Below are 69,250 nucleotides of genomic sequence, written 5' to 3'. Positions count from 1 at the left end.
GTGGGATAGGGAGGGTGGGAGGGAGACACAAGAGGGAGGGGATATGGGGATATATGTATACATATAGCTGATTCACTTTGTTATACAACAGAAACTAACACAACATTGTAAAGCAATTATACTCCAATAAAGACGTTAAAAATATAAAAATAAAAAATAAAAAGCCCCCCCTCAAAAAAAAAAAAACACAATGATCCAAAATCTATGGGATGCAGCAAAAACAGTTATAAGTGGGAAGTTTATAGCAATATAAGCCTACCTCAGGAAACAAAAAAAATCTCAAATAAACAACCTAACTTTACACGTAAAGGAACTAGAAAGACAGAAAAAACCCAGAGTTAGTAGAAAGAAAGAAATCATAAATATCAGAGCAGAAATAAATGAAACAGAGACTAAAAAGCAATAGAAAAGATCAACAAAACTAAGAACTACTTCTTTGAAAAGATAAACAAAATTGATAAGCCTTTAGCAAGACTTAGCAAGGAAAAAGAGAGAGGACCCAAATTGATAAAATCAGATATGAAAAAGGAGAAGTTACCAACTGACACAACACAAATACAAAAGGCTCATAAGAGATTATTATAAACAAAAATACACCAATAAAATGGACAACCTAGAAGAAAGGGACAAATCTTTGAAATGTATACTCTGCCAAGATTGCACTAGGAAGCAATACAAAATATGAACAGACCAATCTCCAGTAATGAAATTGAATCAATAATTAAAAAAAAAATAACTCCCAAAAAACAAAAGTCTAGGAACAGATGGTGTCACAGGTGAATTCTATCAAACATTTAGAGAAGAGTTAACACCTATCCTTCTGAAACTATTAGAAAAAATTGAAGAGGAAGGAGTGCTTCCAAACTCCTTCTATGAGGCCAGTATCACTCTGATTCCAAAATCAGACAAAGATATCACACACACACAAAATTACAGGTCAATATCACTGATGAACACAGATTCAAAAATCCTCAACAAAATAATAGCAAACCAAATTCAACAATACATTAAAAGGATCATACACCATGATCAAGTGGGATTTACCCCAGGGATGCAAGGAAGTTTCAATATCTGCAAATCAATCAATGTCATACACCACATTAAAAAATTGAAGAATAAAAATCATACGATCATCTCAGTACATGCTGAAAAAGCTTCTGACAAAATTCGACATCCATTTATGATAAACACCCCACAAAATAGGTATAGAGGGAACATACCTCATCATAATAAAGGCCGTACATGATAAGCCAACAGGTAACATCATACTCAATGGTGAAAAGATAAAAGCATCTCCTGTAAGATCAGGAACAATACAAGGATGCCCTCTCTCACTGCTTTTATTCAACATAGTATTGGAAGTCCTAGCCAAGGCTAGAAAAAAGAAAGACAAGAAAAAAGAAATAAAGGGAATCCAAATTGGAAAGGAAGAAGTAAAACTGTCCCTGTTTGCAAATGACATGATGTTATACATAGAATATCCTAAAGATGCCACCAAAAAAATACTAGAACTCATCAATGAATTTGGTAAAGTTGCAGGTTACAAAATTAATATATAGAAATCAGTTGGGGACTTCCCTGGTGGTCCAGTGGTTAGGATTCTGTGCTTCCACTGCAGGGGACATAGGTTTGATCCCTGGTCGGGGAACTAAGAACCCACATGCCACATGGCATGTCCGAAAAATAGAAAAAAAACGAAAGAAATTGGGTTGCATTTCTATACATAACAATGAACTATATGAAAGAGAAATTAAGGAAGCAATCCCATTTTCCATTGAATCAAAAGAATAAAATATCTAGGAATCAACCTACCTAAGGAGGTAAAAGACCCACACTGAGACAACTATAAGACACTGACGAAAGAAACTGAAGATGACACAAACCCATGTTCTTGGATTGGAAGAATTAATATTGTTAAAATGACCATACTACCCAAGATAGATTCAATGCAATCCCTATCAAAATTCCAATGGCGGGCTTCCTTGGTGGTGCAGTGGTTGAGCATCTGTCTGCTAATGCAGGTGACACGGGTTCGAGCCCAGGTCTGGGAGGATCCCACATGCCGCGGAGCAACTAGGCCCATGAGCCACAATTACTGAGCCTGCGCGTCTGGAGCCTGTGCTCCGCAATAAGAGAGGCCGCGATAGTGAGAGGCCCGTGCACCGTGATGAAGAGTGGCCCCCAGTAAATAACTAAGGATGATCAGTTATTATCAAAAGACAATCTATAAAATAAACCTCCAGATTTGCTGGTTTCTTTAGAAAAAAAAAATTCCAATGGCATTTTTCACAGAACTAGAACAACTAATTTAAAAATTTGTATGGAAACACAAAAGACCTTGAATAGCCAAAACAAGAAAGAAGAACAGAGCTAGAGGTGTCACACTCCCTGACTTCAGACTAGTCATAAAGTTATAATAATCAAAGCAGCATGGTACTTGCACAAAAACAGTCACTCAGATGAATTAGTTGCCATGGAGCAACTAAGTCCATGAGCCACAACTGCTGAGCCTGTGCTCTAGAGCCCGCAAGCCACAACTACTGAGCCTGGGTGCCACAACTACTGAAGCCTGTGAGCCTAGAGCTCTGCAACAAGAGAAGCCACTGCAACGAGAAGCCCACACACCACAACAAAGAGTAGCCCCACTTACAACAACTAGAGAAAGCCCACGCACAGCAACGAAGACCCAAGACTGCCAAAAATAAATTAATTAATTAAAAAAGAATAGATACATGAATATGTAACTGAATCACTTTGCTGTGCAACTGAAACTAACACAACATTGTTAATCAACTATACTCCAATATATAATATTGGGTTGGCCAAAAAGTTCATTTGGGTTTTTTCCATAATATCTTTCAAAAAAACCCAAATGAGCTTTTTGGCCAACCCAATAAAAAGTTAAAAAAATGTTAGGTAATAAAGTAATAAAGAAGGTTTGATGAAAATAAAATAAAGACTCAATATTAAGATTTAAAAAAACAAAATGGACTAAAAACCTAAATGTAAGACCAGAAACCATAAATTCCTAGAAGAAAGCATAGGCAGAACACTCTTTGACACAAATCATAGAAATTTTTTTTGTGATTTCTCTCTGAAGGCAAAGGAAACGAAAGCAAAAATAAACAAATGGGACCTAATTAAACTTGAAAGCTTTTTCACAGCAAAGGAAACCACTGACTAAACAAAAAGACAACCTACTGAATGGGAGAAAATATTTGCAAATGATATGACCCGTATGGGCTTAATACCCAAAACGTATAAAGAGCTCATACAACTCAATATCAAAAGAAAAACAAACACCCAATTGTAAAATGGGCAGAAGACCTGAATACACATTTTTCCAAAGAAGGCAATACAGATGGCCAACAGGTATATGAAGAGATACTCAACATCACTAATCATCAGAGAAATGCTAATCAAAACCACAATGAGATATCACCTCACACCTGTCAGAATGGCTATCATCAAAAAGATCACAAATAACGGATGTTGGTGAGGATGTGGAGAAAAGGGAACCCTTGTACACTGTTGGTGGGAATGTAAATTAGTGGAATCACTGTGGAAAACAGTATGGAGGTTCCTCAAAAAACTAAAAAGAGAACTACCATATGATCCAGCAATTCCACTCCTGGGTATATCCAAAGAAAATCAAAACCCTAATCTGAAAAGATACATGCACCCAATGTTCATAGCAGCATTATTTACAATAGCCAAGATAAGACAGCAACCTAAATGTCCATCAACGGATGAATGGATAAAGAAGATTTCATACATATATACAATGGAATATTACTCAGCCATAAAAAGAATAAATTTTTGCCATTTGCAACAATATGGATAGACCTGGAGGGTATTATACTTAGTGAAATAAGTCAGAGAGAGAAAGACAAATACTGTATACTATCACTTATATGTGAAATCAAAAAAATAAAGCAAATGAATATAACAAAAGAGAAACAGGTGCACAGATATGGAGAACAAACTAGTGGTTACCAGTGGGCAGAAGAAAGAGGGAGGGCAGAATACTAGTAGGGGGACTTCCCTGGTGGCATGTGGTTAAGAATCTGCCTGCCAATGCAGGGGACACGGGTTTGAGCCCTGGTCCGGGAAGATCCCACATACCATGGAGCAACTAAGCCCGTGCACCATAACTACCGAGCCTGCACTCTACAGCCTGTGAGCCACAACTACTGAGCCTGCACACCACAACTACTGAAGCCTGTGCACCCTAGAGCCCGTGCACTGGTAGAGCCTGGTACTGGTCCGTGGCCTGTTAGAAATCAGGACACACAGCAGGAGGTGAGTGGCAAGCAAGCAAGCAAAGCTTCATCTGTATTTACAGCCACTCCCCATCGCTCGCATTACCGCCTGAGCTCTGCCTCCTGGCAGATCAGCAGGATCCTAGATTCCTAGATCCTAAGTTCCTAGATTCTCATAGGAATGCAAGCCCTACTGTGAACTGCACATGCGAGGGATCTAGGTTGCACACTCCTTATGAGAATCTAATGCCTGATGATCTGAAGTGGAGCTGAGGCAGTGATGCTAGCGCTGGATAGCAGCTGCAAATACAGATCATCATTAGCAGAGAGGTGTGACTGCACAGAGACCATAATAAATCAATTGCTTGCAGACTCATATCAAAACCCTATCAGTGGGACTTCCCTGGTGGCACAGTAGTTAAGAATCCACCTGCCAATGCAGGGGACACAGGTTAGATCCCTGGTCCGGGAAGATCCCACATGCCATGGAGCAACTAGGTCCGTGCACCACAACTACTGAACCTGCACGCCACAACTACTGAAGCCCGCGCGCCATAGAGCCCGCGTGTTGAAACTACCAAGCCCACGCGCCGCAACTACTGAAGCCTGCACGCTCTAGGGCCTGCGTGCCGCAACTACTGAGCCCGCGTGCTGCAACTACTGAAGCCCACGTGCTGCAACTACTGAAGCCCGCGCGCCTAGAGCCCATGCTCTGCAACAAGAGAAGCCACTGCAATGAGAAGCCTGCGCACTGCAATGGAAGAGTAGCCCCAATTCACCGCAACTAGAGAAAGCCTGCACCCAGCAACGAAGACCCAACACAGCCTAAAATAAATTAAATTTTTTTTCAAAATTTCATCAAAAAAAAAACCCTATCAGTGAGTGGCAAGTGAAAACAAGCTCAGGGCTCCCACTGATTCTGCATTATGGTGAGTTGTTTAATTATTTCATTATATATTACAATGTAATAATAATAGAAATAAAGTGCACAATTAATATAATGCACTTGAATCTTCCCAAAACCATCCCCCCATCCAGGTCCGCGGAAAAATTGTCTTCCACGAAACCAGTCCCTGGTGCCAAAAATGTTGGGGACCACTGTTGTACAGCACAGGGAACATAGCCAATATTTTATAATAACTTTAAATGGAGTATAATCTATAGAAGTTTTGAATCACTATGTTGTACACCTGAAACTAATATTGTAAATCAACTATACCTCAGTGAAAAAAAATTTTAATAAAGTATACAGGAGGATGTGCATAGGTTATACACAAATACTACACCATTTCATATAAGGAACTTGAGCATCCTTGGATTTTGGTATTCAAGGAGGTCCTGGAATCAAGCCCCCCAGGACCAAGGGACAACTGTATTTCGAACCACATTCAATCCTCATTATCCTTGGTGTCTCTATTTTCAAATTCGCCTACTCCCTAAGTTTATTTGTGACCCCAAAATCAATACTCGAGGTGCTTTCGCAGTCCTCGCAGACATGCCCAGAGCAGTGAAAACTCAACTCTCCCAATGCTCACGTTCCCAGCTGAGGTGGAACAAGGCGTACTCTGTCTTTGTGTCCCAGTTTTTAGACTGTAAACAAATGTCGTTTTCATAGTTGATTTATTACCACATTTTTTGAATTTTTGTACTTTTTGTGGATTTCACTGTTTAAAATCGCCCCCAAGCATAGAGCTGAAGTGTTGTCTAGTGTTCCTGAGCACACGAAGGCTGTGACATGCCTTATGGAGGAAATACATTAGATGGGTTTCATTCAGGTATAAGTTATAGTGCTGTTGGCCGTGAGTTTAATGTTAATGAACCAGCAATATATAGGTGTCTTTAAACAGAAACACATAGCAAATAAAGATATCTGTTGATCAGTTGATAAAAATGTAACCAGAGGCTGGCGGGAACCTAACTCCATTCTTTCCACAGGAGCAGTGGTTCAATATTCACTAATTCAGTGTTTGCAGGGAAGTTATGGAATACAACTCCAGCAAATAATGAGAATCCACCACATCCGACAAAGGACTGGTATCGAAATATATACTCAACAGTAAAAATCAAACAACCCAATTAGAAAAGGGGTAAAATTCATGAAAAGACATGTCACCAAAGAGGATACATAGATGGCAAATAAGCACATGAAAGGAGGTTCAACACCATTAGCCATAAAGGAGACTCAAAGTAAAACTATCGTGAGATACCTCTGCATGCCTATCGGAAAATTGTGAACAGTGAAAACCCCAAATGCCAACAAGGATGCAGAGAAACTGCATCTCCGGTACATTGCTGGTAGGAGTGTAAAGTGATACAGCCACTCTGGAAAAGTTGGCAGTTCCTTATAAAACTAAACATGAAACTAACATATGACCCAGCCATGGCTCTCTCCTGGGCATTTATCCCAGAGAAATAAAACTTGAGAAATAAAACATGAAACCGGGGCTTCCCTGGTGGCGCAGTGGTTGAGAGTCTGCCTGCTAATGCAGGGGACGCGGGTTCGAGCCCTGGTCTGGGAGGATCCCACATGCCGCGGAGCGGCTGGGCCCGTGAGCCACAGCTACTGAGCCTGCGCGTCTGGAGCCTGTGCCCCGCAGCGGGAGGGGCCGCGATAGTGAGGGGCCCGCGCACCGCGATGAAGAGCGGTCCCCGCACCGCGATGAGGAGTGGCCCCCGCTTGCCGCAACTAGAGAAAGCCCTCGCACGAACCGAAGACCCAGCACAACCAAAAATAAATAAATAAAAAAAAAATAAATAAAAGTAGCTAAAAGGAGGAGGAAATTATTTAAATATAGGCTTTGAGAAAAAAAAAAAAAAAGAATACAGAGGTTCTTCCCTATTACATACCCTCTACCTAAAAAAAAAAAAAAACAAAAAAAAAAACATGAAACCGGTATATGAATGTTTATAGCAGCTTTATTTGTAATCACTCCAAACTGGAGACAACGCAAATGTCCTTGAACAGGTGGATGGTTGAACAGACTGTGGTAATTCATACCATGGAGTTGGACTGAGCCACAAAAAGGAATCAACTATTGACACAGCAGCAACCTGGACAGATCTCCAGGGAGTTATGCTGAGTGGAAAAAGTCAACACATAGAGGTTACTATAGGATGTCATTTACATAACATTTTTGAAACGACAGAATTTTAGAAATGAAGGATAGATTGGTGGTGACCAGGGGTTAGGGACAGGTCAATATGGGATAGAGGTGTTCTGTACCTTGACTCTAGTTGAGACAGAAGTCAACACATGTACACAAATGAGCACAAGGAAAACGGTGAGATCTGAATAAGGCCAGTGGATGGTATCAGAGTCAATATCCTGGTGTGATATTGTAGCACATTTTTGTTAAAAGTTACCATGGGGAGGAACTGGGTAAAGGGTACTGGCACCTCTCTATATTATGTCTTACAATGGCAATGATCTCCGTAAAAATACCCATTAAACAAAAACAGACCAACACAAGGTGATGGGGTATCTGGAGTAGGTCAGGAGAGGCCGCACAAACTCAATCAAGGCCCTGGGCCAGGTGTGTCTGCGAGCAGCCCTGTCCCCTGATGCTCCTGTGTCAGTCTGCACCCTCTCGGTGGTACCCCCTCTGTGCCCACAACCTCCAGGCCACCCCACACCCACCCCTACTGAACCCCTACCCCCATGAGGACAGCCACTGCAGCACCCCACAATTCCTACAAGCCCCGTGTGCTTTAAGATAAACCCAGTTCTGCCCACTCTGCTGGCACCCCCTCACCCATCACCCAGGGGCAGGGGCTCTCCTTCAATCCCCACTCTGCCCCAGGATAGTGCCAGGCCCTGTGCAAACCCCTCGCGGGCTCTGCCTGATGTGGCCTCCTGTAATCCCGCCCCAAGATGCACTGGCCTCAACTATTTGAAGGATATTCCAGACATGCAGTAGTCTCAAGGCCTTTCCTTGCTGTGTCCTCTGTCTGGACACACTCAGCACATATGCCCCCCCAACCTCTATCCTTCATGTGCCCAGTCCCCCAATGTGCTCCATCCCCCCATGCACCCCAACCCTGTCCCATGCCCCCAGTGCACCCAGTCTCCGCATGCACCCTGACTTCACACATGCCCCATTCCTCCAATGCACCCTGACCTTGCCCTATCCCCCAAATGCGCCTAGTCTCCGCATGCATGCCAACCCCACCCTCTCCTTGTCCCCCCAATGCTCCCTGACCCCACACACACTCCATCCCCCAATGTGCACCATCCCCACACTTGCTCTGTCCCCCCAACATGTCCCGACTCTGCACCCACCCTGTCCCTTAATTGCCCCAACCCTGCTCCATCTCCACCTGCACCCTAACCCCAAACAAGCCCAGTCCCCCCAATGCACTCCATACCTGCTCATGCCCCATCCCGCCAATGGCCTGGTCCCCACCACATAACCCATCCCCACCAACAGACAGCCCATCCCCCCAATTCACCCCATCTCCGCACACACCCCATCCCATTCTCTGCTTTATTCTTGACCACAGAGCTACGGCAATCCAGTATATTCTGTATTTTACTTTTATGGTTTGTAGGCACTCAATAATTTGTTGAATGAATAGAGGAATGAATGAGTGAAATGTAGATCAGAACTCAGCAATCTCCAGATTTTTCATCAGCAGGGTCCCTGCTGTCATTCATTACCCTGACGAACTTCTTATTTTGAGAGATTTCTGAATAAAATTTATTCAGAAGTAATTCATTTTTCCCACAAACACTAATGTGACCAAACTGAATCAATATCATTTGAAAAGAAACTGAAGACAAGGACACTGAGTTGGCTAAGTGCCCAGATCACAGAGAGTGCAAGGGGGCTCCCCCCAGGGTTGAAGAGTGGAATGTTCCCCCGGCTTCCCCTCAGCACAGCCAGGCATCTGCCCAAGATGTTTGAAATGTAAACACCAAATCTCCAGATGGAATTAGAAAGACTGACAGCACCAAATGTTGGCATGCACTAGCTGTTGGTGGGAGTGTAAAACGGACTGGTCACTGTGGGAGAATGCAGGCAGCTTCCTCCTATGTGTGGCCCACAGACCCCGCCCGAGGCGATGACTTGGCGAGTTGAAAGCCTGTGTCCACAAAGGGCTTGTTCGAGTGTGGGAATGAATGGAGATGGCCGGAGCAGAGAACGGACAGAGGCTATCTGCTCAGAGCTCGCTGCAGCAAGGGAGTGAGGGGCAGTCAGGGGTGGCAGAGCTTCCCTGTGGGAAAAGGGAAGGCCCTGGTGTGCCAACGGAGGCTGTGGGCCTGCGGAGCTGGAACGGCTGACGAGAAGTGGGGTGTCCCGTGGGACGGGTTAGGGAGCATATTTGGCTTTCTCTGGTTGGTTCCAAGTTGGAAACAGGACAGAAGATAGGGAAGCATCAGTTACTGATCAAGTCCTGTGGTTTGGGGCTGATGGCTAATTGCAGGGGTTGTTGTTTGGCTGCCTGGACTGTTGCTAGAGATAGCAGGCTGACGTCCTGCAAGTCTGACTATAACAGGCTGGCTACTGGAGATGGTGAGTTGGTTTCTTGGGCAGGTGGCCAATGGTTGTAGGTCAGATTTCTATTTTTACAGATGGTCTGGTCATGGTCCGTATGCTCACTGCTGCTTTCCCCATAACAGCCCAAACTGCAAATATCCTGGGGGTCCCTCGATAGGAGATGGAGAAGCTAACTGTGGTCTGTCCACTCAACCAGCACTACTCAGCAAAAAAAGGACTGCACCAGGGACACATGCATCATGGGGGAGGCTCAAAAATGTGCAGAGAACAAAACCTCCCTTGGAAGTGCAGCATCATGTGATTCCACCGACATGAAGCTTTAGAGAAGGTTCAGCACATCTGTGATGGTTGGGGCATAAAGCCTGACTGAGAGCAGGAGAGAGCTATCACAATTGTATGTATTTTTCAGAATTCATCAAACAGCAGGATTTGTGCACTTCACCATATGCTAATTTTACCTCCAAGAGGAAAAAAAAAAAGAACCATAAATGATGTTGATGAAGGCGCTAGGGATGGGTGTGGTTGAGGTCGGCCACTTGCTTGGAAATGCATCAAAAATTAAGAAAGGCCAAGGGGTGGGGGGTGGCTAGAGGATTAGGGTGGGGGATTGATACCCAAAGGAAAAAGGACAGCAGAAGCTCATTGCAAATTGGGCATGTCCAAGGAGTGTTTACTGCAAAACTCTCACTTTCTAGGTGCTGGGAAAACTGCACAGCTACGGGTAAAAGAATGAAATTAGAACACTCCCTAACACCATACACAAAAATAAACTCAAAATGGATTAAAGACCTAAATGGAAGGCCAGACACTATCAAACTCTTAGAGGAAAACATAGGCAGAACATTCTATGACATAAATCACAGCAAGATCCTTTTTGACCCACCTCCTAGAGAAAGGGAAATAAAAACAAAAATAAACAAATGGGACCTAAGAAACGTAAAAGCTTTTGCACAGCAAAGGAAAACATAAACAAGACCAAAAGACAACCCTCAGAATGGGAGAAAATATTTGCAAATGAAGCAACTGACAAAGGATTAATCTCCAAAATTTACAAGCAGCTCATGCAGCTCAATAACAAAAAAACAAACAACCCAATCCAAAAATGGGCTGAAGACCTAAAGAGACATTTCTCCAAAGAAGATATACAGATTGCCAACAAACACATGAAAGAATGCTCAACATCATTAATCATTAGAGAAATGCAAATCAAAACTACAATGAGATATCATCTCACACCGATCAGAATGGCCATCATCAAAAAATCTAGAAACAATAAATGCTGGAGAGGGTGTGGAGAAAAGGGAACACTCTTGCACTGTTGGTGGGAATGTCAATTGATACAGCCACTATGGAGAACAGTATGGAGGTTCCTTAAAAAACTAAAAATAGAATTACCATACAACCCAGCAATCCCACTACTGGGCATATACACTGAGAAAACCACAATTCAAAAAGAGTCATGTACCAAAATGTTCATTGCAGCTCTATTTACAATAGCCAGGACATGGAAGCAACCTAAGTGTCCATCAACAGATGAATGGATAAAGAACATGTGGCATATATATACAATGGAATATTACTCAGCCATAAAAAGAAACGAAACTGAGTTATTTGTAGTGAGGTGGATGGACCTAGAGTCTGTCATACAGAGTGAAGTAAGTCAGAAAGAGAAAAACAAATACCGTATGCTAACACATATATATGGAATCTAAGAAAAAAAAAAAAAGGTCATGAAGAACCTAGGGGTAAGATGGGAATAAAGACACAGACCTACTAGAGAATGGACTTGAGGATATGGGGAGGGGGAAAGGGTAAGCTGGGACAAAGTGAGAGAGTGGCATGGACATATATACACTACCAAACGTAAAATAGATAGCTAGTGGGAAGCAGCCGCATAGCACAGGGAGATCAGCTCGGTGGTTTGTGACCACCTAGAGGGGTGGGATAGGGAGGGTGGGAGGGAGATCCAAGAGGGAGGGGATATGGTGTTACGTGTATACATATAGCTGATTCACTTTGTGATACAGCAGAAACTAACACACCATTGTAAAGCAATTATACTCCAATAAATATGTTTAAAAAAAAAACCTCTCACTTTCTGTGTTAGATTTTTTCATAATAAAATGTTGGAGAAAGCATGTCTAGACATAAAGAGGGGAGGAGGGATCAGCATCCGCCAGCCTCCACTCAGATATGCTGGGGGCATCAGGTACAAGTTCTTGGTACAGGCCTCTTACAATGGGGTCTCCATCCCACTCAGTCTCAGCTTTCCCACTCGATAATTTTTCTCAAATCTATTTATAAATACTCCTGGAACCAGTGCCAAGAAAAGAACACAGCACAACTGGCTGAGTGCCACCCACTAGGTGTTTAGCATTCTGCCCATGGCCATGGTGAACCATTAAATCTGAAATACAAAGAGTCAAGAGGAAATCATCCCACAAGACGTATCTGGAAGATGTGTATCAAAACATTATCATCTAAAAAAGAGAGAGAAAGCACAAAGAAAACATATCGAATGTCCGTCTGTGGCCTAGTTGAGTGAACCAAGCGATATCCAAATACTGGAAGCCACAAAAAACATCCATGTTGATGACAGAGGGATAAGTGCTCATGAAATGTGGGGAAAAAAATACAGACGCAAAGCTGACATATTAAACATAGAACGACCTCAACTACACAGAAGCAACACAGAGATAAACCCGGAAGAAAATGGGACAAAGTAAATACATATTTTTAAATGAGAGCTTCTGGAAGATCAAGTTACCTGCAACACCAGGTGGAAAGGGGAGCATGGCAAGGAAACACAGCAGTACAGTGGAAAGAGAGGGGTTTTTTCCAGAAAAGGCTGGGCAAAAGGAGAGTGCAGACCTGGCCCCCCTGCCTCCCATGCAGCCCCCAGGATTCTCTTCCCACTCCTATTGCCCTGTTAATTAAAAATACTTGGTTTTGTTGCTCCTCTGCTTTTCAGTTTTTTACTTCTTTAATTTCTGTTTATTATTTACTTTGATCTATTATGTTGTTACTTTGCTAACTTCTTAAGTCAGAGGCACAACTGTTTAAACTTTTCGTCTTTTTAAATAATATGACTAAAGCTATAAAGTTACCCCTAATATAAACCTACAACCAAATTTTGTTGTATTTTCATTGTCATTTCATTTCTAAGTAACTGATAATTTGTGATGACTCTTTTCTTTGACCCATGAGGTATTTAGATGTGATTTTCTTAACTTTCAAGTGATGAAGGATTTTTAGTTATCTTTTTATTGGTATCTTTTTAGGAAAAATTTGGTCAAAGGATATGGTCTCTATGAAGCCAATTCTTTGAAAGTTGTGCAAACTTTAGGGTTGAGAACAAGGACATGTTCCATGTGTTTTTAATAGGAATGTGTACTCTTCAATCACTGAGTGCAATGGTTGATAGATGCTTTAGGTCAAGCTTATTGATTCTGTTATTATCATCTTGTTTTAATGACTTGTTGATTTGCCAATTAACGAGAGGTTTCTGTGGTTTTTTTCTCTGACATCAAATATGTAGTGCCTTTTCCAACAACCAACTCTCCAATTCTCTGACTCCAACCAGGTGTCCAACAGTTCAACCCAATTCTGAGACTAAGTTCCTGAGTTAGCGGTCAGACCCCACAGGTTCAAGGACTCAGCCCACAAGACGGCCCCCACTTCAAATGCCAATTGCCATGAGGTGCCCAGGCCACCAACACTTCTGTCCAGCTTGGCTACAAATTCAGAGGTTCCCATGACCCCCTCCTCAGATTCGATTAATTTGCTAGAGTGACTCAGAACTCAGGAAACACTTTACTTAGGTTTACTGGTTTATGACCTGAGTTCCGGATATAACTCAGAAACAGCCGAATGGAAGAGATACATAGGGCAAGGTATGGGGGTTCAATTCATGGAGCGCACATGATCTCTCCAGGCACCACCCTTCCAGCACCTCCGAGGGCTCACTGGCCTGGAAGTTCATCAAATCTTGTTCCAGAGTTTTTATGGAGCTCAAACTCCAGACCCCCTCCCTCCCTGGAGGTTGGGGTGTGAATGAAAGTTCCCACCCTCTCATCACTTGGTCTTCATGGTGACTGGCCCCATTCTAAGGCCATCTATGGGCCCACCCTGTGCCACCGCATTGGCATAAACTCACTCCCAAATTAGGCATTATAAATATCAACTTTCAGGTTCAGCATTTTAGATTTATCCACATATTTACCTTCCCCCCCACCCACATTCATTCTAATCTTGCATTTCATATTCTCCCTTATGGGATTTCTTCTATGGGACTTTCCGTCTGCCTTAAAGTCATCCTTGAGAATATTTAAATTCTAAACTTTTTGTTTGTTTGTACAATTCTGCACCCAATTCCGATGTGTAGGTTCTCTCCCCACACCAGGCAAGTCTCCAATACCACCTGGGTATCCCACAATTCAACCCAATTCTGACACTGTCTACCTGGAGATAGCATCAGAGCCCACAGGTTAAGGGCTCAGTCCCCCAAGACTGCCCCCTCACCACTTCAGACAGCAATCACAAGTCTACGTTATCACCTGTGCTTCTGACCAACTGGCTATAGATAGGTTTTTACAACCCTCCTTGGGTTCGATTAATTTGCTAGAGCGGCTCACAGAATAGAGAGAAACATTTTACTTAGTAGATTACTGGTTTACTATTAAAGGATATAACTCAGGAACAGCCAAATGGAAGAGATGCAAAGGGCAAGGTATGTGGGAAGGGGCATGGAGCTTCCATGCCCTCTCTGGGCATGCCACTCTCCCCAAATCTCCGTGTATTCACTGACCTGGACACTCTTCAAACCCCATCTTTTTGGGGTTTTATGGAGGCTTCATTATAGAAGTATGATTGATTAAATCATTGGCTTTTGGTGACTGATTCAAGCTCCAGCCCCTCTCCCCTTCCCAGAGGTCAGCGAGTGGGATTGAAAGTTCTAACCCTCTAATCACATGGTTGATTCCTCTAGCAACCAGCCCCCATCCTTCAAGGCTTTCTAAAAGTCACCTCATTAACATAAAGTCTGGTGTGGTTGATAGGAGCTTGTTATAAATATTAACACACCTCTATCACTCTCATTACTTAGGAAATTCCAAGAATTTTAGGAGCTCTGTGCCAGGATTAAGGACAAGACCAAATACATATTTCTTACTGAAAATCACAATTATCTCAGATGAAAATGTCTTATTTCACCTCATTCATGAAAGACAGCTTTGGGTATACAATTCTAGGCTGATAGTTATTTTTCTCTCAGTACATTGAAGGCATTACTCACTTTCCTTCTGGCTTCACCTGTGGCTTTTGATAAACCAATTTTTTAAGATTTTTCTCTCTATCTACTTTCAAGATCTTCCCTCTGTCTTTGGGATTATGGACTTTCATTAAGATGTGACAAGGTAGAGCTACAGACCCACTGGGTTTCCTGAGCCTAAGAAGTGACAACTTCCATCAATTCTGGAAAATTCTCAGCCATTATCTCTTTCCTCTGCCCCATGTTCTTTTCTCTCCTTCTGTAATTCCACTTAGATAACTATGTTATTATACTAAATCTTCTCTCCCTTCTCCCATCTCTTACTCTTTTTCATATTTCCCAATTCTTCAGAAAATACACCCATGGATTTTTTTTAAAGATAATATTTTTATTTCTACAAGTTATCTTTGATCTGTTTATGACCTGTTTAATCGTCTTTATAGTCTCTTGCTTCTTACTAACATTTAAATGCCTTACTTTATTCCTTTAAAAATACTAAATATACTATTTTATATGCCTGGTTACTCCAATATCTGAAAATTTGTAGGTTTGATTCTATGATTTTTCTGCTGACTCATGTTTCTTTTTGGGTTAAATTAGTGTTTCTGGGTTTTTTTGGTTTTTAACAACAAAGGTATATTCCTTAGAACTTATTCTCTGTAAAACTTGAGTTGGACAAGGGTTTGTAAAGAAAGGTTTACACTTGCATTTGCCAGGCTTCTAGAAATACTACCACCCAGTGCTACCTTTTTTTTTTTTTTTTAACTATGACATACTTTCTACAAAACAAACTAAAGCAGATAGGAAAATCAGCAAAAACCTTCCCTAGTATCTGCACCAGTTCTCACAGTGATCAGTGTTTATGAAATAGGAAGCAAATGTAAAGATTAAACACTGACTGATCCCCCTCTGGGTCATGTGCACAAGAAGGCTGGCTTTAGAGCTCCTGAAAGTCAGAGCTTCCTGCAAACTCCAGTGTTTCTGTGAAAACTGACTTGGTTGTCCAAGAAAAGAAGTACTTCTGTCATATGGCAGTCTCCTTTTAAAAGCACTGAGGTAAAACACGGAATGTGCATTTCTTTGGATCTGAACCAAATATTTTAAGGTCACAGTAACCTGGAGAACCCTGAAGACATTTACAGGACACATGATCTCCAAGCAGCATTTCACTCGGTAGCTGCCCACACTTAAAACACCATTGACCACCTCCTTTCTCATGTACTTTATGGCTCCCACATAAGGTCACATGTCGGCACAGCGGCTCATGCTCAGGCCAAGGGACTGATGTTCCATAAATACCACTGCCCAGAGAAGACACTTGGCTCCTGACTCTGGGCGTCCACAGACGGTGAGAAGCCCTGAGTGGTTTTTTAATATACTATATTCTTTTAAAGATTTTTTTGTTTTTTTTTTTGGCTTCCCCGGGTCTCAGTTGCGGCACGTGGGATCTTCACTGCAGCATGCAAACTCTTAGCTGTGGCATGCACACGGGATCTAGTTCCCCGAACAGGGATTGAACCCAGGCCTCCTGCATTGGGAGTGCGGAGTCCTACCCACTGGACCACCCGGGAAGTCCCACCCTGAGCGCTTTTTAATTCACAGCACAGATAGTGGCAGCACCATCAGTACATGGGCCCCTGTGTCCTTTATTTATATGTCATGAAGACCTACTCCATTCTGGTCCAGTGGATGTCCTGCCTTCTTAATTTTGTTCACTCCAGGAGACTGAACCTCAGAATGGTGCTGCCCACCCAGCCTGACCACCTGCTCTCAGTTTGGGGGAATGGGAAGGGGTCAGAGCTGCCTGGCTGTGTCCTTCCCTGAGGGGAGCCTCGCCTCACTGGGCTGGCCAAGCCCTCAGAGCCCCCCATGTCTCAGTCACCTTCAATTTCCCAGTCCCTCTCTGTGCCCCATCTTCCCCTCAGGCTCCCAGTAGCTCCCCACCCCCCAGCTCCACTCTCCCCACCTCCTCCTGGAGTGACTCCTGGCTGCATCTGGCTGCAGGTTCTTGGAGGGGATACTGCTGCCACCCCAACACCAGGATGGCTCCTTTGTCACTCAGTCATTCCATCCCAGTTCTGTGGGCACTGCTCACACGCCTCACAGGGACAGGCCTGTCTGCTTTTTGCCCTGGGTCTGCAGACCACAGCTCAGAGTCACCAGGGCCCAATCTCCTCTGGACTTGGAGCTCCATCACTGTTCCAGGCCTCTGAGGCCTCTTCCCTTCTTGTCAGTCCAGCAAACTGAGAAACTCTGCTAAAATCTTTTATCTGGTGTGCACAGGGAAAGCATCTCAATGTATCTAGTTTACCCAAAACCAAGTCCCAGCACCTTCCACTCAAAATAAAAACACAGTGATCCAAAACCTATGGGATGCAGCAAAAGCAGTTCTAAGGGGTAAGTTTATAGGAATACAATCTTACCTCAGGAAACAAGAAAATAAAAAACCTAACCTTACACCTAAAGCAACTAGAGAAAGAAGAACAAACAAAACCCAGAGTTAGTAGAAGGAAGAAAATCATAAAGATAAGAGCAGAAATAAATGAAACAGAGACAAAGAAAACAATAGCAAAGATCAATGAAACTAAAAGCTGGTTCTTTGAGAAGATAAACAAAATAGATAAACCTTTAGCCAGACTCAACAAGAAAAAAAGGGAGAGGACTCAAATCGATAGCATTAGAAATGAAAATGGAGAAGTTACAATGGACACCGCAGAAATACAAAGGATCCAAAGAGACTTGCAACTATACACCAATAAAATAGAAAACCTGGAAGAAATGGACAAATTCTTAGAAAGGTACAATCTCCCAAAAGTGAACCAGGAAGAAATATGAACAGACCAATCACAAGTACTAAATTGAAAATGTGATGATATAAAAACTCCCAACAAACAAAAGTCCAGGAGCTGATGGCTTCACAGGTGAATTCTATCAAACATTTAGAGGAGAGTTAACACCTATCCTTCTGAAACTCTTCCAAAAAATTGCAGAGAAAGGAACACTCCCAAGCTCATTCTACAAGGCCACCATCACCCTGATACCAAAACCACACAAAGATACCACAATAAAAGAAAATTACAGGCTGATATCACTGATGAACAAAGACGCAAAAATCCTCAACAAAATACTAGCAAACCAAATCCAACAACACATTAAAAGGATCATACACCACGATCAAGTGTGATTTATCACAGGGTTGCAAGGATTCTTCAATCATATGCAAATCAATCAATGTGATACACCACATCAACAAACTGAAGAATAAAAACCATATGATCATCTCAATAGATGCAGAAAAAAAGCTTTTGACAAAATTCAACACCCATTTATGATAAAAACTCTCCAGATGGGACTTCCCTGGTGGTCCAGTGGGTAAGACTCTGCGCTCCCAATGCAGGGGGCCCAGGTTTGATCCCTGGTCAGGGAACTAGGTCCCGCATGCATGACACAACTAAGAGTCTGAATGTCACAACTAAAAAGCCTGTGTGCTGCAACTAAGACCCAGCACAACCAAAATAAATAAATAAATAAATAAATATTAAAAAAAAAAAAACTCTCGAGAAAGTGAGCATGGAGGGAACCTACTTCAACATAATAAAGGCCATATATGACAGACCCACAGCAAACATCATTCTCAATGGTGAAAAGCTGAAAGCATTTCCTCTAAGTTCAGGAACAAGACAAGGATGTCCACTCTTGCCACTTTTACTCAACATAATTTTGGAAGTCCTAGCCATGGCAATCAGAGAAGAAAAAGAAATAAAAGGAATCCTAATTGGAAAAGAAGAAGTAAAACTGTCACTCTTTGCAGATCACATGGTACTATACATAGAAAATCCTAAAGACGCTACCAGAAAACTACTAGAACTCATCAATGAATTTGGTAAAGTTGCAGGATACAAAATTAATACACAGAAATCACTTGCATTCCTAAACACTAAGAATGAAAGATCAGAAAAAGAAATTAAGGAAACAATCCCATTTACCATCACATCAAAAAGAATAAAATACCTAGGAATAAACCTATCTAAGGAGGCAAAAGATCTGTACTCAGAAAACTGTAAGATACTGAAGATACTGATGAAAGAAGTCAAAGATGACATAAACAGATGGAGAGATATACCACGTTCTTGGATTGGAAGAATCAATATTGTCAAAATGAAAACACTACCCAAAGCAATCTACAGATTCAATGCAATCCATATCAAACTACCAATGGCATTTTTCACAGAATTATAACCAAAACGTTTACAATTTGTATGGAAACACAAAAGACCCCAAATAGCCAAAGCAATCTTTTTTTTTTTAATTAATTAATTTATTTATTTATTTATTTTTGACTATGTTGGGTCTTCGTTTCTGTGCGAGGGCTTCCTCTAGTTGCGGCGAGCGGGGGTCACTCTTCATCGCGGTGCGCGGGCCTCTCACTATCGTGGCCTCTCTTGTTACGGAGCACAGGCTCCAGACACGCAGGCTCAGTAGTTGTGGCTCACGGGCCTAGGTGCTCCGCGGCATGTGGGATCTTCCCAGACCAGAGCTCGAACCTGTGTCCCCTGCATTAGCAGGCAGATTCTCAACCACTGCGCCACCAGGGAAGCCCCAAAGCAATCTTGAGAAAGAAAAACAGAGCTGGAGGAATCAGGCTCCCTGACATCAGACTATACACAAAGCTACAGTAATCAAAACAGTATGGTACTGGGAATTCCCTGGCAGTCCAGTGGTTAGGACTCTACGCTTCCACTGCAGGGGGCACCAGTTCAGTCCCTGGTTGGGAAACTAAGATCCCACATGCCACGTGGCACAGCCAAAAACAAACACAAAACAAAAAACAAACAAACACAAAGTACAGTACTGGCACAAAAACAGAAGTATAGATCAATGGAACAGGATACAAAGTCCAGAGATAAACCCACGCACCTATGGTCACTTAATCTATGGCAAAGGAGGCACGAATATACAATGGAGAAAAGGAAGTCTCTTTTGTTCGTGGTGCTGGGAAAACTGGACAGCTACATGTAAAAGAATGAAATTAGAACACTCCCTAACACCACACACAAAAATAAACTCAAAATGGATTAAAGACCTAAATGTAAGGCCAGATACTATAAAACTCTTAGAGGAAAACATAGGCAGAACACTCTCTGACATAAATAGCAGCAAGATCTTCTTTGATCCACCTCTTAAGAGTAATGAAAATGAAAACAAAAATAAACAATTAAACTTAAATACTAATTAAACTTAAAAGCTTTTGCATAGCAAAGGAAACCATAAACAAAACGAAAAGACAACCCTTAGAATGGGAGAAAATATTTGCAAAGAAAGTGACTGACCAGGGATTAATCTCCAAAATATACAAACAGCCCAGGTAGCACAATATGAAAAAAACAAACAACATAATCAAAAAATGGGTGGAAGATCTAAATAGACATTTCTCCAAGAATGACATACAGATGGCCAAAAAGCACATGAAAATATGCTCAACATTGCTAGTTATTAAAGAAATGCAAATCAAAACTACAATGAGATATCACCTCACACCAGTCAGAATGGCCATCATCAAAAAATCTACAAACAATAAGTGCTGGAGAGGGTGTGGAGAGAAGGGAACCCTCCTACACTGTTGGTGGGAATGTAATGTAAATTGGTATAGGCACTATGGAGAACACTATGGAGGTTCCTTAAAAAACTAAAAATAGAACTACCATATGACCCAGTAATCCCACTCCTGGGCATATATCCAGAGAAAAACATAATTTGAAACGATACATTCACCCCAATGTTCACTGCAGCACTATTTACCATAGCCAGGACATGGAAGCAACCTAAATGTCCATCAACAGATGAATGGATAAAGATGTTGTATGACAAACTCCTGGGGCTGCCGTGAGGATGTCGCGACCGCCCCTCAGCCCCGATGCCACCAGGGCACAGCCCACAGCTCCCCTGCCTGAGGTGTACATGGGCAGGATCCGGCCTCTCCCTTCCCCTCCCCTCCCAGATTTTATCATGTGGGCAACCTGATGCAACTGGTTCTGCCTGGATGGACAGCCTGAGACGGCCCCACCACCCCATGAAGCCAGGATACAGGCTTATTCTAACCCTGGGTACAGCTCCTTCCCTTCCCCCACGGTCTCGGAACCAAGCTGCAAGGCCTGTGGGGCCCACTGCACAAGCATGGCCAGGAAGGCCAATGGCCATGTGTCTCAGGACCAAGAGGAACCCGTCTACCTGGAGAGCACAGCCAGAGCACCTACTGAGGGTGGACGCAGTCCGTCGACTCAGAGGACAACTGAGGCTGGAGGGCCTCTCTGTCTGACCTGACCAACCGGAGGACATTGAAGGTCTAACTGTGCGGCATCTCAAAGAGATCCTGGCTCACAACTTCATCAACTACAAGGGCTGCTGTGAGAAGTGGGAGCTGATGGTGACGTGGCTGTACAAGAGTCAGAAGGGACTCCAGCGGCTGATGTGTGGTGCTGAAGACCAAAACAGGGGAACAGGGGAGCAGTGCCATCCAGCCTGGAGGAGAAACTGTGTCGGATCTGCACGGACTCGCCCATCAACTGTGTTCTGCTGGAGTGCAGCCACATGGTCACCTGTACCAAGTGTGGCAAGTGCATGAACCAGTGTCCCATCTGCCGGCAGTACGTGATCTGAGCTGTGCATGTCTTCTGATCCTGAGGGCTTCTACTAGCTTCTTCAGTGCTTTACAGGGACATAGCTCGAGATGTCTGGGTCCACAGTTAGCCAGTTTATAGAGGGGCAGGCTAACAAGAAAATCTGCAGTGTTCCCAAGACCAGGGCAAGCAAAGATGCTGTGTCACCTCTGGGCATGCCTGTCTTGCTTCAGAGGTGCACCTTGTGTCTGGCAGAGGCCGAGGCCAGTGGGAACTGGTACAGATCACACAGGCAAGTCCCTGTTTCAATGATCTTGGGGTGATGATAGTAAGTGATGAAGAGAGGACTTTCTGGAATTTGGACCATATCTTCCTCCCTTCCTCTGAGAACCTAAACAGTTTCACCCTTCTTCCTGTAGCCCGCCCATCCCCCTGAGCTGCGTGCCTCTGTTTCACCCACCAGAAGTCCTGGTAGAAATGGCTCTCTTCTTCCCCAGCACATCTGGATTCATTTCTGGTCCCTCCAGCTTTCTGTGCTTTAACCAACCTTTGCTAAAGTCTGTTGCTGCATTACCTAAAATCCATGTGTTTCTTCAGACCAAAAAGGCGTTAGCTTACGAGACCAGTAGTGATCCTCCCTAGGACAGAATTTGGACCAGTAAACTCATTTCTGGTGAGAAATGAAACACAAATGCTACTGAAAAAAACTTGAAGTCATTAAGAGTTGTTTCCTTAAGTGCTGGGATTGGAAGCTATCAGTCTCCTGACCTGCCCTTGGCAGTCAACAAAGCATCTGGCTTTCAAACTGCTGGGAAATTCCAGCCTCTGTGCAAGACATGGTGCGTGGATCATCTCTGCGTCTTCTCTTGAGGCCTGACTTTGTGCCATCCTTAATTTTAGCTTATGAGAAAAGGGAAAGCGTTGGGTGGAAGTAATGGCTTTCTGCTTGGCTTGACTTCTCCGACAGCCTTAAACCACTTTCCCCTGAGCATGAGGTCCCTCCTTCCCATGGAGGTTTTAAACATGGTCTCACTGAAGGCACAGAGACATAGGCAAAGAGCCTCACTCTTCTCTAGCCAGACTTCTTATGAAGTTCCTGGAGACTGAGTACGTAAGACACAGCACCTAAGAGGTATCAGAAGGTACTGAGGGCTTCCCTGGTGGGGCAGTGGTTGAGAATCTGCCTGCCAATGCAGGGGACACGGGTTTGAGCCCTGGTCTGGGAAGATCCCACATGCCGTGGAGCAACAAGGCCCGTGAGCCACAACTACTGAGCCTGCGCGTCTGGAGCCTGTGCTCCGCAACAAGAGAGGCCGCGATAGTGAGAGGCCCGCGCACCGCGATGAAGAGTGGTCCCGCTTGCCGCAACTAGAGAAAGCCCTCGCACAGAAACGGAGACCCAACACAGCCATAAATAAATAAATAAATAAATAAAGACACGTTCTAAAAAAAAAAAAAAGGTACTGAATGAGGCTGGATTCAGCCCTTGAGCAGACAGCTAGAAGTCTTAGTTCCCCAGGTTGGTGGGGACTCCCTACTCCCATTTCCTTTCTCAGCCTACTGATTTAGGGTCAGGAAGAAGCATTCTCTAAGCCCTTTAGGAAGGGCCATACAATGAACAGGTGATGTTTTTGAGCCCTCCTAGGGTCTTTTCACCACTAGAAGAGCTTAAGTTTGCTGGAGAAGCTTAGCCAAGCACAAACATACATACTATGTACTATCAGAAAAGCTGTATGTGCCCCCATTACCACTGGATGAGCTATGCAAACCCTTAAACACCTGAGAGCCTTGGCAGTCACCCCCACCCCTTGCAGCCAAGATCTCTCAGACTAGAAGAACCAATCATGACTTTGGAAAGCAGTGAGAAACCTCTAAGGGGACCTGTTTATTGGTACAGACATGCTTAATGCTTTCTCTCCATCAACCACTAATCCCTTTTTGGGGGAGTGAAATAATTTTATAAAGTGGCTGTCAGCTCAACACTGGATCCCTTACCTTGACATTATACCAAGTCCTGGATGATTCTTGGCTACAGCCTTTGTAGAAACCGGGGGAATCAAGAGATTTCCCTGTAAAGACATCATCTTTCACCTTTCTGCTGGACAGTAAATACTACAGTTTACAGTGCCTACCAGTTTAACGAAGGATTCAGCTACTCAATCCCTCTGCGAAACAGGTCTACATATATGCAGCTCAGTTACAACCCAGCAATAACTTCAGGGTAGAAGCTGGCTGTCTCCCTACTTAAAACTTGCTTTCTCTGCTGAGGCCTTACCTCTCCCTACCTCCCAATTTCCCTCTTACACATGAGTTAATAATATCCTGATGGTTGGTTTGTAACCTCAGCAAGAATTAGAACTGATGTCATTTACTCATTTTGGAGAAAGAACTTGCCTTGAAGTCTTCTAACCTCTTTTGGTGAAGGTTTCCATTTAGGAAAAAAAGGTGCCCCTGCCTTTTTTGTATCTTATTACTACACCAAATAAAAGTTGGGGATTCTAAGATCCCAATTCAGCTACTATCTAACCTAGGTAAAAAACTTGATTTTTACCCTTGAATGCTCTCTCCTGCCCCTCATGGATCGTTGGTCTTAATTATGATGGAAACATCTAATTCTTCCATTATTCCACGGCTTTTGCTGTGATTGTTCTGAGATTTCAGTTGAGACTTGTTTTAAAAGACATGGACAGCTAACTGGTTCATAATACATTGGAATAGCTGGATTCAAACTAGTAAGAATAAGCTGTACAGGAATTAGTGCTCAATATACATTGTATAAATTTGTTGAAATCTTAAAAAAAAAAAAAGTACATATATACAATGGACTATTACTCAGCCATAAAAAAGAATGAAATAATGTCATTTGCAGCAACATGGATGGACCTAGAGATTGTCATACTGAGTGAAGTAAGTCAGACAGAGAAAGACAAATATCATATGATATCACTTATACGCAGAATCTTAAAAAAAAATGGTACAAATGAACTTATTTACAAAACAGAAATAGAGTCACAGATGTAGAAAACAGACTTATGGTTACCAGGGTGGGGAAGTGGCAGGGGGTTGGGGAGAGATAAATTGGGAGACTGGGATTGACATATACACACTACTATATATAAAATAGATAACAAGGACCTACTGTATAGTACAGGGAGCTCTCCTCAATACTATGTAATGACCTATATGGAAAAAGAATCTCAAAAAGGGTGGATGTATGTATAACTGATTGCTGCACAGCAGAAACTAACACAACATTGCAAATCAACTATACTACAATAAAAATTTTAAATAAATAAATAAATAGACAAATAAATAAAGTTAAGGGGAAAAAAAAAAAAAGAAACCAGAGTTCCACATGGGCCAATTGTGGGTCACACTTTAATAGCCACTCTGAGGCATCAGGTAGGACACCCAGTAAGCGTGAGATTCACGTTGCAGTGGGAAAATGGAGGTCAGTGGTTTAAAGTGGGGAAGTAAGTCATCCCCTTACTGTGAAGACACGACTACATCAGAAAACAGCAGCAAGTAAGCCAAGCAGAAACTCCTCTCTGCACCCTGGGCACTGCCGTCCCAGGGCAGCCACTCCTCCCCTGAGCTCGTGAGGGCTATGGTGGGGAGAGGGGGCTGCCAATGCCATCGTGGGGCCGAAGCTGTGGAGATGTGCTACCCCGGCATAAAATGGTACTGGGGGTCCTCCAGCTGGCACCCCTGAGCACAGAGGTACACTTGGGAGGGCTCAAGTGGGTGTGAGCAGTGCACGTGCCTCCACTCACAGACACCGCCACTCCACCTGGCCCCAGGAGATTCCCACCCTGAGACATGCCCCCAAGCCAACATGGTAAGACCATTCCCAGAGCCCACTTGCCCCTTCAGCCACCCCAGACACTGAGAAGCCTCCTTTCCAGGCCTGACCAAGCAGGCTCAGAGGGGTGCGGACAGCCCAGAGGCAGCCTGGAGCATCCTGCCCTTGGGTGATGGATGAACTACCTCTAGATCTATACGGTTTGGAATCTCATCCAGGGCCTGGTGGAAGCTGGGCCTCTGCTCAGCACAGAGGCAGGCGCAGGACTCACTTCTACCCACCCTCAGTCCTCAGGAGGGCTCCTGATGCTCCAGCCACAAAGCCACCAGGAGAGGACAGCCAGCCTGAGCATAGGACCCTCCACAGGAAGCATGATGGGCTGGGAACACCTGGGCTGCAGCAGCGTGCCCCACCATGCCTGCAGCTCTGGGAGGCCCACATATACTTGGGGACCCTCCAAGGGGGTATTCTTTCAACTGGGCCACCCTAGGAAGTGGGGGCTGGCCTACAGGGTGCAGCAGATAAACAGAGGCCCTGTACAGGACTGCAGGGACATCCAGGGCTACTTAGTGGATGTGGGCCACCATTCTGGCACAGATGCAGTTAGGGCCACAAGGCCACTCTCAGAGGTTCTGATGTGGAGAGGACCCTTGATTTTCTCGGACCGCAACAGAGCCAGACCCACGTCCCCCAGGCCTGCCCTGTACTTGCCGGCTGCCTGCCCCGACTTGGTGAGCACAGAGGTGCCAGGGGCAATGCTGCCCACAGGGAGGGGCCCTGAGAGCTGTACTGGGAAGAGGCGCTTTCGGATGACACCCATGTGATGGGTGCGAGCCGTCAGCTCCTGGCCGATGTAGCAGCCCTTGGTGAAGCTGATGCCATTCATGAAGGCCAGGTTAGACTCCAGCGGTAGGGCTACTCCTGGGGGCAGGTCGTGGACCCCCTCGGGAACGCCTGTAGAGGTAGAGGGAGGCTTGGTGAGATCTAAGGTGTCCTCCAGAGCTGGGGGCTCAACCAAGAGTGGCCGGGGGTACTGGCCTGTAGGAGTCCCACCATCTGACCCGCCACAATCCTCTGGGTCCCTCCTCGACCCCGTTCTTGTCCCTCCCCATCCTCCAGGTCCCTACTCCAGCCCTCCACTCTGGTCCCTGGGTGAGCACCTTGGTCTGGCCCTCAATACTACCCACTAAAGACGAAGACTCTACACCTGACCCCAGATCTCTGCTCTCTCCCCAGGCTCCTCCCAGTGCCTGGGCTCACCACACAGTTTCCCCAGGGCTCTGTGTCACACCCCTCTGGTCCCTTCCCATCCCACCCTGTCCTTCCCCCGACATCCAGCACCACCCCTCTACCCCCGACCCTTCCCCAGGTCCAACCCCATGTCCATACCTTGCTGGTACCGGTGTCGGTGATAATCCTGGAGGTCCCCAAGACGGCCCCCGGGCACCAGGGCTGAGCCCTCATCCTGGGAGAGGAGCCGCCAGCCCATGCGAGCAGTCCGGGGATCACGGGTGAGGATGGTGGTGCACTCGGCCTTCTCCTGAAGCAGCACAGCCCTGCCGGCCTCCTCAGGGGCACAGGGCAGCACGGCCCACACGCGCAGCTCGGGGCATGGCTCCACGGTGACCCTCCGCCGGATCTTGTGCAGCACCAGGTGCCTCTGCAGCGCATCCAGCACTGAGCTGTCACACTCCAGGAGGAAAGTGGGCTGCTCGTGGGAGTCCTCAGGGAGCCTGCGGGGAGAGGAAGGGGTGCATGGGGGCGGGCAGGGCACACCGTGGGAAGTGCACGGAGTCAGGCCGCGGCCACACGTGGCTGTGCCTCCCAAGTGCACCTCGGTCCACCTAGTAAAGCTGCACAGCACAGCACGTGCTGGAGACCTCATGGCCACCACCCCTCCCTGCCCAGGGTGGAAACCCCAGGAAAGTCTGGCAGGTGGAGGAGAGGGCTTGGCCCAACAGGTGGGAAGCAGGGCCCTGGGACCACAGTGGTGTCCGGTGCGCAAGGTGAGGCGGAAAGGCACAGACGGCCACACTGAAGTCCAGGATTTGCCTCCTCCAGCCCTGAGAAGCCACTGAGAAGCCAAGGGTCCTAAGGCAGGGCGCACAATGGATTTCAGGAGGGATGTGGGCAGGCAGGAAGAGCTGGGAGGACAGCAGACAGCTGACGCAGGTGAGATGCATGGTGAGGCCACACCCTGCCCATGCCCACCTCCCACCTCCCCTAGGGAAGCTCTGCAACCTGATCAGGGCGCCAGAACCATCCTAACCCTCACTTCAGGCAGCCCACATCCACTGGAATGACCCCAGATCCTGGTGTCATTGACGGATGGATGATGGGGCCCTTACAGACAGATGAGCACAGAGGAGAGGCCAGGGCACCCTCAGACATGGTGGAGGGACCCTAAGTGGAGACATGCAGGACCCAGAGGAGTACATGGCTGGAGTCCTGGTTATAGATGTGGCTTGAGCAAGGACCCACAGCTGGATGGGAGCTGAGACACAGAAGCGGGTAAGACCTTCCAGGAGCACGTATAAGAGAGAAAGGTCATCAGCTGGTACCCCAGACCCCTCTTCCAGAACCCATCAGCTGTGCCCCCAACCCCCTCCCCAGGCAGGAGAGGGTTAAGTGCTGCCCTGGAGCAGCCAGTCACCCCCCGAGGAAAGAGCTACAGAAGCTTGCTTGGTGGGTTCACCTTACAGCACAAACGCTGTCATGTCCATGCACATAACTATCAGCCATGGGTCCAGTAAGGACAGGCACAAGCATGTGGAGAAAGCGGAACACCGCAGGCGGCAGCAGCAAGTCAGGTTAGCGCCTCACCTTCCAAACAGTCCTCAAAGAAGGTCAGAAATGAGATCAGCTGAGGGGTGGGAAAAGGATCATTTACGGACGGAATTAAAATGCCAGAAAAAAACAGAAGAGTTCAAAGGCGCTGCCTCAGATAACCACATGGAAAGAAGTTCAAAGTCACTTATCATGAAGCAAAGGCAAATTAAAACCATGATGAGATACCAGGGCACAAGTATCAGAAATAAGAACATCCAAGGCAGTGAGGATGCAGAGAAGCTGGGTCATTCAGCCTTGCTGGTGGGCATGTAAATGGAACAGACATTCTGGAAAATGGTTTGCAGTCCTTTATGAAACTAAACATGCAGCTACCACACAACCCAGCCATTGTACTCCTGGGTATTTATCCTAGAAAACACCCCAGGTGTTCACATAAAACCTGTGCATGAACGTTAGAGGCAGTTTTATTCTTAACAGCCAAGAAATGAAACCAAAATATCCTTCAGTTGGTGAATGGTTAAACAAACTGTGGTCCATTCCCTCAATGGAATACTACTCAGCAGGGAAAAGGAACAGACTACTGATGAAGCCAAAGGGCATCAAGGTGAGTGAAACCCAATCTCAGAAGACTGTTTGTACGATATTCCTGAAATGACACGATCATAAAGATGGAGAGTGAGCAGGGCTGCGGGGATGAGAAGGGCAGTATGCCCACAGAGGGCAGAAGGGAGCCTGATGGTAATGGAACAGCTCTGTCTTGATCGAGGTTACACAGCTGTGATCAAATCACAGCTGCATGCATGAGAGCACATGGAAATCTGGGAGAACCTGAGTGTGCCCTGTGGCTGGCCCATGTCCATCCCCTGATTGTGACCCTGGACTATAGGAGGCAAGATGATGCTACTGCAGGAACTGGGTGAAGGGTATATGGGACATCCCTGTTCATTTTTTTGTGGCTTCCTGTAAATCTATAATTATTTCGAAATAAAAAGTTAAAAAGAAAGAAGAAAAAGGAGCTGTCTCTGGAGAAGATTGGTCCATGCCGGTGAGAAGGAAGACAGCAGTCAGTCAACTTTCATCAAAAGCCTTTTAGGGCCTCCCTGGTGGCGCAGTGGTTGAGAATCTGCCTGCTAATGCAGGGGACACGGGTTCGAGCCCTGGTCTGGGAAGATCCCACATGCCGCGGAGCAACTAGGCCCGTGAGCCACAATTACTGAGCCTGTGCGTCTGGAGCCTGTGCTCCGCAACAAGAGAGGCCGCGATAGTGAGAGGCCCGCGCACCGCAATGAAGAGTGGCCCCCGCTTGCCTCAACTGGAGAAAGCCCTCACACAGAAACGAAGACCCAACACAGCCAAAAATAAAATAATAAATAAATATAAATAAATTTTTTTTAAAAACCTTTTAATGTTATTAGGTTTTTTAACCATGGGCAGGTACATTTTTATTTTTTAAATCTCCGATAAAGGAAGCAGACAGAAACAGTATGAAATACTGGCAAGGGGAGGAATTGGGCATGGGTGGATAGAATGTGAGGTCGTAGGGGAGAGTAAACCTCGGAGGGAAGAGGGAGAGATGTGGGTAAAGCCACACCCAAGGAGGGAGGAGGCCCAGCATGGGGAGGGTCCCGAGAAGGGCTGGTGAAGGGACCACCAGGATGCCGGGGTAGACAGGCCCCAGGCTGATGCCCCCGTCTCACTCATGGGGCGGATGTTCCACGGGATTCAAGACAAATTGGGTGGGGCAGGGCCAGGTTCTGGGCTCAGACACTGTCTGAGCTACCTGTGCAAATGGCCATGTGCCATTCAGCCCCTCAGGACCAACAAAGCTGCCATGCACCCCTGCTCCCCACCACCCCAAATCAGACTGCCTGCTGCCCCTGATGCAGCTGAGTAATGGGGGACAGGTCAGAAGAAGAAGGGGTGAAGTAGGGTGAGCCTATGCTCGGGGCAGCTTTCTTGGCCGGCATGGCCAGTGCGTGGGCTGGAGCACTCTCTGTGGGCCATCCTGGGCACTGCTGAGCGCTGAGAGCACCCCTGGGCCCAGCCCACTAGATGCAAGGAGCATCCATGCCTGAATGACAACCACAAATATCCCCAGACGTCGCAAAGTGCCCCTGAGTAGAGCTGCCAGATAAAACGCAGGATGTCCAGTCAAATTTGAATTTCAGAAAACAGTGAATAATGTCTTTAGTATATGTATTTCCCAAACACTGCATAGGTCACCTCCTAAAAAGTCACCCGTGTCTGTTTGAGATTTACCTGGGCAACCCTCAATTTTATTTGCTAAGCCTGGAAGCCCCTCCTAGGGGCACAACCGCAGCAGCAGGAAAAGGAAGGTCAAGGGGCACCTGCAGCCTCCCCAGCCGGCCTGGCGGGCAGGACTTGGATATAGCATGTGGTGGCAGTGCAATCCCAGGTGTCCATCCTCACCCACCCTCCTGCCCAGGATGCAGGCTGTGTGAAAACCCAAAAAGGGAGGGTCAAGCCCACCGAACCCCTCACCCAGAACGCCCAGAGTGCCCTCCTCCAGCAGCCCAATGCCCTGCACAGTACCTGACACCCCGGTACCCACCACCCCCATAAACACAGGGACCTCACTCCTCGAGTGCAGCCCTGGACCCAGCTCTGCCCAGGGCCAGGGTCTTCACACATAAACAGATCCCCTCAGGGGCACTGCAGGTACCAGGTCATGAGGCATGGGCAGGCATGGGGCACAAGGGGGCTAGCAGGTAAGGGACACACAGGTGCACAGAGACCAGACCCAAATGCCTGTCAAGGAGTGGCGACACTCACCAGGGGCCTTGGGCTGCTGCAGGACTGTACATGGAGGACCCTGTCAGGCTGGCATGCTCCAAGTCGCCTAGGGGAATAGCCTACAGTGTGCCCATGGGGGACTGAGTACATGGAGCCCTACACGCTCCCCACAAGGCAGGAAGCAGACAATCCAGGGGCCCACAGAGCACGGCCACAGCAGGAGGGCATTAGAGATGTGGGTTAAATGGAGGCTCAGCGGGGTTGCCATAGGAGCCATGACGTCCTGGGCAGAGATGCACTAGCCCCACTTCCCACCCTCCCTCTGCTGGGTACACACAGACCAGGAACCTGCCGAGACCAGACTCAGCATGGAGCCAGCTGAGATGAGCACCAGGGGAACCAGGCATGGAGAGAAACAAGGGAGCAGTGGACCATCCGAATCCTCACCAGGCAACCTGGCGGGATGGCCCCCAGAGACACCCCCCAGAAACCCGCAGACAGAGACTTCAGTGTGTCCCACAAAAGCCAGAGTAGCCCAGGACCAAAACCTGGAGCATCTCCTCTGCAGCCAGCACTTAAGGCCTCCATCATGAAGACAGAGGCCCAGGAAACAAACACATGGTCAGAACGAGGAAATATTTTCAAAACACAAAGCCTCAGCTGAGAGGATGAGGAGTCAAGCCACAGACTGGGAGAAAAGGTTTGAAAAGTCACATCTGACCAAGGACTGTCACTCAAAATATACAAAACCACTTAAAACTCAAATAAGGAAACAAACAACCTGATTAAAAATGGGCCAAAGACCTCAACAAACACCTCCCCAAAGATAGACAGGTGGCAAACAACATATGAAATGATGCTCCACGTCATATGTCATCGGGGAAAAGCAAATAAAAAAACAACAAGCTACCATTACACACCTATTAGAATGATCAAAATCCAGAACACTGACACCACCAAATGCTGGTGAGGTTATGGAGCAACAGAAAGCCTTCATTCATTGCTGGTGGGAATGCAAAATGGTACAGCCACTTTGGAAGACACTTTGGTGGTTTCCTACAAAACTACACATATTCTTACCTTACAATCCAGCAATCACACTCCCTGGTATTTACCTAAAGGAGATGAAAACTAACCGCCACACAGAAGCCTGTACACAGATGTTTATAGCACCTTTATTCATAATTGCAACAATATGGAAGCAACTGCTGAAGTCCTTCAGTAGATGGATACATAAACTGGTACATCCAAACAATGGACTATTATTCAACACCAAAATGAGCTATCAAGCCCTGAAAAGACATGGAGGACACTTAAATGTATATTACTAAGTGAAAGAAGTCAATCTGAAAAGGCTGCATACTCTAGACTATTATTCTACACTAAAATGAGCTATCAAGCCCTCAAAAGACATGGAGGACACAAATGTATATTACTAAGTGAAAGAAGTCAATCTGAAAAGGCTGCATACTCTATGATTCCAACTACGTGACATTCTGGAAAAAGTGAAACTATGGAGACAGTTCCAGGTCCAAAAAGATCCTTTCAGTGGTTGTGAGGAGAGAGGAGGAAGGGAGGGTTGAATAGGTAGAGCACAGAGGATATTTAGGGGCAGTGAAACTACCATATATATTATAATAGTACATACACATTATTATACATTTGTCCAACTTGTCCAGCAACAGCAGTGAAACCTAATGTGAATTAAGGACTCTTGAGTAATTTTGGTGTTAATGTAGGCTCGTCGATTGTAAATAACATACTACTTTGGAGGAGGAGGTTGATAACGGGGGAGACTATGCATGTGTGGGGGCAGAGAGTATATGAGAAGTCTCTGTACGTTCCCCTAAATTTTGCTATGAACCTAAAATTGGTCTAAAAAGTCTACTTTTTTTTTCTTTTTTTTTTTTTGGCCATGCCACGTGGCTTGCAGGATCTCAGTTCCCTGACTAGAGATTGAACCCAGGCCACGTCAGTGAAAGTTCGGAATCCTAACCACTAGGCCACCAGGGAACTCCCTATAAAGTCTACTCTAAAAACAAAAAGCTTGCTGGTAGGAATGTAAAGTGATACAACTGCTATGGAGAACAGTTGGAGGTTCTGTAAAAAACTAAAAATAGAACTACCATATGACCCAGCAATCCCACTACTGGGCATGTACCCTGAGAAAACCATAATTCAAAAAGAGACATGTACCACAATGTTCACTGCAGCACTATTTACAAGAGCCACGACATGGAAGCAACCTAAATGTCCACTGACAGATGAACAGATAAAGAAGATGTGGCACATATATACAATGGAATATTACTCAGCCATAAAAAGAAACGAAATTGAGTTATCTGTAGTGAGGTGGATGGACCTAGAGTCTGTCATACAGAGTGAAGTAAGTCAGAAAGAGAAAAACAAATAATGTATGCTAACACATATATATGGAATCTTAAAAAAAGAAAAAAAAAAAGGTCATGAAGAACCTAGGGGCAGGACGGTACGCAGACCTACTAGAGAAGGGACTTGAGGACACGGAGAGGGGGAAGGGTAAGCTGGGACAAAGTGAGAGTGGCATGGACATATATACACTACCAAACGTAAAATAGATAGCTAGTGGGAAGCAGCTGCATAGCACAGGGAGATCAGCTCGGTGCTTTGTGACCACCTAGAGGGGTGGGATAGGGAGGGTGGGAGGGAGGGAGACGCAAGAGGGAAGAGATATGGGGATATATGTATTTATACATTTATACATGTATAAAGCTGATTCACTTTGTTATAAAGCAGAAACTAACACACCGTTGTAAAGCAATTATACTCCAATAAAGATGTTTAAAAATAAAAATAAATAAATAAATAAAATTGATTAGTTTGAAAAAAAAAAAAAAGAAACGAAATTGAGTTATTTGTAGTGAGGTGGATGGACCTAGAGTCTGTCATACAGAGTGAAGTCAGAAAGAGAAAAATACCGTATGCTAACACATATATATGGAATCAAAAAGAATGGTACTGATGAACCTAGTGGCAGGGCAGGAATAAAGACACAGACATAGAGAATGGACTTGAGAACACGGAGCGGGGATGGGGAAGCTGGGGCAAAGTGAGAGTAGCATCGACATATATACACTACCGAATGTAAAAATAGATAGCTAGTGGGAAGCAGCAGCATAGCACAGGGAGATCAGCTCGGTGCTTTGCAATGACCAGAGGGGTGGAATAGGGAGGGTGGGAGGGAGGCTCAAGAAGGAGGGGATATGGGGACATGTGTATGCATATGGCTGATTCACTTTGTTGTACAACAGAAACTAACAGTATTGTGAAGCAATTATACGCCAATAAAGATCTATTAAAAAAAACAAAAACAAAAAGCTAAACCTTTGTCTGAGAGATGCTCCTACATCCGGACCAGGGTGCACTGAGGAAGGAACAACTCAAGGATGGGAAACTAGAAGCGTGACAGTTTAAATGAAAAATTCCAGGGAGTTCCCTGGTGGTCTAGTGGTTAGGATTCCAGGCTTTCACTGCCGTGGCCTGAGTTCAATCCCCGGTCCGGGAACTGAACTCCCACAAGCTGCGCAGCATGGCCAAAAAAAAAAAGAAAAAAGAAAAATTCCAGAGAGGATGCAGAGAAAGCACCAGGCAGAGAGCAAGCACGAAGAAAGCAGGAAGGTCCCAGGCTCCCAGGTGGGACAGCCAGTTGCCAGTGTGTCCCTCTCTTCAGAGAGCAGACCTCAGTGAGATCAGATGTGGGTAAAGGGCCAAGAGCAACCAGGAGGGGAAGGATCACATCCCATGAACTAACAGCAGGCATCAGACCAGAACAGAGGCATAGGGATGGGGTGGAATGCCAGCAGGCTTGGCACCCCATGCCCCAGAGCAGAACTGAGAGAGATAAACCTGGACATTGTTTACCAAGCCCCCAGGCCCAAGAGCAGCCATCTGAGGGAGTGTTCTCATGTCTTCTCTCCTCTAACTGCTCAGGAGAAGTGGGGCCACTAACTCAGGCTGTCTCTTTCTGATGGAATGAAGACCCCACCCCACCCCTCAGGGCGGCACTCCCCACAAAGGACTTTGAGTTGGAATCTCAGAAGAGCACCTAGGGTCAGGGGGCATCATCACAGTGCACTCCAATTCCCTCAGCACACAGACAGCAAGTGGCACAGCGATACCCCATTCTCAGGAATTAACAGAGAGAGAAAAACAAACTCCTCTATAGGATAAATCAGGGCATACACAATGTGTGGAAAGAGCCACCACATACATGCTTAATGACAAGAACTGTTGGCCCAGCAGCTAAGCAAAAATGCTTCAGACCTGAGGAAACGTATGAAGAGAAAAAAAACCCCTAGAAACAAAAAAATTTTACACTGTAGAGTGACTTATGAGGATATAAATTCATTATAACAAGAATGCAGAAAGATGTAAAGGCAGACTGGAGACTCAAGTAAGAAAATTTGGGGACCAAAACAACATCATTACAACACTGATAGATTAACTGAAAATTCCTGACACAGAGGGTTTAAGATAATCAAAGAACGCAGTTTCTAAAAGAGATTAAAGCAACTACTGGGAAGGTAATAATTACATAAAACAGATAATGACAACAAACCTTTTCTGTAAAGAACCAGACTGTAAATAATTTAGGTTTGCGGCCACATGGTCTCTACCACATTATTATATTATTAATTATACTTTTGCCATTGGAAAATGAAAGTAGCCACACAGTATACAAACAAATGGGCATGCAGCATTCCAATCAAACTTTACTTATGAAAAGAGTGAGCTGGATCTGCCCAAGGGTCATACTTTACTGACCCCTGTTCCAGAGTCAAACAGCCCACCAAGTGCCCAGCAACATGACGTGAAAGACGACTCAAAATACAACACATCGTCATAACACTTCAAGACATCAGGATGAAAAAGAGCCCCGAAGAGTGTCCAAAGAAAAAGCAGTCACACACAAAGGCTCACAAATAAAAAGACACCAGGCTTCTCGACAGCAATGCCAGTTGTGGCTTCAGTGTTTTCAGGGATGATTTTCAGCCTAGAGTTTTATGCCCAGCCAAGCTATCAGGTGAAACCATTTGAAGGAGTCAAAGGTCCACCTGAAGTATCCTACCTCTCGACAAGCCACTAAAGAGCACACTCCTCCAGCAGGCAGGCACTGAGGAAGATGCAGACAAGAACCCACAATAGAAGAGGGACACTGGAGTTTCCAGGGCGGTTTCAGGCAGAGCAACGACCTGCAACTGCATGAGAGGTTCTAGAAGAACCAAGTCTGAGAAAGCTAAGCAAGTGAAAACCGAAAGCTCTATAGTGCTAAAGGCCACTGACTTGGTTTGCCCTGATAGTCATGATAAAATCAGCATAGACTCATGTAAAACACCAAACGCTAATAATCACTGAATACGGAGAGATTTTGGAGAGAAATGTGTGTACACTGGAGAACTCAGGAAGTAGTGGCACAAGCCAGTCGCGCAGAGGCTGCTCCCTGCAGTGTGGCTCCAGATGCCACGACCCCTTCTCCGTGCAGTGGGTCTGATCAGGATCAGAGGCCAGGCGCAGGGGCGCCCAGGCCCTCCCATGGGTGAGTGTCGCTGGCCCATCCCTGGGTGCAGGCTCCAGCCCACTTAGGGCTGCCCTGCCCCGGTGCCCTCCCCCAGGTGCCCAACCCCAGCCCACCCTGTGTGCGGGTCCCCAAGTTCCCTACCCTGGGCGCGCCTCCCATCCTCAGGTGCCCTCCCCTGGAGGCCCACCTCGGCCCACCCTATGCACAGGTTCCCAGATGTCCCTTCCCCTGGATGCCCTGTCCTGCATGTCCTCTCCTGGATGTCCGTCCTGGGCCATTGGTAGTCCTCCCCTAGGTGCCCCGCCTCTGGGTGTCCTTAGTTCCGCCCCCTGTCCGCCCCTCCCCTGAGAGCCCTCCATGGGAGCCCATCCTCCAAGCCTTCTCATGCCCGCTCCTGGGTGCCCTTCCCCTGGGTGACACCCCCTCCCCTACCCCAGTCCTCCAAAGCCTGTGCCCCAACCCGCTCTCACCCATAGAGAATGACGTCATAGAGGGTGCGTCCCTGGACGTTGAGAAAGTGGGCGTAGCCCGAGCGCGCCGAAGTTGAAGCCTCGCCGGCCGCAGGACCTGGAAGCGGCAGCTCATTGGTCAGCAGACCCAGGAGAAAGGGCGCAGAGTCCGGCCCGCGCACGCGCACCAGGGCGCGCTCGCCCAGTAGGAAGCAGGTCCACGCCGCGCTGCCCGCGAGCTCACCACCCTGACAGCAGGAGCTGTGGGCCAGGCGAAGCCTCGGGGCAGCGCGCAGCCGCCAGCTCCAGGCCCGGCCGCCGCGCCCTGGAGCCGCACCCCTGAGCAGCGCTGCGGCCGCCATCTTGGGGAGGAGTGAGGCGGCGGGAAGGGGCGGCCCGGGCGGCGGCGCGGGCGGGGGCGGGCGCGGGCGCGGGCGCGGGCGCGCCACAACACCTTGGAGGCGGGCGAGCGGAGTGTGCGCGGGGGCGGAGGTGGGGGAGAGGGATGGAGGCGGTGCGGGCGGGCCCCAAAACAGCCCCTGGCGGCGGGCGGGCGAAGCGTGCGCGGGGGCGGGGTGTGCGCGAGCATGCGCGGGCTGGTGCCACAGCAATCCCAGGAGGCGGGCGAGCGTTGCTTGCTTGAGTGGCCAGGGTGAGGGTGGGCGGACCTTGCGCGGGAGCGAGGCCTCGGGCTGTCAGTCCCCCGCACACCTATCCTGAGCTGGCTTCTGCTCCTGCAGTTGGACTCCTCCTCGGGTCTCTGAGAAGTTTCTGCTTGCTTTATAGTGGTGAGGCGCTCATAACCTAAACTTTACCACCTTAACCATTTTTAGATGCACATTTCAGGGGCATTAAGCGCGTTCACACTCTTTTGCAGCCATCCCCATCATCCAGAACTTTCTCATCTTCCCATACGGAAACTCCACCCCCATCAAACGCAGATCCCTATCTACCTCCCCAGCCCCTGGGAACCCCATTCCACTCTGTCTCTATGAACCTGACTCCTCTGGGAAACTCATAGAAGTGGAGTCATGCAGTATTTGTCCTTTTGTGACTGGCTCGTGTCTACCAGGTTCCACCATGATGTAGCATGTGTCAACGTTTTTAAGGGCTGAATGATATTCCATTGTATGTATATACCATATTTGGATTATCCATTCACCCACTGATGGACAGTTGTGTTGCTTCCACCCATTGGCTGTTTTGAATAATGCTGCTATGAAGACGGGTGTACAACTTTGCTTTCAGTTCCTTTGTAGAACAGACACTCCTGTGTATCCTATACTCTCACGTTACCCTTCACGTCTGATCACTAAATGTGTGTGGGGGGGGTTCCCCCACACCACACAATTCTGTGACACCAGCTAGGTGTCTTACAATTTAACTCAATTTTAAATCCATCTACCTGGAGGTAGCATGAGATCCCATGAGACTGCCACATACACTCACACTCTCCCCCCCCCATTCAGATGCAAGTCGAAGTCCAGGTTGTCACCTGTGCTTCTGACCAACCAGCTATATAGATCAGAGGTTCCAACAGCCCTCTCCTTGGGTTCAATTAATTTATTAGAGTGGCTCACAGAACTCAGAGAAACATTTTACCTACCAGATTACTGATTTGTTATGAAAGGATATAACTCAGGAACAGCCAGATGGAAGAGAGCAAAGAGCAAGGTATGTGGGAAGGGGCACAGAGCATCCATGCGCTCTGAGCACACCACACTCTCCCCAAATCTCCATGTGTTCCCCAACCCAGAAGCTCTCCAAACCCAGTCCTTTTGGGATTTTACGGAGGCTTCGTTACCTAGATGTGATTGATTAAATTATTGGCCATTGGCTGTTGATTCAACCTCCAGCCCATCACTCCTCCCCAGAGGTCAAGGGGTGGGGCTGAAAGCGCTAACCCTCTAATCACACGGTTGTTTCTGGCAACCAGCCCCCATCCTTAGGGGCTTTTCAAAAGTCACCTCATTAACATAAACTGGTTGACCAGAACTCCCTAGGGTTTTCCAGGCCCTTGGTCCCCTCCCAGTCGGCTTCCTGGTTGTGAGCAGCCAGGCCTGGAATGCAGTTCCACTGGCCTTTCATGGAAAAGGTCTTCCTCTGTTGGGCCTGTGTTCCTAGGGTGACCCAGCACCTCCCTGCCAGCCCTGTGAGGTCAGGGAGGAAACCATTCGAGGACAACATGGGGTGGGGGGGGGTGCATTCCTCCAGCCTCACATCAGCCCATCCCTTGGCCAGCAGAAAACCTGCTTCCCACCAGCACAGCCTGTGGGAAGGGCCAGCAGGCTGACCCAGGGCCACCCGGAACCTTACCTGATGTTCCCAGTCCAGTGCCAAGCCCAGCCCAGTTGGTCCAGCAGGGCTGCTGCTGCCACCTGGGGCTGTTTAAATGCAAATTAACTCAAATGAAGTCAAATGAAACTTTTAGCTCCTTACTGAATGGGCCACACTGAAATGTCCAGAGCCACACTCAGCTGGTGGCTGCCTCTTGAACAGAGCAGGCAACACCTCCCACCATTCTAGAGTCTGCCAACCAGCACTGCTTCAGGCTCCCTCCTCCAGGAAGGCTTCCCAGATCTCTGCACCAGCCTGGCCAGCCCGACAGCGGGCACCCCTGCATGTGGGCATGGCCTGGCTACTGCTCCTTCTCAGGTCCTCTCACTGCAGCTTCTCGTGCCTACAGGTCTAGGTGGAGGGAGCTGTGGACTGGCCTCAGGATGCTCCCAAGGAACCCCACTCATTGGCCTGGGTCCAGCTGGGGGCATAGGTTACTGCTGGATCCCATCTGCATCTCCTCCCTCTGAGGCCATGGGCCCTGAAGCTGTCGGGAGGGGTGGGGATCTGAGAGCTGGAAAATCAGCAGACATGGGGGTCCCAGACCCTGTTTCCCAGCTGCTGCCAGGCCAGGGGTTGTTTCCTGTTATTCTCTCCTCATGGCCTCCTCCCTTCCCAAAGCCAGAAGAAGGAAGCTGCCCCCATTCTGGGCACCCCCCTCCCTGAAGCCCTCCACGATCTCCCTGAGCAGCCAGTGAGTTGGCTCCAGCCATGGAAACGGATGAGAATGAGACAAGGCCATTCTGTCTGATCCTTCTCCAGCCACTCCCCCGGCCTGGCCCTGCCCCTATACAGACCTGGGTGGGCCCCACACAGCCCGAGGACCCCACCAGGCAGTGAAGCAGGGACGGGGAGGCCGGGGCTCTACCCACCAGCCTGCTCCAGAGCACAGAAGATGGGGGGCGAGGGTCAATGGCTTTGCACCCCAGTTCAGCTCTCCAGCCTCATGGCCATACAGGCACTGAGAGGATTTTTTCAAGTAGTTAAGTGAGCATTAAGTGCCAAGTTTAGTGGTTGGGTTCCACCTCTGAGAGTTAACAGACTTGAGCATATTAGATACTATGTCATAGGTGGGAGATGGACACCCCGTTAGGGTATCGGGGCTCAGGCATGAGATCATGGTTATGGTGGTTCAGAACATCAAGAAATTGGTGTTAGAGGTAGGAACGTGTATGACACAGAGGTTGGCTCCCCTAGCCTGGGATGGCCAGTGACATCAGTTGGGAGGACATGACAGTAAATCCTAAGTCACTGAGGTGGATGGACCTAGAGTCTGTCGTACAGAGTGAAGTAAGTCAGAAAGAGAAAAAGAAATACTGTATGCTAACACATATATATGGAATCTAAGGGAAAAAAAAAAAGTCATGAAGAACCTAAGGGCAAGATGGGAATAAAGACACAGACCTACTAGAGAATGGACTTGAGGATACGGGGAGGGGGAAGGGTAAACTGTGACAAAGTGAGAGAGTGGCATGGACATATATACACTACCAAACGTAAAATAGATAGCTAGTGAGAAGCAGCCTCATAGCACAGGGAAATCAGCTTGGTGGTTTGTGACCACCTAGAGGGGTGGGATAGGGAGGGTGGGAGGGAGGGAGACGCAAGAGGGAAGAGATATGGGGATATATGTATATGTATAACTGATTCACTTTGTTATAAAGCAGAAACTAACACACCATTGTAAAGCAAATATACTCCAATAAAGATGTTTTAAAAAAAAATCCTAAGTCACCCCCGTCGAAAGCTCACAAAACATATAGGACCCCAGTGGTGCGTCCAGGCCCCTAAGTTCCTGAGACAGGAGGCTTATGCGTTAGGATCCCCTTCTGTGGTGACTGAGCTTTTAGTTAGGCATCTGCCTTCTAATATGGGTTGTATTGCATCCCCCCAAATTCACATTATGGAGCCCTAATGCCCAGGACCTCAGAATGGGGCTGTATTTGGAGATGGGGTCTTTAAAGAGGTGATTAAGGTCAAATGAGGTCACTGAGGTGGGCCCTAATCCAATAGGACTGGTTTCCTTATAAGAAGAGGAGATGAGGACACAGACTCACACAAAGGGAAGACCATGCGAGGACACAGGGAGAAGACAGCTGTCTACACACCAAGGAGAGTGGCCTCAGGTGCTGACACCTTGGTCTCGGACTTCCAGTTTCCAGTACTATGAGAAATAGATGTCTGTTGTTTGAGCCCGCAGTCTATGGTATTTGTTACACAGGCTGAGCTGACTGAGATACCTCCCAGAATAGAGCCTCCATTTGCAGTTTTCCTCACAGCTGGGATGCCCTTTTAACAACCTCTGGCTGATGGGATGTTGATTAGTTAGGGTTCTCCAGAGAAAGAGAACCAATTCGATAGAGATTTATTATAAGGAATTGGCTCACTCAACTATGGAGGCTGAGGAGTCCCAAGGTCTGCCATCTACAAGCTAGAGACTCAGGAGAGTTCTAGCCTGAGTCTGAGCCTCAAGACAGGAGACCAGTGTGCTTGCTCAAACTGTCAGGCCGGAGTTCTCTCTTCACCTTTTTGTTCTACTCAAGCCTTCACCTGACTGGCCAAGGCCCACCCGCACTGGGGAGGGCCATCTGCTTTACTCAGTGTGCAGATTCAGTGTGAATCTCATCCAGAATCACCCTCATAGACACACCTAGAATCATGCTTGTTCTGGGCACCCCAGGGCCCAGTCAAGCTGACCCATGTAATCATCACTGGCAGTCTGGAGGGAGAATCACTTCTTCTTTGGGAACCTCAGTCTTTGTTCTTAAGGCCATCACCTGATTGGATGAGGGCAACCCACATTAGGGAGGATGGTCTGCTTTATCAAAGTCCACAGATTGTCAATGTTAATCTCATCTAAAAGCACACCTTCACCGCAACATCTAGATTGGTGTTGGACCAACCCACTGAGCATGGAGACTCACAGCTTGACCCACATCTGACTTCTATGTCACAGACACGCAGCAAATAGATTTCCCCAGGAGGCCCTGGGCAGTGTCCTGCTCCCACTGACGCAGCTGCCTCAAATTGTATCTAAACCAATTAGGAGTGGAGGGACTGAGATGATAGAAACTGGGCAGGCTAAATAGTATGGGGCAAATTATGGACCGATATCAGAACTGTGGTAAAAGAAGGGGGCAGTGGCTGCAGAGGCCCCAAGATCACGTGCCCCTGTGTGTGTGGGCGGGAGGGGTACTGAAGGGCTTCACACGTGGCTAGGGGGGCCAGCGGACCAAGGCCAACAGAGGCTCTCTATTCCACGTGCCCTTAAAATTTGACACTGGCCCATTGAGAGGGATCCTGCAGGACTGTGACTGCTGTGATGTGAAGTGATATGACTTTAGGGCTGGTGATAAGGGTCAGTTGGCCTTTGCTGGGTCCTCTTGGGCCACCATGCTACAAGGAGGTCCAAACCACATCGAAGGACCCCAGCATGAACCCCCAGCTCGGTGAGTGAGGAAATCGTTGAGCCAGCCCTGGCCCCACCAGACACTCCCAGGCTGCAACTACACCAGGAGCCCAACCCGAGTTATAGAGGGTGAGATCCTAATGTTACTTTGTTCAGGAAGGGCCCAGAGAATGAGGTCCTGACCCCTTGAACTTGACCTAAAGCTCCCTCTCTGTGGATGGGGGGAGGCTTCCCGGGACACTGTCACAGTGAAATCCAGAATGTTCTTCCCCAAACACAAACCTGCCCAGGGTCTCCCTGTCTGCTGGCTTAAGGCTTCTTTTCAGGCAGATGCTGAGGGCCCATGCCCCACCTTCCACCCCTTGTGGGACCCTGTCACCATCAAGTGTGCCTCATGGCCTTGAGATGTGGGAGCACTGACCATCAGAATCGAGGCCAACCTCTGGGCCCTGCTCGGAGTGGACACCTGCCTTCCTCACCAGCCCTCTCCAGCCACTAGGGTGGTTCTGAACCCTAAAGTCTCCCACTATTCCCCACCTGGAATGCCCACTTATCTCCCTGAGGTCCTGATGTCCTCCAGGCCCTCTACTGGCTGCAGGAGGCTGCTCTCAGGGACACGGGAGGCAGGGAGGCTATGGAGGGGCCGCGGCAAGGGTGTCAGCCAACAATAGTGCCTTGCAGATGTCCTTCACCAGCTCTGCCGCTCACTGCACCCAGTCACACTGATGGGAGCCAGGTATGGCTGGACAGCACGTTCCCCACCACAGAAACCCAGTATTCCTCATGACGACACTGCCAGGAGCACAGCCCCAAATGCAGGGATGCCAGTTCCATGGACTTTCTTCTCTTGGAGAGGCGAGTGGTGAGTCCCTGCTCTGGATCTGGATTGGCTTTCCTTCTGAGGCTCTGCTTCCAGCATTGACATCTGGGACTTCATGGGGGTGGGGCTTACCTGGGGGCAAGGCTCACCTTGGGGTGGGGCTCACCTGGAACCCGGGATCAGCCAGTCAGACCCCACAAAGGAAAGGGACTCAGCCTGCATTTGGCATCTGACCAGAGGCAGGCTGGGTTGGGGTTCACCCAGGCTTGGGGCTTGGCCCTGGGCCCCCAGGGAGGGTTTGCAACCTGGGAGAAGCTCTCAGGGCCCGCCTTGGGCCTGAGGGAAGCTGGGAGACAGCAGGGTGACTGAAGTCTATTCCAAGGTGGCTCCTTGATGGCAGCAGCTGTTTCCCCAGCTGTGCTCACCTTTGCTCCCCACCAAAGCTACCACTGCAGGCTTTGGCCAGCATCTGGATAATGCCGGGGCCTGAGACAGGACTGCCCCTCTGTCCTTTGAGGTACCACCTTGGGTTCTAAGCCTGCAGGCCTGGCTGTTCTTTGTTCTCATTCAGCCATATCCCTCCCCTCTGGGCCGAGCCTGTTGCCTGGCACAGAGTGGCACCAGAGTGTCTCCAAGGAGCTGCAGGGGCTCAGCCTGGGCCTTGCTCCCCGGATGGTCCCTGCAAAGTGGTTTCCTCTCCCAGCCATCCTAGAGCTGAGCCATGTGTCCCCAGAGGCCAGCGGTGGACACGTACACACATGCATATATGTGTACTCACACATATGTGCACACACCACACTCCCACATACATACACAAGCACACACACACGTTCATGCGGACATTCATACACATACACGTGTGGTTGTAAACAAAAGTTAGTTTTATTTCACTCCCTTTGGAGGCTGTGTCTGAATTGGAGAGGGGGCTGGAGGGAAGAGGCTGTAGCGGGAGCCTCAGAGTGCCTTCCCCTAGCATGCGCAAAGCCGTAGCCCCTCGCCACCATCCTGTTGGTCTGAGTGGCAAGGGGGGCCGATGTCTCTTCGGAACTTCAAGTATGTCCCAGAGGAAGGGGCCACGCCAGGCCAGCACAGGAGCTGGAGAGGGCATGGTCCCATCCACCCCTGGGCCCAAGCGGGGCCTGAGCCCCAGATCTGTCTGGGCAGGGAACAGGAAGCAGGGTGCAGGTCCACCTGGCACTCGAGGCAGCTCATGCTTGGGGCCTAGTGGGGGTGAGGCAGGAGGTGGTACAGACCAGGGCTGGGTGCAGGGGCCTCTGCCCACTGTGGTCTCTGTTTTCCCTTCTGTACAAGGAAGACCTGGCATTGCTTTCAGCTCTGCAAGAACCAGAACCTGGGCTAGAAGAGTGTGGGTGCTAGGAAAAGAGCCCCATTTGCTGGGCAGGGAGTGAGGACAAGCACAGTACTCCCCAAGACCCAGGCCAAGCACCCCTGGGCAGTCACACATGGGCTACTGCAGGGAAAGCGGGGCAGGAGGGGGTGGAGCTCTCTCCTGGAGGGCGGCCTTGTCCTGAGGTGGCCAGCTGGGTGGCTCTGGGAGGGCGGAAATGCCCCAGCCACAGTCCCACCTACCCATCAGGGCTTATGGATCAGAGCTGGGGACCATTCGTGATTCCCACGCCTACCTTCCCCACCCTATCCTGGATGAAGGTGGGGCTCAGGCAGGGCGGGGCAGTGATGCAGAGCAGGCTGGTGCCCTCCGCCCCCTCCCGAGGGGGAGAGCAGCCACCTGAGGGGGAGGAGGAGGGCAGGTTGTGCTCTGCCCCTTAGGCGGTGTCCAGCCCCTGGACTTCCTTCAGAGCCCTCCACCTCGGCCCTGGTGAGGAGGGAGGAGGGACAGCGGCCAAGGCAGGCCTCAGATCCACACGGTGGTCTTACCCTCCCTGCTGCTGCTCCCACTGCCCTTCTCAGAGCCCATCCTGGGTTTGGCCCCTGGCCGGCCCTGGCCCCCGGCAGTGCCCCCCGACGTGGCGCTGCCCGACCCAGAGGCAGGGGCGCCGGCCCTCGGGGGCCCCCGGGCGGTTGCTGGAAGGCCAGGGCCTGGTGGGCTGTCGAGGTCCCCAAGCGACCGCCGGTCCTGCAGCGCCTGCAGTGCCAGGTTGGCCAGGTCCTGATCGTGGGTGCGTGCGCGCTCAGCCGCGCGCACCACCAGGCTGTAGTCTGGCGGGCAGGCCAGGCCCGAAGGCGCGGCGGGCAGAGCACAGGGCTGCTGGCGAGGCATGGGGCCAGGGGTGGTGGGCAGGGGGCGGCGGCTGCGCACAGCGTCTTGCGCGCTGCCCAGGCCCAGGTGCGCCATCTCACAGAGGTTGAGCACCAGGCAGAGGCAGCTGACCACGTACATGACCAGCAGAAAGACTGTCTTCTCAGTGGGTCGTGACACGAAGCAGTCGACCACGTGCGGGCAGGGCTGGCGGCTGCACGCGAAGAAGGGCCGCACCTCGAAACCATACAGCAGGTACTGGCCCACCAGGAAGGCCACCTCGAAGGCGGCCCGCGCCACCAGCTGGGCGACGTACACACGCATTAGGCCCTCGCGCTGGATGCGCCGCCGCCCGTCATGCTGACCTGCCGGGCTTGGGACCCCAGTCGCCTTTGGGTCCCCTCCTGCGCCCTTGGCTGCACCTGCGTCCTCAGCCTCATCATCTTCGCCCAGGCCCTCGGCTGCCCCCGGCTCCTCGTCCTCTTCACCCAGGCCCAGCATGGGCTCCTCTTCGCCCAGGTCTGCGGGCTCGGGCCAGCCCGGGTGGGGCGGTGGGGGCAACGGCAGGGGTGCGCGGGGCGCGAGGCGGCCTGGTCGGCGGCGAGAGGCGCGGCGGCGCTCGTCCTGTGAGGCGCGGGCCAGGCGGTGCACGGCATAGCCCAGGTACATTACAGAGGGCGTGGAGATGACCACAATCTGGAAAACCCAGAAGCGCACGTGGGACAGGGGTGCAAAGGCATCGTAGCAGACGTTGTCGCAGCCTGGCTGCCGCGTGTTGCACGTGAACTTGGTCTGCTCGTCGGAGTAGATGGACTCACCGCCTACCGCCGTGAGCACGATGCGGAAGACCACCAGCACCGTGAGCCATACCTTGCCCACGAACGTGGAGTGGTTGTGGATCTCCTCCAGCAGCCGCGTCAGGAAGCTCCAGCTCATGTTGGTCATAGGGGCGGGGGATGGGACCTGCAGGCCATGAGCAGGAGCTCAACCTGGGGCGAGGGTAATGGGGGCAAGGGCTAGTGGGTTGGGAGGGTGTAGAGTGGCACCTGGAGCCCCTCCAGGAGCGCCGCCCTCACCCAGGGTCCTGACCCTGTCCTAGGAGGGATCAGCAAGAGGCCGGGGCCTCTGCAGCCAGAGGATAGACCCTACAAGGACAGACGAGGGGTCGCCTTCTCTGGCTGAGCACATGCCCTGGCTCCCCCCAAAACCCGACTCTAGGTCCCTGTGGCCTGGAGCAGGGCCAGCCCTCCTGCCCTCCCCCAGCTCTCTAGGAAAGCCCGGCGCCGTGCAAGCTGTGCCCCTTACCCAGCCTCTGGGGACCTCACCCCAGGCCCTGAGAGCCACAGGGAGTCCACTAGGTGAGCTGCCTTCGTAGGGCCAACCAGAAAACGGACCAGCCTCACTCAGAGTCTGGGCCTCACCTCAGATGCCTGCTCCCACCTTGCAGCACCCGGCTTGCTGGATTCCTATTTCCAGCATGCCAGGGGCCCACCAGGGGCTGGGCCTGCAGCCTGCCTGGCCCCCCAGCTCCTCAGCCACTCCAGTCCCCCATCAGCTCACAGTTCCCCAGGCCCCTAGACCCAGTGGCCCTCAGCCCCCAGCCTCCTAGTCTAGCCTCCTCATCATCCCCTAATCCCATCCATCCCCAGACCCAACGGCTCTGTCAGCTTCCAGCCCCTGAAGCCCCCAGCCCCATCAGTTCCAGACTCCCCAACAGTGGGCTCCCCCTTCCTCCACATCCTGAACAGGGGCTCTGGTCCCTCTGTCTCCACAAAGGACCACTGCCATGCTCCTTTGCGCCCCCCCCCACCCCCGCCACTGGTCCAGCTGTACCAGGGGCTGAGGCCTACCCTCCAGGCTGCTCCTCCCTCTTGTTCCAGCACTCCCATGTCCTCTGCACATCCTGGCTGGGGGCGTGGGGTGAGCCCAGGTGTCTGTTCAGGGTGGCACCATGTGCAGCGAGGCCCACAGATACTTAAGGCACACACACAACCACACTCGGGCACCTGTGACACTCGGAGACAGCCTTGTGGCCACTTCCCACGTCCCAGACCAGTGCTCCTTCTAGATCAGCTACCCCTGAGTGAGCCTGTATCTAGAAGGGGCTCAGTGGGCAGGACCACACACCCCTGTACCCCTGCGCCTCTAGGGAGGGGGCTGCAGCCTCCTAATGCCCACCCTCCCTCCTCCACACCAGTACCTGCTCCTGGGTAGTTTGGAGGCAGAAGACCCTTGAGTACCTGATGCTTTTGGCGCCCTCCTTCTGGAACAGGCCTGGGAGGCAGCGTGGGCAGGTGTGGAATGGAACAACAGGGGCATTCAGGGCTCCGGGCCCTCTTTATGGAGCTGGGGCCTCTCCTGGGGCAGGGGGTGGGGGCAGGAAGAGGGGGCAGCCGGGGTTCCTGGGGAAGTGACCCTATTTCCTCACATCTGTGTGCAGCGCCCCTCTCATAGCCACACACATGCAAACACTCACAAGTGCACATGCAAATACGTTCACTCAGACACACATGTGCATACATATGTATACACACACTCACATGTGCAATGCACTCATGCACAGGCACACACATTTACAGGTACACAGACTGGCACATGCCCAGCCCTTCAGGGCCATCTTTGATATACCTCTGCCTCAAAGAGGAATGAGCATGAGGGTCTTGATGTACTCAGCTGGCTGTGTTTCCTCAGCTCTAACTTCAGCTCTCTTTCAGGACCTGTCCCTAACGCTGACCTCAACAGTCCCACATCCCAGGAGGCTGAGGCCTATAGTCCCACCATGCAGGAACCCAGAAAAGGGATGGCAGAGCAGCCCCCACTTCTCTCCCCTCCAAGATGGAGCCCAGTGGAGAAATGGGAGGGAGGGTGGGGGTGCCAGGGCAGTCCTGACCTCTTCTGTGTGGTATTTAACAACTGGCCCTCGGTGGAAAAGCCTTGGTGTAGTGTTTGCTGATTCCCATGGCGTAAATGCTCCCACCAGGCCCATGACCAGCTCGAGGAGACACGCACGGGAGGCGGGGAGTGGGGGGTGGGGGCAGGGTTCTTGAGACCAGCTCTAGCATGGCACTGGGTGGACCCTGCCCTGGGGTGTGAAGGATGGCACTTTGCCCTGGGGGGCTGACTTGGGTGCAGTCAGAGCCGCCCCAGAGATGAGTCGTGTGGAGAAAAGAGGGTGCAGGCCCTGCAGGCTGTCAGCCGAAGGGGACAGCCTGGGCAGCAGGAAGGGTGAGCAAACCTCCTCTCTTCCTTCCCCCAGTGCCAGTGGGGGAGCTCAGGCACCCTCTGGGTGTGGAGCAGAGGCTCTGGCTCTCCAGACCCAAGGGCCCATGCCTGCGTGCTGCGTACACGTGTGTGCAGGGCCTGTGTCACACACGCAGTCACGGCGAGGTCATCCCATGGTCAGGGGGCTGATGCTGACCAGCTATGGCCTGCAGGAGCCCAGGCCCTCAGTGCCAGGCGCAGGGGTCCCCCAGATCCAGACTTCTGGTGCCAGCTGCTGGACCGGCACATGGATGCCAGCAGGCACAGCAAACCCCAGAAGACCAGACCCCAAAATTTCCCTCCAAAGCGGCTTCCTCTCAGATGGGCTTATCCTGGACGGCTCTCTGGCCAGCACCCTCTCCGCTTCATCAGCAAAAACCCTGAACCGGACTCCGCCGGGTCCTGCTGCTCCCTGGGCCTGCCTCGCTTCTGCCGAGCACCTTAGGAAGCCCATCGACCTGTGCTCCTGAGACTTCCCCCGACTTTGCGGTAAAATGCCAAGCGCACCTGGTCCCAACGCACCAGCACCCGCATTCCGCTCCCACATAGGCGGAAACCACCCCTGCTGGGGCTTCTGCTACGCGCGGCAGTCCCACGTGCGTCCACTCCCCGCCCACACTCCCGCTCCACCCCACCCCACGCTGAGCCCTGCCCCCTCCTCCTGTCTCTCCACCCGATTGCCTCTGAGGCCAGCCCACCACCCTGCTATTATAGATTGGTTTATAGATTGTTGCCCAAGGTAGAAAATGTACGAGACCCCACTGATACAAATGATACAGTAACTAACTAAATGGGGGAGAAGGGAATTCTGAATAATTCATGTAGTCACTGTGACCTCAAGGAGGGTGCTCTTCCAGAGAGCACAGCAAGGAGGAAGGGAGGAGTACAACCTGACAGACATCACCTCAGGCAGGTGGCCGAGGTCCCCACCTGCAGGGAGGAGCCAAGTTGAGAGCACAGACCTTGCTGCCCCGGAGGCTTCTTCCCAAACCCTCACCCCAGGTGATCATGAGATATATTGACACAAGTTCCAGGAGGGCCTTTTACAAACTACCTGACCTTCAAAATGCCAAGGGCATCAGTAACTAGGGAAGTCTGAGGGAGTCACCCCCAAGAGGGACCAAGGAGACACGAGGACAGTCACCCCTCCCCTTGGGGACCTTGGGACAGCAAAAGGACACATTGAAAAGTGAGGAATCTTTGGCTTATGGCAATGTATCAATATTGGTGCACCAGTTGTGACAAGCACGTCACTGCAGAACTGGGTTTGGGGGCAAATGAGAACTCTCCCTGGTCTCTTTATAGCTTCTCTGTAAATCACAGGTGTTGTAAAATAAAAAACCTTATTTAAAATGGTTTCCTACTCCATCACTTCAAGTTCCCTCTCCCTGTCTTGTCCCATCTGGAACGTATTTCTCTGTGTCTGGAGGCTTCAAGCACAGAGCTGGGAGTTTTGCTCATGACCTGTCCTGGGGCTGTGGGGTGCAAGAAGGACCCCAACACAGAGATGGGGCAGTGGGAGGCAAAGGCCAGGCCCATGGCTGCCCAGTGCTGATGGGAGGCAGCCAGTGGGAGCTTGGCTCTGGGCTGGGCCAGCAGGAGAGGAGGGTACGTGAGGGGGTGCTGGCCCCTCAGGGAACAAGGCCCTGGCATTTGCTGGGACCTTTGTTCAGAGGGAATCTCACCCAAAGCTACATGTTAGAGCAAGTGCGGGTGGGGGCCACTCAAGTGGGATCCAGGACGAGGTTTGGGGAGAAGGGGCCCAGGGGCACCTGGGTGTCAAGGTCTGGGAGGGGGCGGGCCTGGGGGTGTTCACTAAAGGGAGTGGGGTCGGGGGAGGGAGGGGTGACTGGTCAGGGTGCAGGGCACACATGGGGGATCCCCATGAAGTGGGCTGCGGTCATCTTCACCAAGAGTTGCCCAAGGAGGCACCCTATTGGGAGGAGGGTGGTAGGCAGGCACCACGGACTCCAGTGGGCATCAGGATGACCTGTGCTGGGGTGAGCTGGGCCCTGCACACTGGTTCTGGCACCAATGGAGTGGCTCCTGCAGGGGTGGGCAGCTGGGCTCTCCCCGCTTCAAGCCCCTTTCACCCCTGGGTCTGAACAAAGGTCCTGGGCTTGGGCGGGGGGTGGTCAGAGGCTGAGAACCAGAGATGCCCAGTGCCTCCTCCTGTAGTACAGTGAGGTCAGGGCCTGCCCAGCCATTTCCTTCCCATCCCTGGCCCAGCTTCCTCCCATGTGCCCCCTCTCATGGTGGGTGGACTTCCTTTGGCTGAGGTGGGGCTGCCTGGCTGACCCCCCACCCCCCCCGGAGTGGAGTGCTCAGCTCACCAAGAGGACTGGTGGAACCCTTCCCTGGGAACCTGGGCATCTCAGGCAACCTCTTCTCCTTCCTGAGGACTCAGATTCCTGCATGCACCTGGCACTGGGTGGTCCCTCCTCTATATATGAGTACCTACAAGTAGCCCAAGGCGGACTCAGCCCTGGGAGACCTGAGGCCTTAGAGCAGGGACCAGGGGCTGCTCCTGCAATCCACCCACCTTCCAGGCTAAGGTCCCCCTCCTGCTGCTTGCCCACCCACCCACTGAAGTGCCCTGTGGGGGACAGTTCTTACTCAGAGAGTGGGGCTGCAGCACTTGCCTTGCTCAGGCCCCAGTGCTGTATGCCAGAAGAAATCTGATTTCTCTCCACCTCCACTAGCCCCCAGGCCTCCCAATGGTGGCCTCCCTCACAGCCTGGCTTTAGGATGCCCACAAAGTCTCCCCCTTGTCAGTTTTGTAGTGGTTCTGTGGGCTGTCTTCCATGTCCCTCCCTCCCTGTGCCCCTTTCCTGGATGCCCCAGTTGTGTCCTGCCTGAACCCCCTGGCCACTGAGAGGTGTGCACCCGCCCCCAACCCAGGTGCCCAAAACCCAGACCCCAGGCCTGGGGACCCTCTGCCACATCCATCCGCCCCCAGCAACTCCAGTGCACACCACAGCCTCCCACACAGTGTAGACACCAGCTAGTGGCCAGGTTCCCTTCCCAGTCCCCTACCCCCATTTCCCCTCCTGCAGGCACTCCAAGGTGGGGACACAGGCCCCACTGGGTTGGGTCCCAGGGAGCCTGGGGCTCTCAGCACAAAACCCATATCCTCACAGGTCCTCAGGAACTCCCTGACCTGCTCCTGCCCACCTCAGAACTGACCATGTCTGGACTCCCTCTCTCTAACAAATGCATACCCACATACTTATACACACATTTGCAATGCCCACACACTTCATCCTCACGCTCAGACACACACACGCACTGCTTTCTGCCTTGTACCGCTCCAATGGCCTTCCTCTGGGAAGCTCCCTCCACGGCCAGAAGAGTGAGGTGTCCCCACTGCATGCTCAGTGCCCCCAATCACACAAACGCTCAGCAAATGCCAGTGGGATGATTCAATGTCTGAGGCAATGGAGCCCTGCCTGGAAGCTCTGGGGAGGGTTGGTGTAAACCTGAGGTGGGAGGCCCCTGCTCCCTCCCAGGGTCTCTGGAGGTGCAGGTGCCTGGGCTGGTAACTGTTTCCCATGGTGACCTTTGGACATGGCACTCTGGGTCTGTGGAGGAACGAGGGGGCCCCCTCTCTGCTCTGCTCCAGCCTGGAATCCGGGAAGTGAGGGGCCTCCTGCAGGAGTGGAGGGTGTGGTGGGGACAGGCCTGGGGAGTGAGTCATGGTGGCGCAGCCTGGACTGCTCCTGCAGCCAGGCCAGGAACTGCTGCTACAGGGAGACCTGGGCCGTAGAACCCTGGGCTTTGGCAGGGGGAGGTGTCAGGAGGAGCAAGGGTGTGAGGCTGAACCAGGACCCCTGCCCAAGCTCGGTGCCCCCTCAAGGACCTCCCCAGGCATTGCTGGCCAAGGGCAGGACGCTGTGCCCCTCGGACCCCATGGGGTGACATTTTCAACCCCTCCTTCAACCCTCCACCCTGATGCGGCCCAAAACGCCGCGTTAAAGCCACCGCAGGCTCTGCCCCCCCAGTGTGTGGCAGTGTCACTCTTTCGCTGCCCTGCATACCCCCTTCCTGCCCTGAACACCTGTTGTGTCCACCTGCTCCTCCAACAGCCGAGCATACCACAGGACCAGCTGCCGCCCCTCAGCCGTGCTGCCCCTTGTCGGGACACCAGCCCAGTCCCGTTCCCCATTCTTGTCCAGCCACCCTGCACGCAATCCGCATCCAGGCAACTCACATCTGTGGTGCAATGGGTGCCGCTCCTGGAGAACAGGAGTCTGTTCTGCTCTGCTAACCTCCAGGACCCAGCTCTGAGGACGCAGGACCTAGCAGGCGGCCACAAGGGTTTAGGAGGTGCCCCCGGCCACATAAAGGCTAAACCAAGAGCAGCGTGGACAGCAGGCAGGTGTACCAACTACCGCTCGTCTGCCCGCGTGGAAGAGGTGGGGCTCCCCAACCTCCCCCCAGGGCTGAATAGCCCAAGGCCCCAGCCTCTGGATACACTGCAGCTGCCTAGCTGGCAGGGGCTGGCCAGTCCCACATGGCCTGAGGGGTCCCAGCTGCCCGGGGGCCCACCCCCTTCCCCCCTTGCTCATCAGCTGGCCTGAGCAGCTTCTGCGGGAGGGGGAGGGGCAGACTTCTGCCTCTACCTCCTCCTACCCTTGAGTCTTACTGCAGCTGAATCACCACCCAGACTGATGGCCCTGTGAGGGCAGTGGGCCTGAGATGGACAGACCCCCAGAATGGAGGGCCACCCAGCCAGGCTCAGCACCCGTTATCTCCTGGGGTTGGCTGTTCCAAGACAGTTGAGTCCAGGCCCCTGAGACCTTGGGCCCAGAGTGAAGAGGGTGCTGCTTAGCCCCAAAGGGCGCCCCAAACCTGGTCCCCTGGTGGTACCCTACCTTCTCCAGGCCAGGAAACAAGTCCTTCTGAGCCCTTCCACCTGCTGGCCGGCTGGACACCAGCCCTCCTGAGGGTGTGCACCCGGCTAAGTCCAGGGCCCGACCCAGGGCCACCTCTCACCACCAAGCACAATGTGGGGGGAGGGCCTTGAAGGGCTCCATTGTTCCCCCTGAGGCTCGGGGTCTGAATCCCTGATTGTCCCTGGGGCTGGACGGGTCCCAGAGAGGGAACCAGTCTCTCCCAGGCTGTACAGTAGGTCAGGAGGCAGCCCAGCCCCATCTTACTTGCCCCCAGGCCTAGGGGCTGCCCAGCGCCCCTCTGCCCACTGTCCGGTGTCCAGGCCCAGCTCTCGCCTGCCCTCCGCTGTGCATCTGGGCTTTTGGATGGAGCCCAGCCTTTCTATTTCTGCCCGGGCTCCCTGCCTCCTCCAGGTCTGCATCAACCATCTGTCTGGGTTCCACCGTAGGAGCATGGCCTGGGCATGGACCAGGGCTCAGGCGAGTGCCTCCTGTGCCTAGTACAATTCAGCTGCCCCGACTTCAGATGGGCAGCTTTTGGAGGTATCTTCTGAGACTCCACAGAGCCTGGAACCCTAACAGAGGCCCCCAAGTGTCTTCCCTGGGCTGGCCTCTACAGGAACATTAGGGCCGGCCAGACCCCCAGTGGGCCATGCACAAGGCCCCCAGATGCAGAGGTCCATCCTCTGTAGTCTCAGTCCCTCTTCAGGTATGCAATGTCTGTCCCTCTGCCACCATCAGCCCTACTCAGGGACCAGGAGGAGTGGTTCATGCAGGATGAGCCCCCAGGACCTTCTGACCCCAGCCTCAATGGCAACTCAAAGAGACAGTGGGGGATGAGGCCCTGCACCCAGCTGGTGGGAGCCCTGGGCAAGTAGCATGCAGCAGCTCAGGAGCAGCCCTCTCTGGGGGCCGGCAGCCCAGAGCAGCAGATGTCAGATGGATGCTGCGGCCCAAGGACCTCCAGGGGCTGGCCAGTTAGGGTGTGGCTGCCAAGAGCAGGGTGGGGAGGGGGTGGGTCTGGAGTGGTGTACTGTGGCCCCACCCACCCAGGGCCATGATCCAAGGGCTCAAGGACACTCTAACCCAGCAGTTCTTTATTTGGATGTTGGCCCAGCTTCCATGGGAGGGGGGTTGATAGGGTGGGGTGGGGAGGAAGCCTAGAAATGGACATGGGGAGAGGGGGTGAGAGAAAAGTCCTCCAGTCACGGTGGGGGAGTAAGGGAAGACAGGCAGCACCCCAAACCCTGGGTGCTAGCTGAGGTGAGCAGAGCCACCGCCGGAGACCCTGGCCCGCTGCAGGTGGGTGCCAGGCCCTAGGCCCCACCTGAGGAGTTATAGCCGGTGGACCTCCTCAGGAGTGACCAGTTGCTTGAGCCTTCTTTATTTCCTGCCGGGGAGAAAGGAAGAGAGGCTGGGAAAAGGAAGAGGGTCTTGCCCAGGGCCTGGGGCCACCATATCACCTGTCCCAGCCTGTTTTCCCCATTTGCCAGACAGAGGTCTGAGGCCCCACCTCCACCCCCAGCCCACCTCGGAGAGCGCCTCCTTCAGGACCCAGTAGGCCTTGTCCAGACTGTCGTTGACGATGATCAGGTCAAACAGGCCGGGCTCCTTGCCTGAGGGTGGGGGCAGGGTCAGTGGAGGCTGTGGTGACAGAGGTGGGGGTCCGGGGACCCTTCACGTGGACCACAGTGCTGGGTGATGGCTCCAGCCCTCCTCTGCCCCTTGCTGGATGGGACTGTTCTACTGTGGGGGTTGGAGAGGGTCCAGGGACACGGAGTGATAGGTGCCCACACTCACTGCTCTCCATGTCGGCCCGGGCAGCAGCCAGGCGCTTAGCCAGGCTCTCCTCCGTCTCTGTGTTCCGCTGCCGCAGCCGCTGCTCCTGAGACGAAGTATGAAAGTCAGAAGGTCAGAGCCTCCAGGGTTGCCCCCCCGCCCTCCTCCCTCAGCCCCCACCAGGACATCCAGTGAGGGTGGCTGCACAAAGATGTAGATGGGCCGCAGGTCGGTCTTCTTGATGTTGCGCACGCCCTGCAGGTCCACATCCAGCACGCAGATGCGGTTCATGGCCTGCACGGCCCGCACAGCTGCTTTGCTGGGGGATGATAGGAGGGGGGCTGCTCAGCTGTGGGCTCCTGAGGCCCTAGCAGCCCCCATGGCCTCGAAGAGCCTCAGTGGGACCATCACTGCCCATCCCTTGCTCTGGGCCTCTCTGGGGGTGCCCACAGGGGCCCAGCCTAACTGTGGCATCTGTTCCCTCTTTCTGGAAGTATTCCCTGAGCAACCCTTGGACGAGGGGGCCCTCTGCTGGTCTGCTGTGGTGGTAGGGAGGGGCACCTTCAGACCCTGGCCCAGGGCCTCTCCTTCTCCTGGCACCTGCTCCCAGGCCCCACACCACTCTATCACCCCAATCAGTCCCACCCACCAATCATGCCTCCAGAAGCTTCTGGCATCACCCCCTGGATCGTGCCCTCAGGCTAGCGATGGCGACCACCCTCCCATATCCTGCATGCTGGGGCCCTGCTTGGAGAGGGATGCCCTGGCTATGGCCCCCATAGCACTACGCGGCACGCCCTTGGGCTTCCTCATCCCCTGGCCACCCTTTGCAGGCCTTGGCCCCTCACCCTAGGGTCACCACGTACCATGTGCTCCTCATCCACTGGGGGGACTGCCCCTCAGCGGGCATTGTGTGTCCCAACAGTGGCCAAATGACCCCACTTGGCAGCCCACTGCTCTTCCCATCTGCACCTGGGGCAGAGTATGCTGGGTCCTGTGGGGTCCTGGCCTCGCCCAGCTAGGTTGCTCAGGGACAGGCTATGCACAGAGGCATGCTTGGCCCTGCCTGCCTGTGTCAAGGCACTGCTTCCAGGCCTTGCAAGTCAGGTGTGAGGAGCCAGCAAAGACCCTGCTCTGGTGGGTTGTTGGGAGGGGCAGCCGCTGTTGTGCCAGGGACCCTCTCAGGCTACCCCACGGGTTGGGGGGGGGGTGCACAGTGCAACCTGCCGACCTATGAGACCTAGGTCCTCCGAGTCCTCATTGCATACCAGTCCCTTGTGTGGCCCACTGTTCTCACAGCAGCCTGGCCAGGTAGACATAAGTAGGGCTGGGCCAGGAGCAGGTGGTCTAGAGAGCCCTGACTGTGGTTGCATCTTGACCCCTGGGGGGCTGGGTCCCTTGCCCCAACTGCCCAGACGGCCCATAGAAAGAAACTCCCCACCTGGGGCCCAGCCAAGGGGAGACCCCCTGCCCAGGGCCCACAGAGAGAGAGATACCCCTGCCTGGGCTGCCCCCTCTAGGTTCCTGAGAGAACTGGAGGAAGGGAGGGCCCCAAGCATGGCCCACCTGGTCCCATACAAGTTCCCTGAGAACTCAGCATGCTCGATGAAGTCTCCGGCGGCAATGTCCCGCTGCATCACTTCCCTGGTCACAAAGTAGTAATCTGCAAAGGAGGAAGAGCTGATGGGGAGACTGAGGCCTCATGCATCACTCTGACAAATGGAGGGCTGCTCCAGTCCTGTGCTGGAGCACCGAGGCCAGCTGGCTGAGCTCACCTTTGCCGTTCTCCTCTCCTGGCCTCGGGTCCCTTGTGGTGTCTAGGAACAAGTACCAGTGACTGACTTGGGACACCTGGAGCCCCAGGCATCCCATCCCCAGGGCCTTGCCCACAGGGCCTGGCTCAGCCCACCTGGAGGTGTGGGAGAGGAGGCTCCAGGTTAGGGTCAGCAGTGCGGGGGCTTCCGCCCCACCGTGTGGGAGTGTGGGGGGCTTCAGGGCATGTCAGCAGGGGTCCCCGCCCCCAGCTTCCTTGAGACCCTCCCCCACCTCCCCTGGGGCCTCACGGGACACGCTGAAGCCGAAGATACTGCTGTGTTCCTGCAGGAGTCTCTTCAGTAGGGTGCTCTTCCCAGCCCCTGAGGGTCCGCTCAGGACAACGGGCCTTGGTCCTGACATCCCTGTAGAGGGGGACAGGGGAGGCAAATATCAGCAGGGCCTTGCTCCCTATGGAAGTGGGCGAGGTGGCTGCAGTGCCCCCACCTCTGCCCCAAGTGAATTCACCCCAGAAATTGGGCAGAGTTGTGGGCAGTCACTCAGAGCCACGCTCAAACCCTGGCTATGCCTCCCTTTGGGCGTGCTACCTGGTAATCCATGCACTGACCACAAATGTGTGGCCTCCCCAGTTGTCCACTCCTATCCCACCCTCAAGGAGCTCCTGGGAGGGGCATGTCCGGGTCCCAATTCCTGTGTCTCCTGGCACCACACCCCAGAGGTGCCCTTGGTCAAGGTCAGTGGAACCCAAGCCCTGTTCTGGGAACTTCCACTGAAAAGCAAGGGGTTGACCCCAAACGACCACAGCTTCCTGATTCCCCTCTCTGATACTTGGGTCTCATGAAGCCAGCAGAAGAGCAATGGGTGCCACCCTCCCAGCTCATAACACACGGCTCAGACACCTGCCACAGGTGAAAACGCCAAGGGCAGGAACAGTGGGGGAGCTCTGGAAGCATCAGCTTAGCCTGCTCTGTGCCCCTCGGATCATCCCAGCACCCCTCATACAGGACCTACCTTCTGCGTGGGGTGCGGCCTCCGTGCTCACCTTGGGGCTGCTCGGGATAAGCTGAGAGGAGAGTGGTAATCCTTGGCTGCTCCCCACCCTCTAAGCACTAAATCCCTCCCAGGGCAGCCAGCACCACCTGCTCAGCAGAGGGCAAAGGCCGCTCCTCACCCTAGAGATGCGCACTTGCCCACCCAGCCACGTGAGCAAGATGGGCTGAGGAAGGTCAGGTGCATCGGGAGCCTCAGAAGACAGGAATCGAGGCAGGCACTGAGTTAGGGGGCTGGGAGGCTATGTGTTGCCCCAGAGGGAGACCCTGGGAGGGCGTGTGGTGAGCTGGCCTACCCCAGCAGGGCTCTGTCTGTGGGGTGCCTGGTAAGGTGTGGAGGAGCAGTTAGTGGCCAGCAGACCAGCGATGAGGCCCAGGAGGGACAGGCCACTCTGCTCGGGGATACCCAGTCATCTAGCCCAGGGCAGACCTCCAGCAGGGCCCCAGGTGGGCACTGCTTTCCTCATCCGCAATGAGGACAACCTGGGTAATCTGGCTAAAGCATAGCTGGCTATTCTGGGACCATCATGCCATATGCAAACACCCCGGAGAAGGAGTCAGGAAACAGATACGCTCCCCTGCTGCAGAGAGATAGAAGAAATGGACCCAGAGGAGCTCATCAATTATCTGTCACTTCTAAGTGGCCAGTTCTTAGTTCCTTTGTCTCTTCCAAGTTTCCTATTACAATAGTACACCGTTTTTATCTAGCAACGGTCCCATTGGACTCCCAACTCCTTTCTGGTGTCTTGACTTTCCCACCCAGACACAGTGCCACCATACAAATGCCCACACGTGTGTGTGTCCGACTCCAAGCCCACTGCTGTTGCTGCCCAATAGAGCGCAGCCCCCTCCCTACCCTAAGGACTGGTGCATGGGAAGGTCTCATCTCTGGCTCACCGTTGGCCTTCACAAAGTTCCTTCCTTTGCAGGATGAACGTCCTGTGCGCAACCCAGCCCACCCCCCTGGGTCTGTCCTGACTTCTAGACAGTGAGTGACCAGGGTTGTGGGGAGAGCTATGTCGGGGTGGAGGAGCATAGGAGAACAGAGGAGATACCGGGGGCCAGTCGGTCCCCAAGCAAGGTTGCTGCTCCTAGAGGAGTCCTGGAAAGAGAAAGGCTATGGAGGCTGGGGTCTGCCACCACACTGCCTGACCTCTGGACTGTGCCGAGTCACCACCGCACACACACTGCCTCCCCACCTTGCAAGCAGGGCAGCTGTGGTTGTTCAGCAGCATAGGTCTTCCCAGGACCTGGCAGCATGTAGGCGCCAAAGGAATGTGAGTTTCTCCAGGGCGGGGGCAACATCAAGTGGACACATGGCAATGCTCACAAGAGATGGACCAGAAAGCCTACCTGGGCCTTGCTCACAGCAACAAACCCTCAACTCAGTGGATGCAGCTGGTGCCTTCTGGACCCAACTTGGGGTATCCACCTCCAGGGAGGGGAGGGCCCATCGTGTCTCTCTATGAAGAAGCCCCTCAGGAACACTATGCTCCTTTGCCATGTGTCCAACTTGAACAGGAGCCCCGCCCTCACATCCCACAGCCCCCAACTGTAAACCTGCCAGCAACACCCAGAGGCTACATGGTCTTGACCTGCCCTGTGCCTCCAGGCCAGCACACAGGCCCCTAACATGCTTCCCCAGCAGTTCCTGCCCTGTTCCCCATGCCTGCAATCATGGCCAGATGTTGTGGTCATAAGCTCTAACATCTGGACACTGCAAACCTACATAGGAAAGACATGTCTTCAATCAGGACCAAACACTACACATGGAAGTCCCAACGCCTGAAACCCTGAAGGAGCACGTTGTGCACAAGTCTTACTCATCATCTTACCTCAAAACACTGGTTTCTATCTGGCTTTCTACGCCATGTCATGAACACTGGGGGCATGGGCACGGCACCTGCATCCCACTGAGACCTCCCATCCCCCAGCCCAACAACCACTGGCAGTAAGCAGCAGGTATGTATGCACGCATGGGGACTGGCTGATGGCTGCAAAGTTCACTCCCTGCCTGGGTCCAAATCATCACCCTACCCTGCCAGCCCACTCCTCACAGGGTATCCTCCTGAGCCCCAACCTGCCCCTCAAGTCCAGGCCCCAGGCCTTCCCAGTGCTGGCCATCCATCGTGCCCTCCTTCAAAGGTTACACTATTGATGACAAGGGGAGGGGGCACCCACCTAGCACCATTGCCTTGAGGTGGGTGGGATCCAGAGTCCTTCCTCTTGTGGGGCTCTTCCCTGAGGTCACCTCCTCTTAGTACGAGGGCCCGAACCACAAAGACCACGTTGGAGTGGCCTAGCCTTGCAGAAGGCACTTGGGGAGTCGCTGGGTACTGGGCTCCACCCAGTGATCATGGTGATAAGAGTGCTCACTAAAGCCACCTTTGACAGGAGCACACTCAGCGTGGGACACACCTCAAGGCCTCTCAGTCCCAGTGATCAAGTGTGCCAGATACCCCTGAGCCTGATTTTGGCCCCAGCAGCTGGTAGAACTGATTGGCAGTTAGGAATGTTCTGTATCCTCTACTCCTTGACTATTCCACAATTCTGAACCCCAGCTTCCTGGCAAGAAACTGGAAATTTCACAAGGACAGCAATAAGGATCAGGGATGCAATTTCTGTAGGAGTCGCTGGTGCAAGCCTGTGCATTCTGGAATGCTCTCTGCTGGAACCCCTCACGAGGAGCTCCTCAGGCAGCCCTGGAAGGCTTGCCTCGAGAAGCATTTCCTGCTCTCCTTCCTGCTTCCACCTGCCTTCCCGCTCTGTCCCAAGGGCTGGGCATGGCCACCACCCCACTTCCCTCCCCACTCCTCCATGAGACACTAAGACAAGGTACAACCCTCTGAGGATACAGAGAAGGGAAGTCAAACCCCACCAGCCCTCTTGCAAAACACAAGCCACAAGACATGAGTTGATCTGGGTTAGGATGGCTGGTCATGCCCTATCCCCCAAGCAGGCTGTGTGGGACAGGAGAACTACCCTGGCCTTGGCCTCAGGTGCTCCGTGTGTGGGACATGTCCTGGCCCAATGACCTTAAGAAACCATTTAACTTTCAAGAACCTGACTTGAAGTGGGAGAGCCACAACGCAGCCAGCGATTTTCTTCTCACTTCCTCTCCCGGCAGTGGGGTGAGACCATGCCTTCCCTGAGAGGAAGCTTGTCCTTCAAAAGTGTTAGCAAGAAGCCACACTGTGGAGGACTCAGGCCTGTTGTGGCACTACACAGCTGCATCTGGATCTCTTTCCATCAAGGAGAAGAACGGGGATTCAGTCCCACATGAGATCCTCAGTTCTAGCCCTAAGGGAAGGCAGAGGGAGCATGAAAGGGAAAGGGGTCCAGGACATACAAATCATGGAGCAAGAAAAAGCCCAAGCCCCTCTGGTTGGGGCAGGGTTCACTCTCACAGAGAGGGGAACAAAGGTCAAGCACACCCAGGGTCAGCCAGGGACCAGGGGAAATCAAGGCCCAGCACGCACAGGATCAGAGAAGGACCCGGGGGAACAGAGGCCTGCTACACAGGTTCAGCCAGGGGTCAGAGCCCGACTGAAGGGCACCTGCCTGCATACCAGGGCCCCAGCAGCTCACCCTCTGTGCTTTCCCTTTTCTCCTTGAGGACTGGGGTCACTTCCTTCCACCCCCAACCACATCATAATACCTTCCTTCTTGCTCTTCCTCAAATCCTCTGAACGTGTTTCTTGGGCTATGGTAAATGTGACGCAAAAGATGGAGATCAACGGTTCAAGTGTTTAAAAAAAAAAGGTTTGGGTGTGGCTGAAGAAAAATGTACAACTTCAGAACTTGTAGAATCTTCTACTCAAACTGTTGATCTTACCAGTTCCAGACAAAGGTCAAGGGCTGGATCAACGTGTTCTCAGAATCTAAAGGAAAGCCCAAGCAAACTACACTTATCACAGGTGTGGCACCAACCCTGATCACAAGCTGGCCTGGTGTGTGCAGGCAAGTGTGTGGCATTCTTACAAGAAGAGGGCAGAGTGGGGGCTCACGTGGCAGGAAATTCAGCTTATCAATGATAAGACAGGAAGCCACGCCCAGCCCACATCCCTCCTGGTGGTGAAGGTGAAGGTTTTCCTGGGTCCCTCACAAGTCATGGTCTGGGAAGTGAAAGAGTGACAGAAAAGTCCAGAAAAGACCACATTTGGCCAGGCATGCTGCCAAGGGGCACTCACAGGGGACTCGTGCAAGGCTGACCATGAGAAGCACATCTTGGCCTCCCTCCTCCTGTCCCCGTGGGCCTCATCCCACACTGGCCAATCATCACCTGAGCTTCCACCTCCTCCACCCCTATCAAAAGACACTGATAACATGTGAGGTGGCACACCTCACTGTTCCTCCTCAAACCAGCATCTGGGTGGAGACTCACTCCCTCTCACTGCTCTCCAAAGAATGTCTAAAATCAGCAGATGGGCAGCTCCAGCAACCTAGACCTGAGGTGTCTTGCCCTGAGGGAAGCTGAACCCCAGCTACCATGCCCACGAGGCAGGAAGGCCTGCCACCAACAACCTGCTCCTGCGTGGAGTACCCATATCTGCAATGTCCAGCAGCGCTGGGCTGTGGTGCTGGCCAGGAGCCTGCAGCAGTCCCAGGGGCCCTCTTGGCTGGGAGTCCTTGGAGCAGTCAGCTCCGCCCACCTAGGACGCCGCTGCGTTTGCAATAGTTGGGAACCAAACATAGCACCAAAGCTGGACCACCGGGAGGGTTTCCCAACTGTTATCTGTGCTGCTCCCCTTGAGCTCGGGGTAGACTACATACTTCTACAGGCCGGGTGAGCTAATCGGAACTTCTGCGGCAACCTAGGGTCCTTCAAAGCCCTGATCTCGCAGGGTTTTCGGCTCTGCTGTGTGGCCCACCTTGGAGAGGGGTGTCAGGCTGCTTCCCCTCTCTGCCCCTCCGCATCCTGCAGGGTCCACAATGGCATCCAGCATGAAGTCCTCAAGCTGCAGGGGTTTTACAAGCTGTTTGGAGCTTCCCGTGCCAGGAGAATTTCCTCCTACATTTTGAGGACTGACACAGGGGAACCAGCTTTTAATTTGTCTAAGTAAAACAGTAACTACCAAAAGCAATGCTAAAACACAAGACACACGGAATACAACTTCAAAGCGAAGGAAAGCCTCCCTGAATTTGCCTCCATGAGAAGACGCACTACCCTCTCTCCTCGTCTACCCCGCTTTGCTCGCCCCGAGACGGAACTCTGGGAACCACTGAGGACCGCCGAGGGCAATTTCGGTGGCTGGCGGGATGACAGAATTCACGAGCACAGCCTCAGGAGTCCCTCAGGCAGGTCCACGACACCGGCGCTCAGCACGGGCTCTGGCGGCCCCTCGCACGCAATCAGCGGCGGTTCCCGCCTCTTCTCCGCGGATTCATACAGCGACACGCGAGCCCGGGGCCGGACTCCCCAGGAAGGCCCTCCCGGGGCCTGCGCGCGCCCGGACCTCCGCCCCTCTGCGAGGGGCCGCCACTCACCGTCCGAGGGGACCCGGCGCAGGGCGGCCGCCGCCAGCCCGGCCAGCGGGCGCCGCAGCATGAAGGGCCGCCGCCACCGCCCGCGGGGACGTACGTCACAGAGCAGCGCCGCGCCGGCCCGGCCTCTCTCCACCCCTCAGAGAAGCACTTCAGCGCGGCGCTGGACCCGCCTCAGCCAGCGGGCAAGTTGGTCGGAGCTGCGCCGGCCTCGCCCCGCCTTTCAAGGCCGTACGTCAGCGCCGCACGACGCTGCGCCCGCCGGATGACGTTATGGCGCTGCCGCAGGAGGACTGAAAGCTGCGTTTACAGTGATTGTGGATTGGGCTTTGGCCAGTCCCGCACCCAATTGGCCAGTGGCGGCCGGGCCGCTGGTCTTCGAGGCCGCTCCGGAGGCGGTGAGGGTGGCAAGTTGGTGCCGGAAAGGCGCCGCGTCGCGCGGGCTTGGAGGGCTTCCCCCAAGGGAGGGTCCGGGCCCCGCCGCAAGCCGCCCTCGAGGGCGAGAGAATGGGCGGGTATCGCTTGGGAGGTTTATAGTATTTCGTTGTCCTGCTGAGTCACGTCCTAAGGCGGAAGGAAGCCTGCAGATGCCCTGCCCTGACAGGGGATAGCGAGGCAAACCTTCTCATCTCGGCCGGGAGGGCTCTTTTCCTGGGGTCTGAATGTCTGATACATCAGGTCTTCGACATTTGAAACAACTGGTTTGTCACCGCGGAAACCTCGGTTTCCCTGGGACTCAAGGTTTAGTAAGCCGCGGCTGCCCTTTTGTAATCTTTACCTCACTGGATTTTGTGAGAATGCAATGACCTTGGAAAACAAGGTATGAGCTAGTCTTCTCCGTTTACGTTGCATTCCATCCTCAGAGTGGCTTCCCTGACTCAGCAACCCACCAGAATGGGCCCGGGCCCTGCTGCAGACGTACTAAGTCAGAGTTTTGGGGAGTAGGACTGGGGCATCTCCAGGTCAAAAACGTTCCACGGGTGATTCTAATGCCAGGTCAGGGCTGGAAGCCTGATAGGTTACTGGGCAAGACTGGCACTGACCTGGTAATGTCTCGGAGACTGCTTTGTTCCTGGCTGGGATTCGGTGAGAATCAGTTAGGTGGTAAAGCCTGCCTTTTAAAAAGATCTCTCATTTCTTTGCCTAGCAGGTCACACACTGGGCCAGTGACTGACCCTGGGCCTTCACGTGCTGCAGGAGGAATGGTGGCCAAGGGCAGACTGCTTGGGTAAGCATGGACTTCCAGGCCTCTTGGGACTGCTGTAATGGGGCCACCCAAAGAATGCCAACTCAAGAGCCTTAGGCTCTGCTGCCTCAGGAAAACTTCCAGAGCCAGTGTGTTTATCTGGAGAATACATACAAGTACATATGTGTGGACACGTTAACAGTGTTGAAGGAGGAATGGAAGTGACTTGTGAGTACCTGGCACCAAACAGATGTGATGGTGGCCACTGTCCTATTCAGAGCCTGCGGGCCAGCCATGGAGAAGATCATGGCCTTCCTTCTCTTACCACCAGAACTGCCTCCCCGTCTGTGTGTTCCTCTCACTCCCTGGTCTCCCCCAAGTGAGCAGTATTGATGGAGGAGAAAATGAATGCAGGTTTTGAATTGTTTCTGTGGAATCTAGGGAGAGGGATGTGGCACCTGAAGCTGTGGGTTAGTATGAAGATGGAGAAGGGACTCCGGCTGCAGCGTTCCCAGGAGGGCCCTCATGCTGGAGAAGGTTCATGTTGGAACTGCAACTGCTGTTTGGTGGGAAAACATCCACTCTTTCCCCTCAAGGGTTGACTCCAGCCCCTTCCAGAAGCCTCCTGAGTCACCAACCCCAGGTTCTCCAGAGCGGCTGTGTCCTGGGCTCCCTGGTGCTGCTTAGGTACAGGCCCTGCCCAACTGACTGCAGGTTCCTCTGCTGCTGGAGTTTACCCACCACCTCCTTTCTCCAGTCTTGCACTTCTGGAGGCAGGGACTGGATTCATTTTGCCAAAATTTACGAGCACTTAGCTAGGGAGGGTCTGGGACTTGGTAGCAAATAAGATGCAGTTCTTGCCCCAGGCCATCAGACTAGTGGAGGAGATGGGCCCTCAGCCTGAGGTGTCAGCTGGGGAGTGCAGGGGGTGGTGGGAACCACAACCAAAGGAGAGGCTGCCGTACTGTGGCTGTGCATGGCCCATGTGCTCATGCTGGCTGCTTTGTGGAGAGAGAAGTCCTGAAAGTCTGGTGGGAGCTACTGACGTTATGTGAATATCAGGTTTTTAGAATCACTACCCGCAAAGCAGGGGAACTTAATTGGAATTGAAATGGGGACCAGGTGGGAGGCTGTTGGGAAGGTTTGCATTGATGTGACTGCCCATGCAGTGAGGGAGTTGGGAAAAGGCACATGGTGAGTGTGCAGGATGCCAGGAGAAGAAGGTCACTTCCAGAGTACCCGACAATTCCAGGAAATTCTGGCACTTGTTTGAACGCATTCTTCCTCAAACCTATGAGGAAACGGATGGACTGAGGCACAGCCTGGGGCTCTGAATTCAAGTTTGCATGAAAGCCAGCCTGGAAGGGACTTCGGGGCGGGGGGTCACAGGGAAAGGCTGGGACAGGGAAATCGAGGTCCCGAGTGGGTGAGACAAATGTGGGGTCATGTAGCTGGGTAGAGTGGGGCATGAAGAGTACCTAGCCCTTTCCTGTCACCTTGGAGCATGTGCTCTGCTGTGTGCGGGAGGGCTGAGTGCCCACCACACTCAGAAGCCAAGTGGACCAGGTGTCTTGGTCTGCTTGGGCTGACCTAGCAGAACACCACAGACCAGGCAGCTTATGAAAGCTGGAAGTCTGAGATTAGGGTGCCATCAGGGTTCTGGTGAAGTCTCTCTTCCTGGTTCAGAGATGGCTGCCTTCTTGCATATGGAGGAGTTAGCTCTCTGGTCTCTTCCTCTTATAAGGGCACCAATCCTACTGGGGGGACCCCACCCTCACGACCTCATCTAATCCTAAACACCACCCAAAGGTCCCACCTCCTGACACCATCTCACGGGGGGTTAGGGCTTTGATGTGTGAATGGGGAAGGGGGCGTGGGATGGACTCAAATGGTCAGTCCACAGCACCAGGTTTGCAGTCCCCTGGAAGTCAGCTTCCCACTCAATGCTGTAGTCCAGCACCCTAGCCATGGGGCCAGGCCTCACCAGAGACACCCACCAGGGTCCTGGCTGTGGACTCTGTCCTCACCCATCTGAGAGCCTTGTGGGCTCACCCCTGCAGCCTCTTTCTGGATGTGGGGTGGAGCTACTCTGACCACATCCTGCCCTGGTGCGGTTTGCTGTGTGCCCCCATAGGAGCTGGGCTGCGTGGCCACTCTGGTCCTGGCACCAACCGCTGACCAGCTCGTGTGTGTCTGCAGCCTGCTCTGGCAGCGTGTGGTGACAGGGGCTGCCCTTGAGAGCCACCGCCAACTGTATATGTCCTCCCGGCGGGCTGATTGCAACAGAGCCTCGCTCACTCGAGTGCACCGGCAGACCTACGCACGCCTCTACCCTGTGCTCCTGGTCAAGCAGGATGGTTCCACCATCCACATCCGCTACCGGGAGCCTCGACGGATGCTCACAGTAAGCTTCCTTCCCCGACACTCCCCTGGGGTGCAGGTCTCGGAGGACTTAGCCTGTAGAAACTGCTCCTCCAGGGGTTCATGGGGTCAGAACCCACCATCGCTGGACTGGGGAGGGAGGGCAAGTCATGGGTCAGAATTGTTTGAGGAGAGGGAGGAGGGTGACCTGGAGCTCACTCCACACACCAAGATGAGAAAGCAGTAGTGAGCTGTGTGTTCGAAAAAATATCACGTCTTGGGAAAACAAGCAGAAAAAGTTTTTTAAAAAAGCTTCAAAGGGAGAGAAAACCCAACAGAACACATAAGACCTAAACTGTGTGGTAGATAACAAGGTGAAGTGGAGACCCTGGAGAACATCCTGGTACCCTCCACCTGAGCCATGTACACATCCCTTCCTCCCCGCAGATGCCCGTGGACCTGGACTCTCTGTCCCCAGAGGAGAGGCGTGCACGGTTCCGGAAACGAGAGGCCCAGGTCAAAGAGAAGGAGGAGGAACCAGAGCTCGGTGACGACTTTGATGTGGAGCAGTACAAGCAGTTTTGGACCAAAAAGTGATGGTGCCTGGAAGCTGCTCTGACCGAGGGGGATGCTATGGAGCAGGGAGGGGCATGTGTCTTTAAACCATGTGTTCACGAAGCTGTGTCCATCTTGTCTTTCCTTTTCATGTGCCCTAGCCTGGAGGGTCTCTACAACTGAGCTGAACAGAGGACTTAGAATCAGGTCAGTTTTGGTTTTAGGATGAGGTCCAAAGGGCATGTGATCCTTCAACAGTACCGAGGTCATGGGTGCTCTTCCTACTGCAGGGAAGCCTGGCCACTGCTGTACCTGCCCCTCTGGGTCCTGGAGCCCCCTTGGTTCTAGCGCTGCCTTCAGCCTCAGGGCACCAGGGACTCTCCTGGGGGAGCACAGTGGCCACCAAGAGTAGGTGGGAGGAGCAGGGTGTCTGGGATCCAAGGACATCTGCACCTAGCCTACAGCTGGCCTGCCCTACCCCTCACCAGGGCTCCCTCAGCCCTACCCAGCACGCAGTGGGAAGGTGCTCCCCATCAAAGGGGCCAAAGGGACTGGCCGCTCCCCTTTGTTAACGCCACTGAGGTCTGCAGTGCATTGTAGCTACAATCTGCTAGGCCTTCCAGTTGACTGCTGCCTTTCTGCTCCAGGGGTTGATTTTACCCTGGCAGCCTACCTACAAGACCCAAGGGAGCAATTCCCAGCCTTTTTAAAGCAGCTGACCCGGCCCAGGCCTGGGGCTGCTTCTCCTTAGGTCCTAGGGTTCAATCACAGGACCTTGGTTGTCAGGCTCCTTCTCATAAACCTGAGGGCCAGTTGTAGAGCACTGTCATGTAGTAGATGGGGACGGCATTCTGTTCATGACCTGGGAGGCAGGAGCCAGCAGCCTGTGGGAGATGAACTCTGTACCTTATCTCTAGATCAGAAGGCCAACCCCTTCTGGTCCACTCACCACACCAGCACTGTGCAGCTGCACGGGGACATCCACTGCACTGCACCACCCCCCGGCCCCCACGGCGGCTGTCCACTCTAGGCCCTGCCAACCTTGCTTGCTCAAGGATGCCCCCGGCAGCCGTCAGGCAAGTGAGGGAGCCCCGAGAAAGCAGGTTCAGAGGAAGGCCAGGTGAAAGG

The 69,250-nt window shown here is 51.8% G+C and overlaps 4 protein-coding genes and 1 pseudogene across 20 annotated transcripts; 2 read left to right on the top strand and 3 right to left on the bottom strand.

Annotated features, from left to right (window-relative positions):
- The first annotated feature begins 20,849 nt into the window (after nt 1-20,849).
- On the top strand, nt 20,850-21,704 carry LOC118893559 (annotated as a pseudogene).
- Nucleotides 21,705-25,000: 3,296 nt separating this feature from the next.
- IBA57 (iron-sulfur cluster assembly factor IBA57) lies at nt 25,001-37,392 on the bottom strand. Its single transcript, XM_036849236.1, has 3 exons — nt 37,020-37,392; nt 26,838-27,181; nt 25,001-26,402 (listed from the first exon to the last, which is right to left on the bottom strand). Exons 1-3 carry the CDS (start codon nt 37,358-37,360, stop codon nt 26,011-26,013), a joined length of 1,077 nt encoding a protein of 358 aa, XP_036705131.1. The 5' UTR covers nt 37,361-37,392; the 3' UTR covers nt 25,001-26,010.
- A 7,035-nt stretch (nt 37,393-44,427) lies between these two features.
- On the bottom strand, nt 44,428-54,915 carry GJC2 (gap junction protein gamma 2). Of its 3 annotated transcripts, none has more exons than XM_036846166.1 (3): nt 53,918-54,915; nt 53,254-53,341; nt 44,428-46,745 (listed from the first exon to the last, which is right to left on the bottom strand). In XM_036846166.1, the coding sequence occupies exon 3, from the start codon at nt 46,725-46,727 to the stop codon at nt 45,438-45,440; it is 1,290 nt and encodes a 429-aa protein (XP_036702061.1). In that variant the 5' UTR covers nt 46,728-46,745; nt 53,254-53,341; nt 53,918-54,915; the 3' UTR covers nt 44,428-45,437. The 3 variants fall into 3 exon arrangements, with proteins under 3 accessions (XP_036702061.1, XP_036702059.1, XP_036702062.1); XM_036846167.1 differs by having other exon boundaries at nt 44,461-46,478; nt 46,653-46,745; nt 53,254-54,915; XM_036846164.1 differs by having other exon boundaries at nt 53,254-54,915.
- Nucleotides 54,916-55,005: 90 nt separating this feature from the next.
- On the bottom strand, nt 55,006-64,161 carry GUK1 (guanylate kinase 1). Of its 10 annotated transcripts, none has more exons than XM_036846172.1 (10): nt 64,024-64,161; nt 63,408-63,561; nt 58,499-58,550; nt 57,778-57,891; nt 57,490-57,623; nt 57,281-57,377; nt 55,895-56,033; nt 55,736-55,820; nt 55,466-55,551; nt 55,006-55,325 (listed from the first exon to the last, which is right to left on the bottom strand). In XM_036846172.1, the coding sequence occupies exons 2-10, from the start codon at nt 63,451-63,453 to the stop codon at nt 55,290-55,292; spliced, it is 789 nt and encodes a 262-aa protein (XP_036702067.1). In that variant the 5' UTR covers nt 63,454-63,561; nt 64,024-64,161; the 3' UTR covers nt 55,006-55,289. The 10 variants fall into 10 exon arrangements, 9 of the variants coding, with proteins under 9 accessions (XP_036702067.1, XP_036702071.1, XP_036702068.1 ...); XM_036846176.1 differs by having other exon boundaries at nt 57,281-57,394; nt 57,490-57,531; XR_005019228.1 differs by lacking the exon at nt 55,895-56,033.
- An 8-nt stretch (nt 64,162-64,169) lies between these two features.
- MRPL55 (mitochondrial ribosomal protein L55) lies at nt 64,170-68,245 on the top strand. 6 transcript variants are annotated; one of them, XM_036846183.1, is made up of 4 exons: nt 64,170-64,418; nt 65,171-65,248; nt 67,406-67,610; nt 68,015-68,245. In XM_036846183.1, the coding sequence occupies exons 2-4, from the start codon at nt 65,223-65,225 to the stop codon at nt 68,162-68,164; spliced, it is 381 nt and encodes a 126-aa protein (XP_036702078.1). In that variant the 5' UTR covers nt 64,170-64,418; nt 65,171-65,222; the 3' UTR covers nt 68,165-68,245. The 6 variants fall into 6 exon arrangements, with proteins under 6 accessions (XP_036702078.1, XP_036702079.1, XP_036702082.1 ...); XM_036846184.1 differs by having other exon boundaries at nt 64,290-64,418; nt 65,168-65,248; XM_036846187.1 differs by lacking the exon at nt 64,170-64,418 and adding an exon at nt 64,609-64,840.
- Nucleotides 68,246-69,250: the final 1,005 nt, after the last annotated feature.

The sequence above is a fragment of the Balaenoptera musculus genome, chromosome 3 (assembly GCF_009873245.2).
Source record: "Balaenoptera musculus isolate JJ_BM4_2016_0621 chromosome 3, mBalMus1.pri.v3, whole genome shotgun sequence".
NCBI classification, from domain to species: Eukaryota; Metazoa; Chordata; class Mammalia; order Artiodactyla; family Balaenopteridae; genus Balaenoptera; species Balaenoptera musculus.
The sequence above is the reverse complement of the archived record's forward strand: the minus strand, read 5'-3'. Positions and strand labels throughout refer to the sequence as shown.

Bases quoted from the DNA above. Each gene is read 5' to 3' on its own strand.
- IBA57 (XM_036849236.1), bottom strand. From the start codon at position 37,360: ATGGCGGCCGCAGCGCTGCTCAGGGGTGCGGCTCCAGGGCGCGGCGGC. The intron at 27,182-37,019 runs GTGAGAGCGGGT...CTCTCCCCGCAG, and splicing joins TATGACGTCATTCTCTATGG to GCTCCCTGAGGACTCCCACG. The intron at 26,403-26,837 runs GTATGGACATGG...CTACCTCTACAG, and splicing joins CCGACACCGGTACCAGCAAG to GCGTTCCCGAGGGGGTCCAC.
- GJC2 (XM_036846164.1), bottom strand. From the start codon at position 53,385: ATGTGGCCGGGGGCACCTCCTAAACCCTTGTGGCCGCCTGCTAGGTCC. The intron at 46,746-53,253 runs GTGAGTTGCCTG...CATGGCCTGCAG, and splicing joins GCACCCATTGCACCACAGAT to GTCCCATCCCCCGCCCCTAT.
- GUK1 (XM_036846172.1), bottom strand. From the start codon at position 63,453: ATGCGGAGGGGCAGAGAGGGGAAGCAGCCTGACACCCCTCTCCAAG. The intron at 57,624-57,777 runs GTGAGGCCCCAG...CCACACCTCCAG, and splicing joins CTTCGGCTTCAGCGTGTCCC to GTGGGCTGAGCCAGGCCCTG. The intron at 55,552-55,735 runs GTGAGTGTGGGC...CCCCACCCTCAG, and splicing joins CCGGGCCGACATGGAGAGCA to GCAAGGAGCCCGGCCTGTTT.
- MRPL55 (XM_036846182.1), top strand. From the start codon at position 65,748: ATGTTGGAACTGCAACTGCTGTTTGGTGGGAAAACATCCACTCTTTCC. The intron at 65,894-67,405 runs GTACAGGCCCTG...GTGTGTCTGCAG, and splicing joins GGCTCCCTGGTGCTGCTTAG to CCTGCTCTGGCAGCGTGTGG. The intron at 67,611-68,014 runs GTAAGCTTCCTT...TCCTCCCCGCAG, and splicing joins AGCCTCGACGGATGCTCACA to ATGCCCGTGGACCTGGACTC.